We start from the raw sequence: 72,089 nt of genomic DNA, 5'->3' as shown, positions 1-72,089 counted from the left end.
TGCACGTGATACCACTTCCGGAAATGTTTTGGAGACAGTACTCGGTGTAATACTAAATCATAAATCTAATCATTGACGGTCCAAGTCATCTGCACGAATGTACTGTTAATCAATTTTATTGATTATATCTAAATAACGACTCTACTTGTAAAGCATACTGTGAGCCAATAAATGTTGTAATTTGTAGATCACGCCTGTAAAAATGGTGTTTTTCTTGCAGAAATATATTATTAAGAAATTACATAATGCACAAAGGACCAGACTGAAAGAATATTTGAAATAAGTGGTGCAAACCTTATAAGAGGGTTGAGGAAGAATGGTAAGTTTGTATTAAAAGGAAGGCATTAGGTTACCGTTTCACAAAATGCATACACGAGAGGGTTTTATTAAAGTTCAACCAGAAACATGCAAAAGTCATCTGACAGTGATCTTTTTGACTAAGGTTGGGAATATCAGTTGAACTCCACTGATTCATCTGAGCACTCTACAAAAAACAAAATCGAACTTCTGCAGCAAAAATTTAAAAGTTAACAAAACTGATTGCAAAATATTTGAAAACGAATGTTTTATTCGTAACTGCTTATTAACCTTGGTACTACATCTTCAAAACTGATGTAAAATTATTATGCATATTTTATACAGCATTCTTTAAATCATCTTGGAACCACTCCTCTTCCAATGTGTAACTGAACAGAATGACAGTTATGACCAAAATGACCTTAGGGCCAACACGGAAGAATAAAACTTGAAGCGAATTTCGACCGATTTGATATTGGGACCGTTGCTAAACTCTTAACAGCTTTATTTGACTACATTCAGAGCATGGAAATATGGTGTTTCCTCATTCATTCCTAAAGAATATGAATGGTTTAGAGTCTGTGCAAAGGTGGGTCACGAAATCAGTTCATGAACTCAAACGGAAGTCTTACGAAAAACGCCCTAAAACACTTGATCTTTACGATTTAGGATATAGGCGACTCAGAAACGCCCATGTAATGACATTCAGCAAGCTAAAAACCACTAGATATCCTCTAAAATACCAAGTTTAGGTAGGTTTCATTTCGATCTGTGATAGAAGTAGTTGAATATTAGGGTTACAATATGATAAGCTGGACTGGATGCAAAATTTTTATTCCTTGAGTGTATTGAAGTCATGCAGCTGCCCATTGATTATGGTGGTCAGAGCACCCACTGAGGGATCCTTCAAGAGAAAATGTGATGATTGTTTAGGGATCTGTGACAATTAGTGATAACGGTTTACTGATACCTCTTTTACTTCTGATCATTTCATGTACCTATACCCCTGCTGGTTGCGTCGGTAATCCATAGCGTCTCGTTCATGTCCACATGAAACATCCAACTGGTTTACTGATCGTTAATTTCTGTGCGGACCACAATAAAAGCCATATTTTTCATCACCAAGAGTACTCTGCTAACACCAATAGTCACATTATACAGGATGAACAATTACCTTTTTCTGGTAAATAAAATTTACCAGTTAAAATCTTTAAAGAAATAATACATATTCTTTCAACTTTACTCTCGATGGAAAAAGAAATGTTTGAGGCTTATATTCAAAGGCATACTAAGATACATCCAGTCAATAAGGTTTGACATTCAAATTGTCTTTTCATCAAGCACTTCAGGGTCAAACAGGTAAGCGCTGCGTTTGATGGATTTTCGAGAGGTGTTGGCTTTGGCAAAGAAAAAGCAGTCTAGACATGATGATGAGGTAGCCCTCGCCCTATTCATTTTTGTAATTTTAAGGTTAAACGTATCGAAGAACAGGCAAAACAACGTGAACTTGAGAAGAAAAGGCAAATGGAGATTGCGAACAAATTGAACCGCAAGTTTACAAAACCTAACCTTATAACCAACAATAATGTAAAGGTCCAGAATCATAGTAACGCTAGTACGTCTCTTTCTTCGACAAGCACAGTCAAGGCTTCCACAGTAAGATCTAAAACATCCGGTCCAGACACAAATACAGTGTGCAAACCTGAGAAATCAACAGTCCATAAAGATGCAAAAGATGAAAACGTTAAAGCAGCCAACAAGTCATTACAAAACACCGTTTTATCATGTCCCACAAAGTCTAACTCCAAGAAAAATGGCGAAATGCAGTCAAAGCCCAACCGCCTTTCTTTCGCAGAAATGATGGAACTGGCTAAAAAAAATGTTCACCAAACTTCAGATAGAAAAAGACCGTTTGATGATCTTATTCCTTGTGCTGTTGATTCGAAGTATCGAAAGTTAGACTCTAATTTCATTGATAGTTCTAAGCCTGCAAGTACCACTTCAAGAGACGTTACTAAAACTAAGTCACAGTTATCATCAAACTTATCAGAATCTTTGAAGGCTTCTCAAGAGGTAGAGTTACCAAAGATTTCGCATTCTGTTGATTCGAACGGCTTTCGTAAAACTGGCTACAAAAGTGTAATGGAAAAAGTTGTTCAACATCTTGAAAAAAGCCACCGGGTTCCCTATGATTTGCAACAGAAGAATAATAACTCTAGTCAACGTACTACCTGTGTAAGCCATTCTGCAACGTTACAAGAGATCAACGCGAAATCCCCAAAGCCACCCAAGACATCGAAAGTTCATCTCCCCAAAGAAAGTAGACCACCACCTAAAAAACCCATCAATTCAAAGTTGGTTTCTATTAACATGAGCAATAAAAAGAAATCAGTAGTTTCGCAACCTCCCAAAACGTCAGTTTCCCAAGATTTTGGTAATGTAAAATTTCCTTTATCTAAAAGTATCCCTACGTCAAATAAGGACGGCATCAAGAACCTTAACAAGAATAGTAATAGCATTAAACAAAAATCGAAAGAATATCCTCAGTCTAAGAATGTCGATAACAGAACCCAAGGAAGAGGTATAGCTGCACAGTTAGGCGTTAGCTTTCAGTCCAAAAATAGCGCCAACATGTCTGTTTCTGATTCTGCTGAAGAGGATGAATATATGAGTGATGATAGTTTCATAGATGATAGTGAAGCACTGCAATCAAAGGAGTACGCCCGAGTCGTTCGTGACATTCATCGTGCTCTGAAGTTTGACCCCCGGAAGTACAAGGACGTCAATCCGTATGAAGATCTACGTTGTATGGAGGCGAAATACTGTGATATAGAAAAAGAAGAACGTCGGAGGTAAGCTGTTACCTGTGTAGAGTTTTTGCGTAAAGTAGTTTGTATTCCATAGTTATAAGCAAACAAAGTTAACAACGACCTTTCTGATAGCAGCCACATATATCCGTCATGAACTCATATCGTTACCATTATCTATAGATTTACCGACAGAGGTGATGGCTACGGGTTTTCAGAATAAAGACCGAAGTTTGAGAAAATGATTGGTCAAAAAGCATGTACTATTTTACTTATTGCTGACTGCTTTGGCTCGAAGCTTAGGGCCTCCACCTTCACTTAGTTGTCAGGCTTGGCTATAATGGTGAACCTACGAAAGCATATTGGCTGAAACACTTTCTACCTAAGGTCGTACCGTGGCAGGTGGTTAGGTTGAACGGTGGCAAAGTCAAAAGCAGCAAGCTAGGGACAGAGAGTAAACATGTCAAAAAGATATACAGAAAGGTTGTTTGTGACAAGCCCAAATTATTTTTGATTGAGATCATGAACCGATTGATGTTAGACCACCACAATTGAAAACCTGGAAGCACTGGACGGCCGTTTCGTCTTATTGTGGGACTCCTCAGCAGTGCGCATCCACGACCCCGCTCGCGGGATTCGAGCCCAGGGCCTTCGGTCTCGTGCGCGAACGCTTAACCGACTGGACCACTGAGCCGGCATCCAATGGTGATAGTTTCTAACATCAACCAATTCACGAAATTGCGCGACCAACTTCCGTTGTACTGAGGTAGATACCTGTCTCTACCCGACAAGGATTAGCTCCACTGGTCACGGCTTCTCACTAGAACTCCGAGAATTCCCTCACGAAGCTAGTCACTAGTGAGCACATGTTGATTACTAGTATAGGGGTTGTGGAGATTGTTAAGTTTTTGGGCTCTATGATCACCCTCTCAGTTATTTAAAACCACTGATAACCTGGTTTTCTTTTGAGGTGCTTCATGAAAAAGTATTCTTAAATGCTACTAACGGTATTGGAGACTTTATGCCTTTTATTCCACGAATTTATTGGAGTCATATTTAAAATGGCTATTCTTATTTACTATGCCTGATGCTACGACTACTTTGGTATTCATCTTAATAACCCCATATCACTGCTGATGTACGGCAACTTGGACCGCTGCACATGTCAGGTATTACTTTGATTACCACTAACCGTGTGTTCGGGCGCAGAGACGATAATCCAATCGGTGTCACTATCTTGAAACATCGACTTCGGTGGCTTGAACATGTTCTACGAATGTCGTCCCAGAGAATTCCTCGTCGTGCATTATTTGCCGACGCCGGGAGTGGTTGGAAAAAGCGGAAAGGTGGTCAGTGTATGACATGATGTCGTGGTATGTAAGAAAGCTGCAAAGGGCTGGCTTCTGTTGGTCCTTCTCGACTTCCTACCTGGGGTCTTAGAGATGGTGCAACACAGTGGCTAGAGACGTTATCAGATATGGCTCAGAATAGAAGCCAGTGGTGATCCTGCTGTAACCTTCCTTTACTTTCTTCGTAAAAAGTGACCGTAACTTCTTTCTGGTTGTACGTTTCTGTTTCCATCATTATTATTATTTCACTACCATATGTTAATTTGTGATCGTTATTGTTCTTTTCTTTTTACGCGCACGCTACTTTCTTTTTCTCTTCCCATTCTCATTATTATTGTGTGGCGCATATGTATCTGGTGCCTCCTTGTACCAATATTTATGTGTTCAAATAAATAGATAAAAACCGATTTAAGTTATATAGTTGAGCATCAATTATTCTCTATAAATATCCAGAGTATTCCATCGCTGTAAACTGTTCTGTACCTTATTCATTTACGTATTATAGTTGACTCATTGTATTCCCAACACTATGTCCACTTAAGTGTACACGCCTTCGTACAATATCTTGCATTGTTTTTTTCCTTTATCAAGATTATCAGCTAGTGAGTTAGCGACAAGTACATGCAATTTGTGATCAATTCGTATCTCTAAAATCACTATGAATAAATTCTTAATGACCGTCATTACACAGGATCGAAAAACCAGAAACTTACTACCCAAATTTTATTCCATCGAACGTATTCTTGATCAGCCATCGTTATCATATCTATGGTTTACACGTTACCTGGAGAAAGACTTTTTATATTGAGCATATCAACGACATTGTCTTACTGTGCGATGGTACACAAGCTATTCAGATCGCACTTATACTTGTTACCCCTCACGGAACAGACTGCCAACCAGGGATCTCCAACTAACTCTGTACTGCTCTTTTCCAGTTGTTGCCAAGTGCTATTCATTTTTCTGATGTCTCCCCCTAATCCTTGCTCCATATGTTCTTCGATTTGTTTGCTTTCCGTTTCGGCTTAGAATTTTAATTTGGGGCTTGATTTATCTCTAGAGTCTCTTCGTAATCTCCTCAACTAGTAACTGGTATGCAGTAGGTAGGTAGTAGTAGTCCTTGAAATCTCAACCCTGTACAGTAGAACTCTTTCAGTGTTTGCATTGAAAATTCTGACTTCAGTTTTAGCTAACAGTTCTTTCAAGTTTCAAATATTCTTCGATTTTAGGAATTCTGTTGTTTCATCAATTTGTGCCTTCATATTTACATCAGATCCCCCTTGTTTGTCAATAATACTACCCATGAATGTGAAATCTTTCACCTCTTACAGTGCTTTATCGGCAAGTGCGATTCGGTTGGTGCTCGTTGTATTATATTGCAGGATCTTGCATTTGCTCTTGTAAATGTTGAGGTTTCTGTTAGATTGTCCGCCTTCACCTGCATTTGTTACTATGTATAGAATAGAAGGGTTTTTAGTGGATTGCTGTCGAGATACTTCTCAAAGCTTTGTATATCACTCGTCGTTATGACCGTTATAAAATAACTCCCAACGGTGCATAAATTTCAGAGGATAATTCAAAGCGTTGACTACAGTTTATTTTTGTACAGTGCGAACTACTTAGCCACAAGCACATAAAATGAATGCGAACGAATTATGGATCGAATGTATATATATATATATATATATATATATATATATATATTCATTTATTTGTTTTTAAAAAGTATATGTTCTTGATTTTTGTAGTGCACGTTTGGCAGCTCTAGAAGATAATGAAGAACTGATTCGTGATATGATGAGACGAAAGGAGAAAATGGCGAAAAAAAGGCAGCAATTTCTAGGCGATGATAATGATTGATTTTGCGTTATTTTTTTCTAATTCAGGTTTACCGTTGTCTTTCTATTAAATATGCGTGTTATTTCTGTTGTACAACTGTAATTTCTTGTCTGTTAAACACCAGAAAAATTGTTTGTTTAAAATGTTATTTCATCGTTTTTACCCAACAAGGTAGCAATAATATATATGACATTGTATGTTGGTAAATCGTTATGAGTTTTCATAAAATTCAATCGTACCAACAGAGAGTGAAAGAAATCTTAATAAGAAAAGAATTATTAACGTTAAATAAGCGAAATATCACTCGTAAACTAACTCATGGTGCACCTGTGACTTTTCAAGTCATTTTTTTAAATATTACCGACAGTTAATTGTTTATCATACTTCAGATCGCGCTAAAAGTTTTCAAATAAATGAATCTACTGGTCGCTGACTTCAGTATATCTAATCATGCATAATAATAATAATAAACAGAAGTATTCGGATTCGGTATGTTAACTAGTGATTCCCAGGATTGTTAAGTTTGTACTCTAGTAATAATGTATGGACTAGTATTCAAGTCAAAGAAATCCGTGAGCACATTTGAAGGTATTCTTTTGTGTAATTTGAATCAGGTGATGAATAATATACAAAAGAATTAATAATTGCCATAACAATTCGTTGAGCTATTCAATTTTTATACTTTATGGCATACCTTGATTGACGAAGACTGACTTCATTGAGTTACGTCGATATTTTTCTTTAAAGAATTGAAAGAAAGAAGTCATTCGAAGATTAGTGAATATTTTCGATTCTAGCGGTTCAGTGTAATTGATTAGCCTGGACATAATTCCTATCGAAAGGGATACCAGCTGAAAAGTTCATTGGAAGGACCAAAATTATATTCAACAGGCCAAAAGGAAGATTAGTATGCCCAGTTATGTGAGCGTGACGGTCTTATGAATTCATAGGTACTGGCCATTCCTAATGTTGGTGAGTTTGGGTAAACAATCCGACATTTTTCCAGTTGTATACGACGAAGTAATTAGGCTGTCTTGTGTTATTTAACAAATCTCACAACATGTCGACTGTTTTTATAGTTTAGCTCTACATAAATCATCGATAAGAACTCAACACTAATTATGTAGGAATCAAATACTGCTTTTTACTTATGAATTGTTGGGACTTAAAATATCAGTGAGATTTCTTTAGTATGATAGTACATCTAGCAAGAATAGGTTGATCGAACAATTTGTACACGACAACACTTCAGAGACAATAGTCATAAACAAACAAGAAGAGAGAATGGGACTTTCTAACAGTCAATAATACGCAGTGTAGAAAGTGACATGTGCATCGATTGATGTCACAACATTACCAAAACGAGATTATCACGACAAATCCCCAAGTAGTGTCAATGGTATCATTAGTAGTAAAGATCAGGTATGGAAAAAGGGAAAAACAGTATGAGAAAATTTCGGAATCAAGCGAAAAACAAAGTGTACGCATCTGTGTCACTCGCAAACGGTCCTAAGCTATGTCGTTCAACGTATTTAACCACCAGTTACACTATTCGAGTGGACCCGGACCAGATAATCTGCGCCTACCTATACGGCTCAAACTAAAAGTCAATGATTTCATGAATTTATACCACCTCATGGTGTGCCATATCCTAGCAAAACTTTCGTTCTACAAAGGGAAAGAAATCCATAAACATGGTGCGTATAGTATTGTACCCCAATAGGGACTGATAACCATTGAGTGACACTGTGAAGGATAATAATATCCAAACATGAAAGACCACACTATTGCTATAGCAGCCTCAACTAATTCGGATTAATCCAGAAAAATCTCTTCTCCAGTACTTTGGATTTTCTTATGTAGTAAAGTATACCTCGTCAACAAAGCGACATTATTGCTTATTGAATTTATAATAGTGTAAAGTGGTGAAATCTGTTGACGATTACAAAACAAAAATTAAAATCCCAACAGAATTATTCTCAACTGAATATATATATATATATCAGTAAGAGTTTATCTCCCGTTCTTTTTGTTATGCAGGAATGAAGTTGATCAGTAGATGTATCCTAAGCCAACTACCTTGATACTGCCATTGAGTCATAAGTCTAAATAAATTAACGTTTTGGCTGGCAATAGAGTTCAGCTGACAAGTCTCAAATAGAACTAAATTACCTTTCTGTATTCCAATGACAGCCACAAACTAACCGAAATAAATTTACATTTCAATTATACAATCAATATAACATGACTGTGAATAATTTATAAGACAACAAGCCGTTACTTAAGAATTTCATTCAAAGCCATAATACAGTTAGCGAGGTTGGATTTTTGACAGTCGTTTCACATTCAATTCAGATATTTAAATTTTCTAGTACTACATCAGTATTAATTAACTGATATCATCATGAATAAACAAAAAAAATTAGGCGTTAGTTAGAATTTTACTAATAAAGTAATATATTTGTACTATCTCAATGGATTAACTTTTAATTTCTGAAGTTTCACAACCTAGTTTAATTTGCTTGTGCAGGGACAAAATTAATAAATAAAGGAATTAAAATTAACACTAATTCAAATAGTGAAAAGAAACAAAGCAGAATAGTTAGTTGGATTAATATAACAAATGTTATTATGTTAACGTACTAATCGACTAAAAGTAGGTCTTTTTTAAAATCAATGTCATAATAGTAAGACGTTTAGAGGTGATGTTTCATTGGTTGCTTTATGAAGTTTATTTTCATACTGAAAGAATTATTTGCTATCTTATAGTTGAAGTGACCCGAATGAGAATCTGATTAAGATATGATATTAAGAAATACAAATAATAGTACGCAAAACTGAATAGTAGTATGCAAATAGAAAATGCTGTAAAAATGATAATCGAAACAAGATTTATTATAAGAACCGACTGATTTAAAATCATATACATAGAGCGGCATAATAATAGTAAATGTCATGTGGTAAATGTTGCTTGAAAGTTACTTTTGAGTAGTCCCCAAAGTAGAGTTCACACAATTCGTAAACATTCATCTGCGTATTCGCGCCAAAAATGTAAAGAAAACTTAAAATGCAATGGTATTTTTCGGAAATAATTCATGCCAATAGTCCCACCTAGTAAAAGGTGGTCTAATGCGTACACAACAATATTATATTCTTCAATCAGATTCCAGGGCCAATAAAGCAGAACAGAGAATAATATAAGTAAGCATTTATTTTCACGTTGAAAAAGTAACGGAAGTACCAACTGATTTACAAGTGATAAGAATAAACAATAGATATCAAATGTACAACACTACACAACAAAGAGAAGATTTGGTATTCGATTGTGGTTACGAGTTATTAAATTTACTTGTCACTATAGTTTATATAGTCTAGGTTGAGTTTTTTGTACACAAAGGACAACTGTAAAATGTTAGATTAGAGATCAAATTCGTGAGGAAATTATACATCCAGCCATTCCGGTACCTTATCAATCAACTGTTGCTTTATAAAATGTAGTATTTATTTCCACATTTGTATTGACGCTTTTATTATATAAGTTGAAGCGTACATCTCAGGTTATTTGTATTGTACAAACAACATACGAATTAATTCTCCACTTCACTATCACTTTTACTGAGAAATAGTTAATGAAAATAAAGGTAAGTATTAATAGTATCGTAACTATGTTTTTTTCATGTTTACCTTATTATAAATACTTCTTATATTCATACTATAAGTATCCATTACAAACAAATTTTGAAAATTTCTGGTATATAATCGCATGAAATTCAAACTTATTTTACTGTTGAGAGTATAGAGTAGAAATTTCACACTAACTAGTATTGTCACTTTACATTATAAAACAGAAAAGAACATTTAAATCGCCATCTTAGCAGATATGTATATAATTATTTTGCAGGGAATAACTTCCAAAGTTCCACATTTTCATTTGTTTAACCCGTCTCAAGAATGCTGTTTGTTCAGAGTATCTTGTAATATGGATAGAGTTGAAAATCGATGACCATAGAGAGTGGAATGGTTTAGCGCGTTGATCACTTCACTTATCTCGGATGCGTTATTAGTCACAGTAAGTAGGCTTTTGCTCATATCTCTACAAGAATAAAAAAGGCTTTTCTAGCTTCTGTTAACAAACGGTTTAGTCTAGATGTCTATCCACAAGCTAAGGACTAATTAGGACTCACTACCTAATAGTATGCTCTTTATTACTGTGTGACTTCGAAAAATGGACTATGAAATAAGACGTCATTAGGTTGTAAGTATTTGATTCTAGGTGTCTTCGATGCATTTCTCACAAATAGTGAAACCACTAAGTAAGTAATACTGAGGTAAGTGCACGATGCTATGTAAGTCTATTATTAAAGATATCGTCCATAGATCATAGCGGTTATGATGTTTTACCGTTCCCTAACTACCTTTATGGTTAGAGATGAACAGATCTTGACATGGCATAAATCCATGAAGTCAGTAAGTGGTTCTGGGAGTAATATACTTCCTGGTAGAAGCCCATACCATACTCGTAATCAATTGTTGGAGACATTAGGTGACGTGGTCACAGTGAAGTCGTTTAATTCATTTGCTCTTTTCCTCTGAACCCCGAATTAAAAGCAAGTTCAAATTTTCATTTTTCGATGCTTTACAATTAAACCATCTAGCTCAGAGAACATAATATCGACAAAAACCTTTAAATGAGTTGAAAATCGTATTGATTTTTTTTTAGAAATTATTTCAAAAAAATAATACATTTCGGTGATTGAGGTAAGTGATAAATCTGTTTCGTTTCTTTTTGGACGAATAGATATACGTTAGTCTACTAAGCACGTAACCAATAAATATTCATTCACCTTTTATAATTGTCGTTAATATTAATGTCGGATCAAGTTTTATGTTATACGAAGGAAAAAAACAAGACGCACTCATTTAATAAATACCATTTATAGGTAAATAAAACCAATAACTTAATAACTAATGCATTTATTGTATAGAAGGTATATTATGTATTAGTTGACTTCCTGGATTGATATGTAGTTTGTTCGATTAAAATTACTCTCGAAAACCAAATTATTGATTTAAAACCCAGCAAATATACACAATTTACAAGAAGGGATATTTTTGTTTGATAAGATAGTCCAATTCAAATAATTAAAATAAATATGGATTTAATAGTCATTTATGAAATACGAGAATTGAAGTTCAATGGGTCATTTATTAGAAAATAAAATTTAAACCTAGATATCAAGTTCACTTATCACTCACTATATATGTAAATATAATTCTGAACAAAATTTAGTAAACTCCTTTATATGAAATTGTTAACTGTAACGATAAGTGAAAGATAAAAAATACTGAGGTGCATGCTACTTATGTCTGCCAACATAAGTAGTATGTAATACCAATAAGAAGTGGAAAACCTGGCAGCAGAAGGCTAAGAAGATGGATTTGAAAAGAATAAAAGGGTAAATATAAAGAAATTGTAGACTGGAAGAATCATACAGAATTTGAAAGCCAAATGATGGAGATTCGCAAATGAGGTATTCAGTATATGGTACTTATATCTTACCAAGAGATTCTGTTATTTCGTATTTAAGTATAATCGGTACTCCCCCTAATGTTCTCATTCATTACAATACCACTACGATTATCGTAAATTTTGAAACATAAAAACTAACCACTGCGTCTATCACTAATTTTTAGTGTTTATTTTTCTCTATGGTCAGTTTCTGTCAGCATCTGCGCTTCGTGGTCATGCCTATTGTTTAGAAGATGACTATATTTAGATGGTGGCTAGTAGTGAAATCCAAGAAGTGTACTGGTCCTAATTAACTGCCGATGTTTACGACTGAAATGCTGATATTCCAACCAAACATGCATCTGAGATTTCACTAGTACGAAATTTCTAAGATATAATTTGCTACTACATAAGTAAACTTGAATGTTTTCTACTGAGAAATATATACCTCGGTATTCAATTAAGCTCTCATTAATAAGAAAAAAATCAGCTTACATAAATAAGAACTTTAATATATAAAGACATTTTACATGAGACTATGTCAAGAAAATATCGAAAGATAACAAACTATTGTGGATAAAGATGTTGGTTTAAAATATGAATGAAAAAAACAAATGCATTAATTAGTTATGCTTACCTAATGATTTCGTTATAACTCTCGGTTTTCCTCATTTACATGTATGGGACGTTAATTTGCCTTAGAAGAATATCTACACAAGATAAACTCCCAGTATCTGTTCTACAGGATTTCAAGACAACTCAGATCAAGAACACATGATTAGCCTGAATAGAACGTAGGTGTATTTCCACACCACAAAACCGACAACAATCACAGTAATAATAATGGTAAGAGAATATATAGCTCATCTTGTACCTGTCAGTCTATCTACTAGTGTGACTAAGCAAACAGCCAATCATTATCTTCTCGCCCATACATCAGATTTGTTGTATAGTAATCTTCTGTCTACATAATTATATCAAACTTCTAGTGGTTATTTCATCTGACTCAGATTTGGATGGACGTATGAAAATGCTATAAATATAAATTTTCCATTTCACTTTGTATATTACACCCAGGTTAACCCCATTTATGTGACGGCAGTAATACGAAGCTGAATTAGGGATGTGTTGAATATCATTAAGTGCACGGCCATTTTTGTATGTTTTTAATCAATTTTTTTCATCCTGTTTTCCAATATCTTTTATTCTATTTCGTCCAACTGAATTCGTTATAATTGGTCATTTATTTCTTAAAATTGATATAAAATGTCGGTACTTGTCGACAGAGCACATTTTCTTCAAATTATGGACAATAGTAACGTACAAACTCTGTTGTTTCTCACGTTGTCACAGAAACTGATAACGTATTCTTGAATACAGTGTATCTCGTAGCGTTCCAATCACTTGAAGCGTCATCAGAACTTATGAAAGAGCTACGTACTGCCATTATGCGGTGATTCTCATTTCCATAGAGATTGGAAGCCTCATATTAAGTTTGTATGTTGGAGAAATGGCCGTAGAACACCTAGCCGTTCCTCACAGCCGATTAGACGGAGGTAATTTGATTAATGTCATTATATTTTTCGTGAAGGAATTTCATGAACACCCAATGTCCGGCCTTCATCTTTTGTAATTTTATTGAAGGTTACTGATCATTTATAAATGACATTAAAGAATTCACATAATGATTTGGTCAGGCTGAGCACCCACAAAACATTTGCTGTTGACACTACGTGCAAAAATGTTATGCCCACTTCACAAGCACAATAACCGATTTACATGACTGCTTACACAGACAAGTATTTTTGTCATAATTACAAACTGCTCAACTACAAAGACTGTACAATATACAGGTAAAAACAATTTATGCTTTTAATGGATTAATAAAATAATGCAATTACAATTTTGAGTTTATGACACCATTTTTAAAGCGAAACTAAACAACTCTTTATCAAGAATTACTGCTTGCAAAATAACCCAATCATAAATATTATTTGTTTCTTTCTGAGAAATTATTACCATTTTTAGATAGCGTAAAGGTTGCTTCATTCACCGGTCTTTTACGGTTAGCGTGATTTATACATGACCTATTCATTATTTTATCATGATGATTTATTAATATGTTGGCACGCATATGACGTTTATTAAAATAACATACCATGTGTTAAAAACAAATGGAAATACTTAGATGATAATTTGTTTATTAATTGTGTATTAGACATTTGACTACCTTTCAACTTCAGCAATCACTATTATCAACTATTAAATAGAGTTATCAGTTTTTCCAAAACTTTCTTTTAGTGATATACATATAATTTCTCTTGTCACGATAACTAACTGTGGTGTGTGCTACATATATTGACATAAGTAGTAGATAATGTTAGTAGTAAACAGAATGTCTGACAAGAGGATCGAACAGTAAAGAATGGAAACAGAATGCAATTTGTATGAAAATGCAAGAACAATGAAGTCTGAGTCATTATGCGACAATTGATGGACATTTTACAAATTACGTATTTACTATTTGATTGTTAAATTTTATTAACAAGTCCTGTAATTTTGTGTCGAGTACATTCGATTGTCCCCACCCGTGTTCTGTTCACTTCATAACGACTTCAGTTTCATCTCTACTTGATCGAAAAGATTTTTATCCCGACATACATTCACTGACAGGAGTATAGTAGGGCAGTGAAAAAGAGTTGGTGTCTTTTTTTTTCGTAAGTTGGAATTTTTATCAAAACTCGGAAGGAACAGTCAAACAGAATTATTTATTCAAAATAAAATTCAAATGTACAAATGCAAATTCCCACATCCAATCAAAGCACTTGATGCTATTTCGATTTGAACTAATCAGATTACAAAGATGAACAGTTTACGACCAATTAAAAAATTATTAAAGGTAACAAAATGTTTGTTCATTATCACTTGAGCACACACCTTCAAAAACAAGTTCACCAATCACCAGTTCCTAAATTTTTTAATCACACCCTAAAAATTCTAATAAATGGGTGGTAGGAAATCGCAAAGGCCATGCAATTAATGTCAACCTGAACTTGTTTCAAGCATCGTTTATTCAGACAGACATTCAGAATGAAAAGCAGGAAAGAGAAGCGAGGGCAAGTGAACTAACTCGTTTTGATCAAATGTGACTAATTATATAAAGCCAGATAAAAATAAGCTACAGATATGTGATGAATAGGGTAAGCAATACACACAAATAGGCTCATATAAAAATGGTCAATGTTAATAAGCGAATAATTGGGTTGACATTAAGTGACCGGCCTATATGATTCCTTACCACCCCTTTTAAAAAAATTGTGGGGTGTGAATGAAAAATTTAGGTATCGTTGATTGGTGGACTTGTTTTGCAAGTGTGTGCTCAAGTGATAATGAACAAACATTTTGTTACCTTTAATAATTTTGTGATTGGTCGTAAACTGTTCATCTTTGTAATCTGATTAGTTGAAATCGAAATCGCATCTGGAGCTGTGATTGGATGTCAGAATTTTCATTTTTTACATTTGAAATTTAATGATAATAATTTTTTTTGTGTAATCTTAGTCTTGAAAAAAATTTAGACTTTTGAAGAAAAAGACACCAACTTAATTGCATTACCGTGCAATCCTACTGTTAGTGAATGTGTATTGGGATCAATTTTTGTTTTCCGATGAAGTGTACCTTGAATTGAAGTCGTTAGTTATCTTAACACGAATAATTATATGTATCTCAGTAAAAGAAAGTTTTCTTGAAAAAGCAACTGAAAACCGGTTTGAATATTTGATAATAGTGATTACTGAATGAGGTCGGTAGTCAAATATTTAATACCAAATTAATAAACAAATTATCACCAAAGTGTGTGCATAGGTTTTATTGTAACACACGGTGTGTTAATGGGAAAAAGAAATCAACATATCAATATATCATTATGATAACTTACTGGTTGCAATATTTATAATTCAGGTGAAGCAACCATAGACCATCATTTAATGAACTGACTTTGACAGTATATGAAATTAGTAATAAATTTTCCGAAATAGACACTTAATATTTAGTAAACGATTATTTTGTAAATGGTCATTCATAATGAGAATTAGACAACGTTAGAGTTGAATCTGGTTAATTTGGAAATCCATTGAAACGGTTCATTATTTTCACTTGTAAATTATTTGTAGTTCTTTATTTTAAAATTAATTATTTGGTCGTAATAAGAACTAGTGTGTTTAATCAGTCATGTGTGAATATTGTTAACCGCCGTAATATGAAACCTGAACTATATCTAGACATAACGAATGTAACCATTTTTGACAAGCATTTGAAATATCAGTTTCATGAAGTGTAAATGAACAAGCCTACGTCGTCTGACTGACTCAACAAATATCTATCGACTTTAAACGTATAAATATGAATAAGATCAACTGTATCAATGAACATTTACAATGCTATTCTTATTTATTTTCCTTATTATTATTATTATTATTATTATTATTATTATTATTATTATGTCAATTGAAAAGATTCAATTCTTGTACTATGTATTTCATTGACACAAAATTTTTTGCAGTTTCAATTTTCCTATAATGCTTAGTCACTTATTGTGACTGAACACTTTACTGCAAATCATCCCGACCTTTAGTGAATGACCTTTTTAATTTGTAAATATATATATCGTTACAGATGTAAACGTTAACCATTGTTAACACATTACATTGTCAAATTCATAAATGTCATGCCTTATTTTTGGACTTTATAAAATATTAAAATTATGGACTAATAACTGTATAGTGTGATGATGAAGTTAATGAAAACGATTGTTTGCTAAATTATTTTTTATTTTTGAATATTTTAAGGGAATTTTTAACTGGTACAATGTGATTGTACCAGTAATAAATAGTTGAAGAGGTGTGCAAATGAATACGGTGATATAATCAGTAGTTATGAATAACAATGGAGGCTTAATTTACGATCAGAAGTACTTCTTACGTACGCATAGTTCTGGTACTTTTAATATAAAACCGGAATATGAAATTCTTGCATTTTGTATTCATGAAACAGCTAATATTCTTATTTCTTTTTACACTTACTATATGACCTTTTATCACATGAATCATTTCAATGATGATGGTTTCAACTTGTTTTCTAATGTCATTATTTTATTCATAAGGAAGACAATTTTCTTCATTATGTTTACTTCTCTATGAGCTTTAATCACATTTATCTTCGTAATGATAATCACTAATAAATGTTCTCAGAAACTTATTGACCTAATGAGCAAATTAGAATTTTCACTATATTGCAATATTCTTATTAAAATTGACTAAAATGTACTATTATTAGATAGTTTACAAAAGTGTTACTAAAACGGTGGACCATTTGTGTTTCCATGGTAGAAGGTGGTCTCTGACGTATCTGCCAAACGTCCCGTCCAACATTTCGATTAACGAAAGTACGTTGTTAAAACAACAAAATCATGTTATGTAGATTTTAATTTACCTTTCAACCGTTCGAGTGAGCATGAGGCGAAAGAACAGTTGTACAATTTCTGATCGCACCCTCTACAATAACGGTTACTGGGTTAATGTTAATGAACGAAACACTTACCCTCTTTATCACATTTCGAACAAGGTGTACGCGACACAGAATATGGTGTGCATCCGGATACACCTGCGTAATAGCAGCAGCAATTGCAGGTGAATCATCGGTCACAATGCCTACCAGCTGTCGACTGTTGGTACACCGTTGGAAAAAACGCAGGAATGCAGAAATGAATGTTGATGTTTCGCGACTTAAAAAGGCAATGCACATGGGTATTGCCTTAAAATTCATATCCAGGGCAACGACTTGATATAAATGGACGTTCTCGTTATTCGTTTTGTACGTCCCGTCAAAACCAATTACGTCACAAAAGTGACCGGCCAAATTCACTTGCTCAGCAGTCATGAAGAAGAAATACGATAGACAGTTCTCATCGTCCGATTCGTATTCGCAAAGCCCACCCAAGGATGTTATGTGAGCTTTCAATTTCCCGTAATCACCTATAGTGTACATTATGAATTGGCAAATTCCGTACCAGGAAGGTTCGCGTGTGAGAACACTTTGTACCGCATATTACAGACATCTTGGTCGGTCAGACATTTCCCATAAGATTGGTAAGCAAAATTCTTTATGTGGAATGCAGCGGTACCGGAAATCAGCAGCGGTCTCACAGTTTCAAACTCCCCATCCGTTAACCTGCGCACCCATGAATTACCTTGGTACCTCAGGGAATTGCACTCGTGATTGTGATGTACATATCCACGTACAACAGTCCAATAGCCGTCTATAATCTTACAAAACATAAAGGCCGGACATTGGGTGTTCATAGAAGCCCTTCGTTAAAAAAATTATAAAACAGTTTACCAAATTACCTCCTCCGTCCAATACGTTGTGACGAACCGCGAGATCTTATACGCCCATTTCGCCAACACACAAATTTAATGTACGATTTTTGATCTCTGCCAATATGCGACTCTCTCACATAATGACTGTAAGTCGATCTTTCAAAATTTGTGATAGTGGTCTTTAACGCTTCAACCGATGGAAACGCAACCAGAAACAAGGTAGTCAAAAAGACTTCCTCCATTTCCGTTACGTGAGAAACACCAGCGCTTGTACTCAGCACGTTACCCTGCTCCATAATGACGATTGAAATTGTGCTTCGTCGACAAGTACTGATAATTTATAACAATTTTCAAGACATAACTAACCAATTAAATCTAATTTTTGAAACTAGCCATTTCATTGGACGAAACACGGGATGAAAAATATTGTAATTTGGGGGTGGAAAATTTTTTTTAAAAAAAAATGGCCGGTCGGACAATATTATTCGAATAATTGTAAGGTTAAAATGTGACTCAAGCAGAATGAATAAACTGGTCTGTTCGGAAGCTAGAATAACCCATATGGGCTTGATATAACCCCAGACTCTACAACATTTATTCTGAAACACCTAATTAGTAGATGTAACTTTCCTTATGAAACACGTATAATCTCCTAGGTAAGTAAATTTCAATCACAGATAATCATTAAAACATCTCTTTAGGTCTCTTAAAATTCACTAGGTTTATTAATTTAGAAGCATTGATAATTGTTGTAGCCACAATTACATTCATGTACATGATTTTATCCACACAATATTGTCAAGAATAAATTTACATTTGTATAATTTACATGACTAAATTATTAACTTTAGTTATTCTTCGTCGATTTCACATATTTTGAAACAAATAACGGAAATTTAGTAAGTCGTTTATTTTCATTTTCAATGTGATTACTAAAAAGGATGAAGTAATCAGGTCTATATACTTGGTTAGCTATAATATATCATCCGTAGTATGTCTGAATTTTTATTTCACACTACAGATTAGATATAAGAAGCGTTGTCTACAATACAGCAACAGTTCAAGTTATTGTCCGATTAATGTAGAGCATTATCAAGGTATGAAAAATATCTATAGTTTAAGACCTTGAATAGGTTAGACCAAGATAGATTAGCGTCAATAAAGTATATTAACAGAATTATTTATTTCTAAATTTTTCCTTTAAATTTCTTGATAATATATACGAATATTCGTCAAGATTAGAACGAATAGTTTGACAGTAATTGAGCGCCGAGTATAGAGAAGTCAATCGCTGAGAATATTTCAAATATAATTTTCACATATAATTTCTTGATAATATATTGTTTAAACATTAATACATATTTGTAGCGGTTCCCGTTTAGCCTGAAGGTAATTTGACTACTGGGGGTGTGTTTGTGAAAATCTAGAAATGAAAAGAATAGAAAAGTGTGAGTCAACGTGTCAGTGAGCACATAGAATCTGTCTACATTTGATAATGAAAGTAACTAGTGTATGTCGGTTATTATGTTAAGCCCATATACCTTATTCTAGCTTTCAGACAGGCCAATATATTCATTCTACTTGAGTCATATTTTGACCTTGTTAATTATTCGCTTATCAATCTTCACTGTTTTTATATGAGCGTATATATGTGTGTACATTTGTTATTCCATTCACCACATGTCTGTAACTTATTTTTGTGTACCCATAAGTATTGATTAACGCTTGACTAAATGAGGTTGGCTTACCCGACAACTCCACTGCGCGTCGCTTCACTCTGTTCCATTCGCTTCATGTACAAAACATATGTATTCAAAAGTCCGTTCTCGTTATTTGAAATATTTAATTTTGTTATTGACTAACGCGATTTAAGTCGATTATTATATACGAGGGTAGGCGACATATATATTTCAATAACAATCATTCATACGGTCAAATTGGAGCCAGATCCCTGGCCACTAAAGTGGAGAGCCCGTCAACAAACATCGAGAGGTTCCCAGTCTAATTGACATCTAAATGAAGGGCCCCATACTAGCAAAAGTCAGGAGTACCACAGGCTTGAGATGAAGATAATTCGACAATAGTAAATAGAAGTGCTGGCATGAGATTTCGATTCCGTTACAATACTCTTGCGTGGGTAGACCCGCCATATTGATTAGTCAAAATTTAAGTTCATAATACTGCTTTTAATACATATGTTATTAGTTAGTCCTACTAGATATATTGATTTCTTAGTCTACCCAATAAACAATGTTATTTTGCACTTAAGAATATCATAGCTCCAACTTTCGATAGAATTTGTCGTTTTGTGTATAATAGCTTATCAAGTAATTATTTTGTATTGTTAGCACTACTTAATTTACGAACTGTTTTCAACAATATTTTATTTTTTCATTTCCAACCTAATATCTGCTCATAAAATATTTACTTCTTATTGATTTCCTTGCTTTTGTGACGTGTTTAGAAGTGTAAAAGCTGGAAGTGATATACGGTGGAATAAGATTCATCTTTGTTCATTTCTATTTGACAGTGTAGAAAAGAATTCGATCTTTTATGAGGTTAATCAAAGACTACTAAAATAATTATATATCACATCAAAAACTAATTAACATAAATTAAAATACACCTAATATCAAATTACTTTAAAAAAACAATGGGAAATTCGTTATAATTTCGCATTTAAACAAGTCAGTTGCGAGACTGACAATAAGTAAACTAAAGAAATTTGATTTTAGAATGACCTAAGGTTAATGAACAACCAATGCTTTCTCTCCTTGAAAAAATAGCTCCTCCTCAACTTACTTACGCCTGTTACTCCCAATGGAGCATAGGCCGCCGATCAGCATACTCCAACCCACTCTGTCCTAAGCCTTCTTTTCTAGTTCCATCCGATTCTTGTTCATTTTTCTCATGTCTATCTCCATTTCCCGGCGTAATGTGTTCTCTCATCTCCCTCTTTTCCTTTGGCCTTGTGGATTCCATGTGAGGGCTTGTCTTGTGACGCAGTTGGGTGCTTTCCTCAATGTGTGTCCTATCCACTTCCAGCGCTTCTTCCTGATTTCTTCCTCCGCTGGGATCTGGTTTGTTCTCTCCCACAGTACGTCGTTGCTAATAGTGTCCGGCCAACGGATCTGAAGTATATTGCGTAGACAACTGTTAATAAACACCTGTATTTTTTGAATGATGGCTTTCGTAGTTTTCCAGGTTTCTGCCCCATACAGTAGAACTGTCTTGACATTTGTATTGAAAATCCTGACCTTGGTGTTGGTTGACAGTTGTTTTGAGTTCCAGATGTTCTTCAGTTGTAAATATTCTGCTCTTGCTTTTCCGATCCGCGCCTTCACATCTGCATCAGATCCATCGTGTTCATCAATGTGCTGCCCAGATATGTAAAGGTTTTTACATCTTCCAAATCTTCTCCCTCAATTGTGACTGTATTGGTGCATGCTATATTGTATCGGAGAACCTTGCTTTTCCCTTTGTGTATATTGAGACCTATTGCTGCTGAGGCTGCTGCTACACTGGTCGTCTTCTCCTGCATTTGTGAAAGAAGGGCCAGATCATCTGCGAAGTCTAGATCGTCCAACTGCATCCTAGATGTCCATTGTATCCCGTGCTTCCCTTCATATGTTGACGTCTTCATGATCCAGTCGATCACCAGGATAAAGAGAAAGGGTGAGAGTAAGCAACCTTGCCTAACACCGGTCTTCACTTCGAACGACTTTGTCAACTGTCCTCCATGCACGATTTTGCAGTGTAATCCATCATATGAGTTCTGTATGATATTGACTATCTTCTGAGGCACGCCGTAGTGTCGAAGAAGTTTCCATAGTGTTGTTCTGTCCACGCTATCAAATGCCTTTTCGTAGTCAATGAAGTTGATGTAGAGTGATGAATTCCATTCAATTGATTGTTCCACAATGACCGGCAGTAGCCCCTGGAGGGACTTCAGGCGTAGTTTCCGCCTCAACACCACTAAATAAAAAAATTACTGATATCAGTCACTAACAGATCTAACGTAACACACGAGAACACCATACACATATGCAATTAATTCCTGAGATAAAATTAATGACAGCTTAAGAACAACTAGAATATTGCTCTTTGAATACTCTTACGGGGGTATTACACAAAAATGAGTAGCTTCAAGGATTCAGAAATCGAATTCTCTAGATAAACTGTCATTTAGTTAATTTCAAATTAAATACTAAGTTAGAAATGGCTCGTTTAACAACCGTACTTCGTAGGTGCCTCACAGAATATAATTATTGAAGGATTCTTTGGAGCCCACTCAAAACTCATCTGATGTAAGCAAATTAAAATGACTTCAAATACGTACTCTCCAAATATCTTATCCAAATTCTTGAATCTTTTATTATTCACCTCAATCTCTCGTGACAGACTAGCGAATGGAACGTATTAATAAAGAATTACATAATTAAATTCTGGTAATAAATACAATAATTTGGAGTTTGGTTGATTGAATTCGCTACACAGTTGATGACGATGATGAAATATAATTCATTAACTAACTTCCTTCACACAACATAACTAAATAACACAATTGTTAACGAAATAAAACATGTTAATCAGGAATGTATTTGGGAAGAATATATTTCAATTATTTATTATTGAGCAAACAAACTATGAGTGTAAAGTGAACAGATACGAAGCGGAGAGACGCTACCTCTCTATCAAAAATATAACTTTTTATAAGCGTTTATATAAACCTAAAAAGACTATGAATCAGTAAGACGATGAATTACTGATAACTGTACAGACATATGCTCAAGTCAAGTGTGCATAAATATATTTGACAAGGACACAAACAAGAGGTAAAATAGTAAATACTTGGTGTCTGAATTTTTAATATCTACCCAAAAGTTCGGATACATTTACGCAAGCTTTATGTAGTCACTACAATACAATATGATTTTGAGCCACATCAGTCGTCTACAATCACTGATTATTATAGTCACGCAAACAATCAATACATAGTCTACACCTAACCACATGTCTCTTATGGTCTTTATATTTAACTCGATGGTCAAAGTCGAATAAATCCAGCAAGTTACTGAATTAACTAAAATGCACAGTAATAACAAACAATGAAGTGTAATAGGACTGAATGGAAACAACTGGCCTGAAATAATAGTGCTGGATTAACACCAATACTAGACATCCTTGTAGGTGATATGATGGAAAGAAAAGTCAGTTTTCAATTGATTTACACATTATGAGTTTTGTTCAACATTACTTCCGTTTTGGTTCAATGTAATGATTACTCAATGTAGTATTTGTTTCCTTTTCTCGTATGATATTTTATTCTGTATAATATACGATATTCTTGTATTCCATTGACATGCACTATGCTCAGTATGTGATTTGTTATAACTCTAAGTTATTTTAATATATGTGATTTCATCTTAATTATTAATCAAAATGGGTGTACAATCAATATATAGATGGGTGTATTTTCTACTAGAGTTGTCGTCGTCGTCATATTTTGGGTTTAATAAATCATCACTTATACTAGTCTTTGTGTTCTTACTTTCGCGTCGTGGGAATTGCAGAGGTCCCTCGTTCCGAGTATAAGTGATAAGCGTTTCGGATATAACAATCAGCGACGACCAGATACAAAAAGTAGCATTAAAAGAGCCACAACAATAAGCATTCAAACGACAAGTTATAACGGTAAGGTAATTGAATTTATAACAACAATGAAAGTAGAATCGGCATTAATTGTATCATGATCAAATATATCGGGGATTGGATTAAACAGGTCTAATCTGTATAGTACTTAAATGAGTCCAAAATGTCCAGTATACTTTAGTCAATGTGTGTCAAATATTTACAGGTCAGCATTATCATGGAATATGATTAACAGATAGATAGACGAACAACCAAAGTATGCAATAGGATATATATATTAATAGCACAAATTAACCAATGAAATAGAATTAGTGCATTTGAGTTACATGTTATCAGGTCATGTATTCTGGAATGCGTATCCACTTATGCAAATTCAACACGACTGTAATGAATACCATAATTGCTCAGTTAGACTGACAGTAACTTCACAGATTGGTGCCACTTCCTGATTTGGCTGTCGGCAGATTTCTCCCAGACTACTTTCCCAGTAAACATCGTGAACTGAGGTAGGTGGTGATTGGGGGTACGTACCACTACTTCGTCAACCTATTTGACATCTTTACCTTGTACCCTATGCTTGAATTCGGCATGGCTCGCTTGATGGCCCAAAAACACACGAGCAACAGTTAAAAGATACCTGTGGTTGAGTGCTAGTTAACCTATGAATATCTTATATATATAATCAATGAGCATTACAAGGAAGTATAAATTATCATCTGATTGTAAGTCCAGTTTTCTTAGGGATTTCTGACACATAACTTTGTTTGATAAAGTACATAGACGATGGATAGAGATGAAAAGATATTTTGGAACAAACAGTGAGGCTATATAGCTAAGTAAAAGTTACCAACCACCACTGTCCTACTACTAATCAGTATCTCTGTACAATCACAAAAATACTTAAGAACGGATTCATCAGTTTGTTCTGCATTTATATGATCCCTCTCAATAATGTTTGCCTTTCTCTCGATGCTTTACAAAAATTATCACTAAAAGACTAGTGCAAACCACAGTTAATCAGGTTAATGCCTTATTTGCAGAATTTAAATTCACTTTCGGTAGTGAATCGCATCATGCAATCTAAATAAAGCAGAGTATAATTATTAGTTTTCATCATCTAATTTCAGGACAAAGTAAAAGGTGCAACTTGATGTTGGATAAATTGAATACATAAAGCAATCCTTCATGAAGACTTAACTAAAAAAAAACAAAACAATGACGTTATTCTTACATCGTCTGAAATACATCAAAATATTTGCTAAATTGTAGCACAATCACACTTTATGGCAAGGACTTTAAATCAAAGATTAGATTCCTTCCGAAAACATGAGGTTACAGATTTTTGCAAACTTAAGAAATGACTATTGTCCACGAGTTGTACATATTAGAAAGGGATAAGACGAAATGAAAACAAAGTTATTCAAGGAACGAGTAAACTTCTGTGTGGCTTAGCAATCAAGCGTTCAACTCCGTACACTAAGCATCGAGCTAAATTCTTATGAGCTAAAAAATACAAGTAAAGCCAGCTAAGATAAAATTGACAGTAAAATTTCTCATCGCTAGTCGAAACAACTATAAGTACAATGACAATTAAACGAGTGACACATCTGCCTACCATTTTAAGAATTTGATAAGATTAACGGGAGCTGTAAGACGAAAGGTTTGAAAACTTACTACCTTAATTCCTACATTAGAGATAGAGTCAATGCCATGTTCATGCTATCACGACTAATTGTTTAAATGAGTATCAGGTCGGAGTATTAAAGACAACTTTCCATGAGCAACACATAATTAAAGTTTTCATTTCCTTAGTATTTGACAAGAATGTCAAATTTCGAAAAAAAGGCTGGTATTTTTTCCAGATTGTGAACTAATATCGCTAAGCGCTGTAATTAGCGATCTTTGGAAATTCCCGATTACATTTAAAACTAATGACTGAGATATAAACCAAATAATTATCTTCAATGAACTCAAACAATTCAGTAATATTACTTTAGGACAGTTGGTAGACAATAGATAATGAAATGACAAAAATACATACTTTTCACTAATTTAGAACATTTTCTTTAATAAAGCGAATGACTCAAGAACCATTATTCACCAAAAACAAAAAATGGTTCATTATGAACACATAAAGTAATATCGGAGCAATAAATAACAAACAGAAACATTTTCGTAAGTACGAACACAGAATAAAAGATTTTTTATGCAATAACCAACTAATGTTTAAAATATTATTCTTGATATATGTAATCTGAAATATAATATCTGGACATACTTATTATCAAAAGACCAAATGTAAAAATATTATCACTTTACAGCCTGATTCAAAATAACCTAAATAATAATACCACAACGAAACAATCGGAACGTAGAGAACGGAAGATTAAAATGCAAGAAAAACCACATACTAAACAAAGCGTTATAGATCTAAAATCACTTTAGTGAACTGCTTACAGAAGAAGGGGAACTATTTTGTTTATTATTTTGGTCAGTCATCGCTTTCATGACGGGCGCGAATGGGGGAGCTAAAAATGCTGACGGGAAACTCATTTGCACTGGAGGAAATCCTGGCAAAAGAGGCCTTGTTGGTGTTGGTATGACATCTCTTTGAAGTCCACCTGAAAAAGGCATTGTTCCTCGGGGTGCTGTTGGGATGAATGGGAATGGATTAGCTTCTGCTACTGGCCGTTTCGATGTTAAATTTGTTAGAGAATTTCTTGATTGAGAGCGTACATCTCTTAAACTTGGATTTTTCATGAATTCTAGTGGTAAAATAGGTCTTGTGAAAATGTTCATAATTTTCTCACGAGATGAACTATTTATTTTTTCCGGGATGGTGCGCATTGACGATCGTAATGCATTGTTCTCTGATTCAATGAGTTTTTGTCGCAAACTGAAGTTTTCTTCACGTAGATCTTGAATTTGGTGGTCAGACGCACGAGCTGCTAACCAATTTTCATGAGAACGCTTATCTAACTCCGATATTTGACGCCTACTAGTTCTTTCAGTTTCCACTAGCTCTCGACGTAAAGCTGCCATTTGATCTCGTAATACTTTAACTTCCCCCTCAAGCTCTTGATTACGCTTTCGACTGTGCATAAGGGCTTCGGAAGATTCTGAACCAACTACGACATGCTTACCTAAATCCCTTTGCAGTTCAAGTTCACGTTCTTTAAAATAACAGGATAAAATATCAAGCTTTGTTTGATAAGCATTTCTTTCTTGTTCAATATGAATTAAATTAGCTTTAAGAGTTGAATTCTCTCTTTCTATCTCTTCCATTTTGGATTCAACTTCAACTCGAAGATCATGTTCATTTTTTGCTTTAGACTCTTCAGCTTTAATTTGTTCATCTTTAAGTCTGATTTGAGCATGCAAACGACCAACATCTAAGAGCAATGATAAATTCTTCTGTAATCTAGATTTTTCTGTAGTCTTTTCATCGACTTCAATTAAATCACACAAAGCACTTTCGGAAATAATGCTTGACTTATCGCTAATCTCCACGTCATCCTCTAACGTGCGACTAACATTAGATAGGTTGTCAGTAGTGGTTACTTCACGTTCTTCCATATCATTTGTTTCCTGTTTTGAGGAAGATTCCTGTTCAAAAATCACCTCAAGACCTTTAAGCGTATTAAAAGTAGCAAGCAAACTTTGAAATTCTGCTTCTTTAATCAGTAACTTTTCCTCAGATGCTTTTCTAGATTCTAAAATTTTGTCGACCTCTGATTGCATCGTCTTCATGCGATTATAATATAAATTAGCTTGAGAATATAACTGTTCTTGTTCCTCTTTCAATTCTTCTATTGACTTACGGTTACTTTCTTCTAGATCTAAAAGACTTTTCTTCCATTTATCATCATTTTCAGAGTGTAATTGTTTCAGACGATTAATTTCTGAATTTAATTCATGAATGACTTCTTCTTTATCAGTTAGCTTCAAACGTAAGTTTTGTTCCAGCGAATTATGAGTATTTTTTAAATGATTCAACTCCGATTGAGCACGTATGAAAGATTCCCGAGAATCATCCATAGATAATGTCATTTCAGATAATTTGGAAGTATATTCTTCCTGTAGATTTTGAAGACTGCATGAAAGTGAATTAGCCCATTTAGATAAATGAGAATTAGATTCTTCCGTATCTGAAAGTTGGCTAGCTAGTTGAATGCTATACTCCTCAAGTTTTAGATATTCTACGAGAGATGGAGATGTGCATTTTTCAGAAAAAATGTATTTAGATAGAAGGGAATGTACGCCCTTACTTAGATTCCACATAAAAATTAAGTGAAATATAAAAATCATCCAAGCAATAATGAAATTTACTGATAAAGAAAATGTTTCAAGCAAAAAATTATCTAAATTGGAAATAATGTTTCCTGGTAAATACTGCAGAGAAACGTTAGCAGCTGCAAAGAAGTACCTAAATCCATTGACTAAGAAGCGCGAAAAAGGTGATCTAACAGTTTTAGAATACGTTTTATCAAAGCTAGCGTTTGCTGCCCAGTATATACATTGTATCAAACCTAAGTGAACGGGAACACTGTGATGATTGAAAATAATTTGATCCTCAGACACTTTTCGTGAAACGGATGAAAGAATAGAGCTATTTACATCTGAAGAATAAATTATCCCAATATCTTGAACACCGATGAGATCACTGGTGATGACTCCTTGTTTACGATCATGCAATGAAAAATGTGAATTTGACATATTAGATTCTATATGACTATCATTGTCCAAAATGTCGCTTGACGAGGTGGAATATGAAACTTGTGAAACATCCACATTTGACTCCTTATCAGTATCAGGTGAGACAGTCGGTGGTCGTACCGGTACATGGGTTTCCACATGTTCGGTTCCAGACACCTTCATTTCAACGTGATGTGACTGAACAGATGACGGTTGTTGATTCACAGAAACAGGTTCACCCTGTTCAGATCTACTCGAAACATCCTCCTTCGACTCCTTATCAGTATCAGGTGAGACAGTCGGTGGTCGTACCGGTACATGGGTTTCCACATGTTCGGTTCCAGACACCTTCATTTCAACGTGATGTGACTGAACAGATGACGGTTGTTGATTCACAGAAACAGGTTCACCCTGTTCAGATCTACTCGAAACATCCTCCTTCGACTCCTTATCAGTATCAGGTGAGACAGTCGGTGGTCGTACCGGCACATGGGTTTCCACATGTTCGGTTCCAGACACCTTCATTTCAACGTGATGTGACTGAACAGATGACGGTTGTTGATTCACAAAAACAGGTTCACCCTGTTCAGATCTACTCGAAACATCCTCCTTCGACTCCTTATCAGTATCAGGTGAGACAGTCGGTGGTCGTACCGGTACATGGGTTTCCACATGTTCGGTTCCAGACACCTTCATTTCAACGTGATGTGACTGAACAGATGACGGTTGTTGATTCACAAAAACAGGTTCACCCTGTTCAGATCTACTCGAAACATCCTCCTTCGACTCCTTATCAGTATCAGGTGAGACAGTCGGTGGTCGTACCGGTACATGGGTTTCCACATGTTCGGTTCCAGACACCTTCATTTCAACGTGATGTGACTGAACAGATGACGGTTGTTGATTCACAGAAACAGGTTCACCCTGTTCAGATCTACTCGAAACATCCTCCTTCGACTCCTTATCAGTATCAGGTGAGACAGTCGGTGGTCGTACCGGCACATGGGTTTCCACATGTTCGGTTCCAGACACCTTCATTTCAACGTGATGTGACTGAACAGATGACGGTTGTTGATTCACAGAAACAGGTTCACCCTGTTCAGATCTACTCGAAACATCCTCCTTCGACTCCTTATCAGTATCAGGTGAGACAGTCGGTGGTCGTACCGGCACATGGGTTTCCACATGTTCGGTTCCAGACACCTTCATTTCAACGTGATGTGACTGAACAGATGACGGTTGTTGATTCACAGAAACAGGTTCACCCTGTTCAGATCTACTCGAAACGTCCTCCTTCGACTCCTTATCAGTATCAGGTGAGACAGTCGGTGGTCGTACCGGTACATGGGTTTCCACATGTTCGGTTCCAGACACCTTCATTTCAACGTGATGTGACTGAACAGATGACGGTTGTTGATTCACAAAAACAGGTTCACCCTGTTCAGATCTACTCGAAACATCCTCCTTCGACTCCTTATCAGTATCAGGTGAGACAGTCGGTGGTCGTACCGGTACATGGGTTTCCACATGTTCGGTTCCAGACACCTTCATTTCAACGTGATGTGACTGAACAGATGACGGTTGTTGATTCACAGAAACAGGTTCACCCTGTTCAGATCTACTCGAAACATCCTCCTTCGACTCCTTATCAGTATCAGGTGAGACAGTCGGTGGTCGTACCGGTACATGGGTTTCCACATGTTCGGTTCCAGACACCTTCATTTCAACGTGATGTGACTGAACAGATGACGGTTTTTGATTCACAGAAGCCGGCTCACCGGGTGATTCGGATGGATAGTCAGTGGTATCCGTGTCACCATGTTTTATTTCGGATGAATTGTTATAGTCAAACTCATTGTCGTCATTATCTTCCTCAATTTTGTCATCTTGTTCCACTTCATCAGAATCTATCTTGTATGTAGTTTCTTGTTTGCTCACTTGATCATAACTTCTGCTACTAACCACGTCCATTTCATCAATTTCATTCGTCCTTTCTCTAGTATCATAAGCATTACTCTGTCTTTGATTGCGGAAAAGTGCTTGCTTGTTATATGGATGATCTTTCTCAGATATTTTCTCTGTAGATTTGTAATTCAAATCTTCATCCGATGGTAGTTGGTAAGGTGACACTAGATTAAGTGTTCTTTCATCTAATAGAGTCGAAGGATTCAAATTTATATCGAAGTTTTTCACCTTTAAAAATTTGCGTGAACTAACAGAATCCTTAATTTGTACAAAACTTGGGTCGATGTATAAATGTTCTTCGCCGAATTTTATTTTCATCATAGAATTAGTAGCATCAGCGCTTAATCCTATTATGTCCACTAAGGTATTCACTTTTAATGTTTTCTTATTCGGTACATTAACATCTTTGATAAGACTTCCAGTAGTTATGGTTTTCAAACAATTTATGTCTGAACACAGAAGTTCAGTTGGTAAATGTTGTTTAATTATTGCTTCATTGTGACAGAGTAACGCCCCAAATCCAATGAGTAAGAAAGCCAAGTAGATTTTCATCCTAAAAGCCAGAAAACACTTATTAATCAAAAAAGACGGTGACATTTAAAAATGGGAAACACCACATCATGACATACTACATATAATGGGTTAAACTAGTTTACTAAGCTAGTCAACTGTTGACGTGACGGGCAAGAATTAGGCCTAACAATCAGGTCTTAATTGGTTGCAAAATTAGTGATTTACAAACTGATTTTTCCAACCACCTATGATAACACTTTTGTTTGTGTGATTATGTTGTACATAAGCATGTCATTTTATTATATGAAAAATCTATTCTTATGGCTAATGGTCATGCTTTTTTTATTTCAAATTATACAAAAGCTTAAGCCAATAATGTGGTCTCGTGAATAACCACCAATCGACCATACTTTGTATCACTGCATTTCATTTATTGATCAAGATTCTGATCAATGACTTTGATAAACAAAAGATCGTCTATCAAATCAGTAAAATCCTTCTCCATAACAGCTGTGTTAAATTGAGCGTCCGAATTCCGGTTCTAATGAATCCCAATTTCAGTCCAATGGCTAATTTGGCAACACATAGGGTATCCGAAGTCCGGTCTTAATATTTTTTCTACATAGTGACTTTGCAGCAAAGTTCTTTCTTAAGAGGTCGAGTTGTAAGACATAATACCCCAACCTACCATCTTTACTCAGGCTTAGGACTAGCAACATCAGCAAATCGGGCCTCATGTTGGTTTCATAACTATAAAAACAGATTAGAGTATAAATAACCCCTATTGAAAACCAAGTAATACAATTTACAAAAATGAAGGACCACAAATACCAAACAACACTCACACTGAAATATACCGAATCTGTTAACAATAAGCAGTGTAATGAGCATTTAAAAAACACAATAGTCAAAACATTCATAACACAAATAGCACCAAAAATCTTTGGTTGATTGTCTTTAGTCCCTAAATACCTACAACAAGCAATAACAACCAATTTTAATACAAGAATGTTCACAAACACAGACGATATTTTGATGAGAATATTTTTTTGTATAAAGCTGTAAAATTACCACTATTAAGGTTGATTTGAAATTATAACAAATTTAAGCAAGATACAATGAAATTATCTAAAAGGCAGTGGAGAACGTACGAAGATAATTTTGTGAGAAAGTAACCAAAACAGACAGAACTTAGTGTCAGCCTTTCAGGGCAGTGATAATTGAGCTACAGACTTCGCACGAGAAAATCGGGGGTCGAGCAACTTTTTATTATTTTGAGGGGAGTTAAGTAACCAACCTAACGTAGGTGGGTAAAATTAAAACGATGTAGAAAACGAAGGGATTTAAGTAAGAAAAATATCTGTTCCTTGGCGAGCCTAGTCGCCAATCCATCATCCGATGGGGAATAAAACAATAATAAACACTTAAATAACAGGACAAATTGTTTTGTCACAAGTTGGTTAAACATTCTGAATACTGATAGGCTCCCCAGGGGAAATCACTAAGTCATAAAAAAAGAATAGCTATTGTATGTATCAATAAATTGCAAGACCTCGAGTCAAATATTACCTGTACAAAAAGCACTTGATTTACACCATAAGTTAAACCACCGGTGCTTCAAAACTGTTCCAAAGTATAAAGGAATGTCTTCAAAGTTAGGGACAGGAGGTTAATCCTCGTGACTTCCAGTACTGTGAAGACCCAATCTCTTTAGACGTATGAACAGATGCTGATACTACGTATTCGGGTAGACAATTACAGCAATTTACAACTCAGTGAACGAAACGGAATTCCAGATGTAACCGGTTTGATCTCGCTTTTTGACCCTTCTGAAAATATCCTCTCAGATGATCAGTCCTGTGTTTGATAAAAAGATAAGACATTGATACAAAAATCATCATTTAGTGCACGGGAAACGGAACTAGGATAGAGCATTTCAGTTAACCTTTATAAGGCAGGCTAGAATAACCTTTCCAGATTTATGTTTCAAGTTGTTGAACCCTTTCAATTATATCTAGTTTGTATATGAAACAAGATTTTGTTTCGCGAACCGCATGTTCTAGATGCGGTCCCATATACACCAAATATAATATTCTGAACACTTCATTTGAATTGCAAAATGACTCAAGACTGGTAAGCATTTGGAGGAGGCCACCTTATAATTACCGGGCAATCTACGGTCATTACTATGACTCTTAAATCATCATGACCAATAACTTCAAATAAAGCAATCTAATTTACTGTGAAGTCATGTAAATTCTCGCGGACTGACTTGTATTACCACATTCTTGCTAAAACTTACTCCTAACCCCACCGTCCATATATTTCCATGATGATAGAATACTGTTTACCTTTACTTGTTGTTTCTTATTACTGAGGAAGTCAATTATCCAATCTCTAACTTCATAACTGATTCTGAAGTCCTCTAGCCTATGAAAACTACATCTACTGAGATGCTACAGAATTTTGCTGCGGTTCACTCTTTCTTCCAATAACGGCATTAGCCGAACATGAAAGATCTGCTCCAAAACCATGTTATTTCTTCGTTAAACGATTATTCCCATCTGCATGACGTAGAACATCAGGCTGAATAATCAATTTTACTATGTTTTTAATTGAGGTTGTCGAGCGATAGCTAGTAATCAAATGTTTATTTCCAGCCTTATAGGCCGAAATAATTATTGCATTCTTCCAGTTTCGACAATTTAACTACTTCATAAACATGCAGATCAGCCTTGCTAATACATCAGAAACCATATTACTGCAGAGCTCCCATGATTTAAAGATGGATATTATCGAGACCACAGGACTTATCTGTTTATGAGATAGTTGTCGAATGATAACTCTCTTTTCCATCCACAAAACGCCACTGTTCAGGTTAGTAATTAATCTCTTACTATCATTGGGAGGAAATACTTTACTTATTTTGACAAGGTTCCATCTTTGGCAACACCATTACTTGACTATGTCAGTGGATCTTCCCATAACAGAAGTGGCAGAATTCCGTCACTTTTCTGAGTTTGTCTCTGTGTACGAGCACAACTTTTGGGACTACTTTTAGAACCTCAAGTCAGTTGTTTCTCAAACGATAATCCAGCTTTACTTATTAACGCTTTGTATATGTTTCTAGTTTTACAGTAGGTGAATACTAACTAATCAGATCCTGATTTCATTTATTTAAACACATAAACACTGGTACAAGGAGGCGTCGAATACATATGCGACACATTTCGCCATTCGACTTGTGTGAGGGCTGGAATACTATCCGGGCGTCCGGAACAAAACAAGTGGTTTTCTTAAGGAGCCACTCCCCGAGCTTTTGACCTAGAGGTTTAATCCACAAGGCAGTAGAGCAACGCTAGATGATGCAATCCCATGGTGGCCGATGACCAACAATAGGTTCATACACCATTTGTTCCTTCAGAATTCTGGAGCCCATGTGCACTACTTTTTTAAAATCAGGGTTTTATAACTCCCCTAATTGAATCACCTGTGTCCACCAACCCGGTTAAAACACCGGACATTCCTTTTTCGTCCCCTCAATTCCGTAAACAACACCCCCGTCGCGAAAAGGCAATGGTTGTATACGCACGACCATATGAAGGCGTTTCGAGAGGGAGATCTGACTCACCACACTCTCGGAAGTACCAAGGTATTTGGGGGCATATCCCGATGTCCCTTCCTACGTCTGGGTTTATTGACCCCCTTAGTTATTCATAGTGGATAAGTGTTAGATCTGTGTAGTTTTAAGCATGGTATAAATGGAGAAGTAATTGAACTAAGTGTACCTGTAAGCATAAACCATGACTCAAATTGACGAGCTAGTAATAACCGACTATTCCGCCACAGCAGGTGCATCCACTCTGTGTTCTCCCAAATTTTGATCTCCTTATTCCTCCTTGTCTCTTTTTTTCTCCTCTCAAATTTATTTCACTGTATTATACTCTTTAAGTAACATCTTCAAACACTAATCTTCCCGATTACTGCTTATACTCTTATTACCTCTACCACTACGGGATTTGAATCGACCACTGCATCTCTGTGCTAATGTGGTGTGGCAACTCGAACTGATGTACGTACGTACGAAGTTCTACGTTGTTACTGACTGACTGACTGATTCCGCCACAGCGCAATCCTTGATGGCCGAAATGTTTGCTCTCTACAGATTTGAGAGAGGACGAACCTGGTTATAGATTGTCATAAGTTATGAACCCGAATGATTAAAAATCATGACCTTAATTAACCAACGGTGGGAAAGTATCTAGACATGTAATATCCTTGGTTTGAACAAAAATGTGTGGGTTTGGATACATGCTGCACTACAGCATTCTCTATGACAGTCATATGGAGCCTGTCATCAAATATATTGTCAGATTTTACAGCGGATGCTTCTTTCAATTTATATCAAGTACACTGAAGCCTAATATCAGGCGCCGGTTATTTTTACTGTACGAATTCATGTGTTCTAAAATGAAATCATCGACTGAGCAGATTGGACTAATGTAGATAGCACGAAGTATAAATCTACAACATTCGAAAGTTCACACCTAATGACTTTTCATGTCCTGCTTTCATGAGGCTCACAAATGAACGAACGTGTACGCATATTGTTCCAAATGTACATAAAGACTATCCTCTTTCCGGTGTACCCGATAGCTCTGGAGTGATGTCAGAGTCATAAACTGTTATGAGTGACTTTGATTTGTCCACTGACACCCACAACTCTTGAGATTTGTTTTAGAAACTACGAACATTGGTGTGTAAATGTCCCAAATGAGACGACCTATCATGAGAGATCATGGTAGTTTTCGCTTACAATACCTGACTACTTGAAAACCCCGGTCAAGAGTTTTCTTCACTCTTCTTTTTTTAGTTCAGCTACAAGTCTTTCTCTTGATCCCATTTCCATACGATAATTCAGATCTTGTGTGAATACCAGAATAACCTTGCTTTAGAGCACTGGTTAACAAAATTTCTTTGCTTCCAACTATAATTATTTTAAGGAGTCTACACGGTATTCCTACTAATCATCTCGCCTACTTTTACAGATTTGTCAACATGAATTGTCGTTGAAATATTCGACAGTTTGTTACGGACAAATATCCAGACCTCATTTTAGCCATCCCCATGCCTGACTTGAGAGTAAGAATATCCAATTGATGGGAATTTTTCATAATATTGGAACCAGTTCAATCATTCCTTTGCACTAAGTCTGTTCATAGTCATACTATGGGGTTTCGTAAAGGCATTCCGCGACCCGCAATGGGAACTTCCCAAATACCTACCACCTAAAGGTGAAGCATTCGTGAAATTTATCTCTCTATTTAGTTGCCACGATTCTGATTTTCATCTTTTTTTACTTGGAACCTTCGTATCATGATGCTAGGGATGTCAAACAACCAAACATAACATTTAAGATAGTCAGTGTGAGATTTATTTGTTGATTTGAATTGGATTCTGTTCGTTGACTTTCAGTGGGACGATATATAACAGAATTAACGTGGACTTAAATCGACCTTTGGTCGCTTTCAATAAAACTTTCTTACAAAATTTCTTTTTTTGAGAAGTTGGGGTTAGAAGAGAATATGGTTATTGTATACGGTATCGACATTGTCGTTAGAGTTATCGCTGTTATCCCGTTCCGTATGGTATAACTCTTTAAGTTATTGGCGGTTATATTAGGGATTTTACATAAAATGATTCGGGAGTCAACTTCACCTACAATCAGTCAGCCACCTTGTGACATTTCATCCTTTATGTGCTTTATCAAAGAATTTCCATGTTTAGTAGTCTGATTTTTTATTTCACTTCCTTTAGGTATAGTTATGATACCAGTGCAATTTTAACTCTCTGTACCAGAATCTCCAGTAGTAATACGTTACCAAAGTCCTCAAAGCCTAATGGATACTCGATATCGTACCGGAATGTGAAAATACACTGAACCAATGAGTTAGACTTCAAACATTGTTTATAATGCAATAGGTTTAAAACAGGTACGTGTCTTATGAAACCACTTGTTAAACCCATTATAGCAGTCTCCTCATACTTCTGTTTAAGAAAATCTGTCCATCAAATGTTCTATTTTGATCTTATCATATGCCCTATGAACTTCCATGTACTTGTTCTTTATAACCTTGTTAATCTTACTCATGTGCGCTTTTATATGTGGTTGCCTTAATTGTGTCACTTATGCTCCAATTTCTTAACTGTAATTTACATATAAAAGGGACCAAGTCATCCATTGTTTACTAAGTAGGCATATTATGCCTTCACCGTATTGCATTTCTTGTTTGTGTTAACAAATGCGTGGTGTTTCTCACACACTCATCTTTTGCTTATTTTAATCCGTTATTCACTAATGAGATTAAGTCGATGAATATAAACGAAACCGATCAAGGAACCATCATTCAACACTCTGTATCGATATCATCTCCAGTCAACAAACACAAAACCAACACACTCTACTTCCTGCTTAAAGAGTAGGCGATCTACCTCCCCATACCAACAACTAATACCAAGCACTAAACAAGTCCACATCAAACATTTACACGTGGACTCTAAAAACTAGTGCGAAATCTAGCATAGTGACAGAAACGACTAAAATGCACGCAAAATACAAGCTAGCAGGAACAATAAAGGCATAACTGAAAGGCGAATCAAAAGACATGGAACTTAACCGGGCTAATTTAAGTTAAAGTTGACTTGATACACCGGTGATGCTATGGTTGAACAAAAGTAAATTAGATTCATAACAAATTTAAAAACCACTACCCTGTTTAGAAGCCCGGTGATGTGTGAACTTATTTTTCGAATTACCAAGAGAAAAAAAGGTAACTCGGAGGAGTACCAACACCATTTACCATATAGAAATGCGACATGAGTGTTTATATACCGTTTAAAGTCAATAAGCCTAGGGGGGTTAACATTCCCGCGGACTTCAAGGTAGTGCAACGTCACACTGATCTTCTGTAGTGAAGATAGGTCTATCTACCTATATTAATCCTTGCAGTTTGTAGCACTGTGAAGGTCTAATCTCGCTTTGTATGTATCAACAGAAGATAGTGTTATTACCTGTTCTAGTGGAGGATTTCAATGATTCACTAGTTGAGGCGAGAAACGTGTTTCCAGACGTAAACGATTTGATCCAGGTATTTGAACTTTCTTAAAACATCCTCTTAGATAACCAGTTATAGGTGGAAAGAAAAGATATTACATACTAATACTAAGATAATCGTTCAATATATGGTACACTAGTATTAGATCACCCCGTAACCTGCGTTAAGGTTACAGAAATAGGTTAAGGCGTTTTAGTCTGTCATAAGATAAGCCAGAGCAACCTTTTAGCACTTCAGCACTTCGTTATGGAACTTGTTATAGAATATCCGTCTCATGCTTGAAACGAGGACTTTGTTTGAAAGTCGGGCTTAACATCATAAACATTTCTTCGTTCAGGTGATTAAATGACTTGCGAATAGATAATAAGACCCTAAAGCTTTTGGCAGCAGCAGCACTGCGGTTACCCGCAGTTTTGAGATCGTTAATTATTTTGACTTTAAGATCTCTATAGCGTATCACTTTAGGTAGCATGACTCCAGATATTGTGTAGTGATGTGGATCGTTTCAATTATTTATGTATGTCGCTATACTCTTGTTAGCCTTAACTTCTAATGACCATCTGCACATCCAACCAGTGAATTCAGGTCACCCTGTAATACTATCCTGTCTAATATGCTGTTTATGGATCTCTAAATCTTTATATGAACTGCAAAGAGTAGAACAGATGACCTTGCTGTAGTTGGTTAGTCATTTACATGAAGTAAAAAGAAGAGGACTAAAAATTTTGTCTTGGTAAACTCTGCTTATTACAAACCCCCACACCAACAGACCCTCAGTTTCCAATAACTTTTGTCTCCTATTACTGAAAATGTTACCCGAAACATTGGTTTTAATTCAAGACTCAGGTGAGAGACCTTGTCAAATGTATTACTGAGATCTATGAAGTTTATATCTACTGAAACATTTCTACTTTTCGCAGCAACCTAATCTTTTCTTGAAGTCAACTTGTTACCTGGCTAAAAGATTGTGGACTAGCACACAGTTCGAAATAACCATCTGAATAAGCTTTCTGATTAGTTTGACAGCTACACAGTTAGATTGACGAGCTGTTAGTTAAAAATGTATTCTCTACTCCTCACTTTATAAACCGGAATGGTAATCTAACCATTCCCGCCTCTAGACAGTTTAGACTGCCACAGAGACATGTAAAACCCTATTGCCAGGAGTTCGGCAATTACATTCTCCAAAGATTTCACAGTTCTGAAATAAATATCGTCAAGACTGCTAAACTTCTCTCGTTTGAGACTTTGAAGTAATCTTAAGACAGATTCTTTCTCAATAACCACAATATCCATAAACAAGTCGGCATCGTTAGAATTAATTTTTCGTCTCACACTGTTGTCGATAGAAAACAATATGCTAAGATATTCTGCTAGAAATTCAGCTTTTGAAAAACCACTTCTTGGCAATCGCAATAAGATCCCACCAATTCTCTGATTTCGACTCCTTGTATACTGGAACAATCTTTTTGGACAGCCTTTACAATCCCTCATCATCTGTTTTTCGTCTAGCCTTACAAACGCTTTGTAGGCGTCCTTACTCTTATGATAAATGGATGGGTACTTTTCAGAGCCCGTCGAGATGAATATACTCCGATACTTTTTTCTACGCTTAAGAAGTTTCTTAACATGCTTAGTCATCTACAGTGGACAGTTATTTGGTCTACGTAGTACTGAACATAGTGTAAACAGGGACTTAACTAAACTAACCGCACCTTTATATACAGACCATTCCTTTATTATTGATGCACTAGTATTCAGTGACCAGCCCGTTGTTACAGCGCAATCCCGAATGACTGGTTTACTTTCCCTTTACACATTTGGGCTTGGTTTAGTCTGATCGTTTACGACGTAACATGGTCTAAACATGAATCACAATAATACGTGACGCCGATTTGTCAACAGTCGAAAAATATTTAGATTGGAAAAATTCTTGGTTGCACAAGTGATTACTAAGTCTAACAGAGAACATTATTGGTTCGGATACATGCTGTAATAAGGCATACTTCACTACCAGCATCAGGAGCCTACTATCAGAAGTTTCCTGATTCCGCTGTGGCTATCTCTGTCCAAATAATATCATGCCCATTGAAATCCAATATAATGCATCTGCTATTTTTGTTTCACAACAGAATGTGTTTTAGAATAAAATCATCAGCTAAGGAAATCGAACTATGGTAGACGAAATTTAGTAAAGATGCACAGCATTCAAAAGAGAGTCTATGAGTTCCATTGTCATGATATTTACAAACAAAGGAACAGATGTTCATATTATTAACAATGCATATAAGGACACCACTATTCCTGCATCTATTCGTGTCACTTCTCATGTAGTTGTATCTGGATAATTTTGGAGTAACGTCAAAGTCATGGACTAATAAGTCCATAAGTTTAGTTATCATAAACTACGATCATTTCCACATAAAACTCTTAAAAGGAACAACCTATCCATACAGGTCTTGGTGGCATTATCTTTCAAGACATGTCCGCTCAAAAATCCACTAAGTGGAGACTCTCCTCACCAGTTCATCTTCGTCCTCCCAGTCTACATAACGCGGTCTCTTTTCTTACCCTATCTTCTAGAAATATTTCAGGTCTTAACCAAACTTCGGTGCTATCGTAACTTCCAGTACCGCTTAATAAAAAATTTCCAACCTAGGATTAATTTAAGAATTCTATCTAGTTAAAATTCAACATTTTTGTTGATTCTCTTATCAATTTTTGAACTGAACTCATCTAGGGTTGTCTGACAAGCTAGTACGATCGGTTTTATCCGGGTTTTCAGGTACTACTGCAGAATCATGACCACCAATATCCAACGTCACCTCATTCTTTATTTATTTCAAGAGGGATTTTCCTTTCTCATGTTTCGCAGTTGTGTCCGGCTCGTCTTATAACAGCACATACTACATTGGTGTAATCTTCGTTGTCAGTACTCATGTTACCAATTCGGCCACCTTCAAATCTCCTGTTGGTCATATTTTATAACCCACGCCTAATCGATATACCTAAGGATTTCAACTGTTAAAATACTTAAGATTGACTCACTCACTGAATACAGTTCTTGATGCCAAAAATTAGGACTACAACACCTTTGGAAAGGAAGGTTCATGTTCAATTTGACTACCTACTTCAAACTCCGCAAAAACCATACTCATTCCACACGTTATTTAGTATTTGCCCAAGACTCACATGAATACGAACTTCGAGATAAAATATCAACGGTCAAAGTTGAGAAATACCAATCATAAGCTCTAGAAAGCTTCTTCCTCATCAACCATGCAATAATATGGAACAGTCTTCTCTCTGAAATACGCATGGCAGATGGACTACATACGTTTTTATGACTTCTTGATCAAGCACTCACTTGCACTGATCTAGCACGAACGAACACATATGCGTCCCATTCAGACATCATAGGCTCTCTACATGTAGAAATCAAACTGGACTCCAACTTCAGTTTACCTTATTTTCCTACTTTGCAGTTGTAGTAGATACATTTTCCTCCCTAAATTTTCACTTGAAGTATACAGGTAACTCACTGAGCCTATCCATACTGCTCAAGTGAACTCGGTCGCTAAGGGACGCTCACTACTACTCTAAAACGTTAAGAGAACTGCACAATCGACTGTTTGCTACCAGTGGTCTTGCATTTACGGATCCTGTTACTCATCAACCGGTTAGCATAGCACAAAATAACAGCACACATTTAATGTGAGGTCCTTCTTGTCTATTCTTCATCAGCATTTTACTCTCCTGTACATTATGTTGACCTACCACTAACTTTAATTTTACACACGTCACCTTATCAATAACCCATTTATTTCTATACTTTTCTGCGTGAAACACAGAGGATTGTGTGAGGTATGATATATATCCAAAAATAAGCTTAAGTGAGCTTAACTTCACAAAAGGAGGAGGTTGGATTTACTGGCCAGCAAGCATTGATGGTGGGCGCGATGATTCCAATTCACCCATGTTTGTGGGGCAGAACCTTTTGGTTGTGTCAGGCTACTTACGACTAAGAACAAGTCAATCAGTCTGTGATATTGGGGTAGTTCTCCAACGCTCACCATTCACACCTATGTTTCCAATGTTATGCTGGATTAGCTATTCTGTTAAGACAAATTACAACATGCTAACTCGGACTTTTGCATTAAGACTGTGTGGTTGGCATCGGATGAAAAGAAACTAAAAAAAATCAGACTTTAAAAGATATAGTTACTAGTTTTTCTTAACACATTACTCTCTATATGCACTTTCCGTTCTAATAAACAGCGTTCATTGTTCCAACCTTGGCCTCCCTCCCTTCACTTGAACTTACTCCACCTTGGTAAATATCACTACTCATTGTTCTCTATTACTGCAACCTCTCATCTGGAAGCTCTGATCGCATTTCACTCTAGCAACTGGAGCAAATATGAATTTAATCTAATCATTTATCATACCTCTATCTGTCCCATTACAAAATGTTAAGCAAGTGCCTTGCCATTCCTCTGTTTCTCTTTTTCTAAATCTTGCTCTGAGGGCACAGCTATGGAACTTATGACGTCTGGAACAAACTTGATGTAACGACTGAACTGCCGGTATTCGCGAGACTGACGAACCAAAATTTATTCGAAAAGGCCAGACTACGTTCTTCTGTATAGCATATAAAGCGTTTTTGAGATACTCGTATTTAATTATATTAAAACAAACGCTGCGCTCAATTCAAACGGTTCTAATTTAGAAAATAGAACAAATTATATCAAAAATACAGAATAACTCAAACGGTACAACCTGTGCTATACAGTCAGAAGTTTCTTTAACGCAAAGTGGCGCGCTAAACAGTAAAAGTAACAGTAAATACCAAAGGGTTCGATGCCTGAGAACCAATAAAAATATTTCCAACAGATGGGATCAGATATCTGTCTGCGGGGATTCCAGCAACCCTCCCAAGCAGATGGTCATAAGGTTAACAGCCATACACTGAACAAGGCCGTGACCTTGAGCTTAGTTTAACACAGACTTACTGTCAATAGTCCGGCAACACGAAATCACATTATAAAAGCTCGGATGGGGAAGACTGGAGGACAAAAGCTGTGGTTAAACGAGATCTGAACAGAGGTTAAAATACACAACAGGGATAAGAAACAAATAAGTAACAGTACTGTCAAACAAAAAGGCAGAGGAGGGATTTTCATCGTTCTCCTTCCGTTACATTTGACGTAAGCGTTTTCTCAACGTCATAGTTCACAACAAGCTCTCTACAAATCTACTATAAAACAATTATAAACCTAAAAAGTTGCATTGCATAAATACTTAGCACGACCAGAATTCTAACCCGATTGTGCCGAGACTGGATCTGGTGTGTAACGTGCACGCGACACCACTTTGGAAAATATTTTGGAGACAGTACTCGGTGTAATACTAAATCATAAATCTAATCATTGATGGTCCAAGTCATCTGCACGAATGTACTGTTAATCAATTTTACTGATTATATCTAAATAACGACCCTACTTGTAAAGCATACTGTGAGCCAATAAATGTTGTAATTCGTAGATCACGCCTGTAAAAGTGGTGTTTTCCTGCCCTTGCAGGAATACATTATTATCTAAAATAGACAATCTCGATATGTTTTTCTAGCAGTTCCTCATTTAGTAAACGGCTCAGAACCTTGTCAATCTTATCAGTGATCCAGCGATACAATCATTTGCAAAAGTCATCAGAGTAAGCAGTAAATAAAATTTCCTGCAAACCAAAAAGTTCATCCTCAAATTTGCCACAGTATTGGCGAAATGTCACTAAATTGTCATAGACGTGAATTGGGAGTTGTACTCCTTATGATTACACCTTATGCTCTCCCTGATAGTCATTACTTACTTACTTACACCTGTTACTCCTCGTGAAGGAGCATAGGTCGCTCACCAGCATTCTCCATCCAACCCTGTCCTGGGCAATCCTTTCCAGCTCCTTCCAGTTGTAATTCATCCTTTTCATATCTGCTTCTATTATCCGACGTAATGTGTTCTTTGGCCTTCCTCTTTTCCGCTTCCCTTCAGGATTCCAAGTTAGAGCTTGCCTCGTGATGCAGTTTGACGATTTGCGTAATGTATGTCCTATCCATTTCCATCGTCTTTTCCTAATTTCCTCTTCAGCTGGAAGTTGGTTTGTTCTCTCCCACACAAGGCTATTGCTGATGGTATCCGGCCAATGGATGTTGAGTATCTTGCGTAGACAGCTATTTATAAATACTTGTACTTTCTTGATTGTGGTTGTTGTAGTTCTCCAAGTTTCAGCTCCATACAGTAGAATTGCCTTGACGTTCGTATTGAAGATTCTCACTTTGATATTGGTTGAAAGTTGTTTTGAGTTCCATATGTTCTTCAATTGTAGGAATGCGGCCCTTGCTTTGCCAATCCTCGCCTTTACGTCTGCATCTGAACCTCCATGTCTATCGACGATGCTTCCCAGATATGTGAAGGATTCTACATCTTCCAGAGTTTCGCCATCAAGGGTGATTGGATTGCTGTTCTCCGCTTTGAATTTGAGGACCTTGGTTTTCCCTTTGTGTATGCTGAGGCCTACTGATGCAGAGACTGCTACTACATTGGCTGTCTTTATCTGAATCTGTTCACGTGTACGTGATAGGAGGGCTAGGTCATCTGCGAAGTCCAGATCGTCTAATTGGTTCTGAGCTGTCCATTGTATTCCGTGTTTTCCTTCAGATGTCGAGGTCCTCATAATCCAGTCGACCACCAGAAGAAAGAGGAAGGGAGAGAGTAAACAGCCTTGTCTGACTCCGGTCCTTACTTGGAATGCATCTGTCAGCTGTCCTCCATGCACTACTTTGCACTGTAGTCCGTCGTATGAGTTCCGAGTAATATATAGACAATCTTCTCAGGAACTCCGTAGTGTCGAAGAAGTTTCCATAATGTCCTCCTATCTACACTGTCGAATGCCTTTTCATAATCAATGAAGTTGATGTATAGTGACGAGTTCCACTCAACTGATTGTTCGACGATGATCCGTAGTGTTGCAATTTGGTCTGTGCACGACCGATCCTTTCGGAATCCAGCTTGTTGATCTCGAAGTTGGGCATCTACTGCATCCTTCATCCGGTTCAGCAACACCCTGTTGAAGACCTTCCCTGGTATTGACAGTAGTGTAATGCCTCTGTAGTTTTCACACTTGCTCAGATCTCCTTTCTTTGGAATCTTGATGAGGTGTCCTTCTTTCCAGTCCATCGGCACTTGTTCCTCCTCCCAAATCTTTTTGAATAGAGGGTAAAGCATGCTTGTGGTTACTTCGACGTCTGATTTCAGTGCTTCGGCTGGTATGTTGTCGGGTCCTGCTGCTTTCCCGTTCTTGATTTGTCTGACGGCCATTCTAATTTCTTCCGTCGTTGGTGGGTTGACATCTATAGGAAGATCTGTGTGTGCTGCTTCGATGTTCGGTGGATTCATTGGAGCCGGCCTATTCAGGAGTTCCTCGAAGTATTCTACCCATCTGTTTCGCTGTTGTTGAATTTCAGTGATTGGCTTGCCTTCTTTGTCTTTGACCGGCCTCTCTGGTTTACTGTATTTCCCTGATAGTTTCTTCGTTGTATCGTAGAGCTGTTTCATATTTCCTTCTCTAGCAGCTTTTTCTGCCGTCGTTGCTAATTCTTCCACGTATTTCTTCCTGTCGGCTCTAATGCTCCTCTTCACTTGCTTGTTTGCTTCTATGTATTCAGCTTGTGCTTGGACTTTCTCTGCTCGTGTTCGGCTGTTGTTAATTGCTGTCTTCTTGTTCTTCCTTTCTTTGATCTTGTCCAGTGTTTCTATAGAGATCCATTCCTTATGATGATGCTTCTTTAGGCCCAGAACCTCTTGACACGTTGAAGTCAATGTTTCTTTGATGCCTTTCCAGTTGTCCTCCATGGTGGTTTCTTCTTCCTTCAGTAGATCTTGAAAGGCTTGGAATCTGTTGTTGAGAGCTATCTTGAATTCATTGAGTTTGTCAGTATCTCGAAGGAAGGCTGTATTGAACCTTTGTATTGCTGTTTGTCCACTTGTCCAGTTCTTTTTTAGCTTCAGTTTTAAATTGGCTACAACTAGGTGGTGATCTGAAGCTACGTCAGCTCCTCTCCTGGTTCTCACATCTTCCATTGTCCTTCGGAATTTTTTTGATGCAAATATGGTCTATTTGGTTCTCTGTAGTGTGGTCCGGTGAGATCCATGTAGCCTTGTGTATACGTTTGTGTGGAAATATTGTGCCTCCTATGTCTAATTTGTTGAATGCACATAGATTTGCAAATCTTTCTCCATTTTCGTTTCTTTCTCCCAGTCCATGTCGTCCCATAATATCTTCATATCCAGTGTTGTCTATTCCGACCTTGGCATTTAGATCTCCCATCAGAATGGTGAGGTCCTTTCTTGAGCATTTCTCTATGATTGACTGCAGCCGCTCGTAGAATTGATCTTTAATGTCGTCGTTGCTATCATTGGTGGGTGCATAACATTGGATAATATTCATTAAGATCCCCTCCTTCTTTGTTTTGAATGATGCTTTGATGATTCTGGATCCGTGGGATTCCCATCCTACAAGTGCATTTCGTGCTACTTTGGACAGCATTAGAGCAACTCCCTGTGTGTGTGGAGCATTTTCCTCTTCGTGACCGGAGTATAGCAGCATCTCTCCCGTAGCTAGCCTTTTCTGTCCAGCTTGAGTCCAGTGGGTTTCGCTGATTCCCAGTACTGCCAAGTTGTATCTCCTCATTTCCGTTGCTATTTGGCTGGTCTTCCCGGTTTCCCACATTGTTCTAACGTTCCATGTACCTATAAAAATTTTTGCTCTGGTTGTTAGAAGGGGCATCGGCCTCGTGGCTTCCGAAGGAATTCGGCTTTCACCATGAAGCGTCATAATTCTTCTAAATGAAGACCTTCTAACTCTCAGGGCAGAGTTAAAATGGTTTGAATTATTTTTTCTGGTAAGCGTTTTTTTAGCGAGTTAGTTTTCTACGGGATGGGGACGCTAACCCCATGCCCAACCCTCCTCCTTTACCCGGGCTTGGGACCGGCAGTAACTCTAGAAGAGCTACAGGCGGAGTTCCCTGATAGTCATGTAGGCAGCATTCTGCGATCACCATCGAATAAGGAAATACTTGGCTGATAGCGTACAAAATCACGTTAGCTATTTTTGCCTAATGTAAGCTTTACCAAATCATACAACGTATAATCGCTCTATTTCAAATAAGTCGGATTTTACCCTGTAATAATTTGAACTTGGGAAAAACAAACGCAAGTTTGCCAGCCAATCGTCTTTCAACACTGGACAGGGGCGGTAATTTTTTATTCAACTCTCTGATCCTACATCAGATCACGGCTCCAGTGATGTCACAAAAATTAATAGCCAAGCACGTGAGCGACATTTTCATTCAGACGTGAAGGAGGTTAACAATACCAAGCCAAAACATTCACTCATGATCAACAAACGCACTTAAGTAAACAGGACTCATTCTACTTCACCGATCGACCAAAATTTAAATGACAAACTCAGGTCTCTTATTTTGTCCTGTGCTAGGGAACCTTACTCAAAAGTAGTGATTGCGAAGAATAAAAAACTCCCTAACGACGTGACGTTTGTGAGCTAATCGATACTGATCCGATTCAACACATATATAACACATGCTGAACTGCCATTGGTTTTGCCTAACTATTCATCGCTTTATTTATAACCACTACATTCTCACAATATCCCACGCACTTTGAATAGCACCTATTGGGCTTTATACCCTCCTAATTAATCGTCATTCGCTTGGTAGCTAATACAATGTCAAGCATAGATTTGCTGAGAAAGCCTTAATTATTTTCTGGGCGTTTTAAGCGATTTTTCGCATATGGCTTTATATTTTTTATGCGTGTACGTGTTCTTCTTTACCAGATTTCTTCCTGCATACATTTTTGTGACAATAAATCCTTGTCTTAGTCACAGGTGCAAAAAGAGAAACAACAAAAAGAGAACAGCAGAAAGTGAACAACAAAATCTGATCTCTAGAATAAATGTATTTCAAGGCTCAATATCATATTCAGTGTCTATCACCTATAAAGCCTTGAAAAACATCTTGTTGTTCTCTTTCTGAAATCACTAAACGATTTTATGGCTCAAGTAAAAAATCATTGTATTAGATCTTCATGCGTTTCCACAGTTCGAGGTAAAACGATCCTCAAACCACTTTGAGTGGTAAGAGAGTTTTTTTCACAGAACGTAAGGTGTACTATGCAAATGCTCGCAGCTTACATAATAAGATGAAAAAGCTCAAAACAGGTGTGGTCACAAAACCCCTATGTCATTGCCATCTCAGAAACATAGTTAACATCAGAAGTGTATGTAGTGAAATCCAATTTCTTGGTTTCATGCCTTATAGGGCTGATGATCTAAACCGTAGGGATTGTAGGGTTGTCTTATACATGAAAATTGCCCTAACTATGCGGGCCGTCGAGACAATGGCACACGACTTAGAGATATGTGAGCTGGTTCTCTTCAGGCTGAAATGTTAACGACGAGATATTGAATTAGTTGTGGTTTACTGCAGTCCAGAATGTGTGGTAGATGACCTTCTACGGGACAAACTTAAGTCCAGGTGTGAAAGGAGTAAAAGGCTTATGATAGGCGACTTTAATCCACCGTTTACAAATTGTAGAAACTTAAAAGTAGGGTCATTAATGATGTAGTTTGGTTACAAATCATTAGAAACCCCAATCGCCTCAACTTTATTCCGGCACATTAGAGATCCCACTGGATATGACCTGCACTGAGATTTTTTCTATTGTCTTAATCTTGGTTTATCCAGGGCTGGCCGTACCTCTTCTTCTTTGAGACTGTCCGGTGTATAAATGGTCAAATTACTTGATTGTATAACTGTCGGGAATGAGTCCGTGCCTCTTCTACTGTTGACATGAATCAGTTATCCAGTTTTCAGTCTACGCTGTGGAGATGAGCGCCTTCATGTCTGCCTTCCATGTGTTAGAACGAACCGTCATAACTATTTGACAGGCCATCTAAGACATGAACTTGAATAAGATGACTGCCTGATCACTTCATCCTAAAGGTGATAGGAAAGTCATTTGACTGACATTATCCGTCTGTGGAGGTTAGGTCCAATATATAAACTACAAAACTCCTCATCTCTCTTCATTATCTTGGAGATCTGAAATAACAAAAATTGTCAGGAAAAATCAGAGGCTATTACAAACTTTTTTGGGACAAATTTCACTCATCAATCTATTCTAGACGAAACATTAGACCCAAATATAAAGTCAAAAAATCGTCTGCTCACTGTAAGCTTTGATCAGGACGATGTACTTAAGGCCTTTAACAGCTTAGGCACAGAAAAATCAACAGGAGCGGATGAACTACACCCTAAAATCTTGAGACAAATTGCACTATGTATCGCTGCTACGTTTACTGCTTGTTCAATATGTTACTTGGCCAAGGTGAGTTGTTTATGTACGGGATGAATACAATCGTCACTCCAATACATAAAACAGGATCAAGACAATTCCCACTAAACTACATACCTGTCAGAATCACCAGTGTCGTAGCTAAAGTACTGGAAAGAATAGCCAAAATATCGATGTCATTCGTAAAGCCAACAAGTTGTTAAAAAAGCGAAAAACATGGTTTCCGGAAAGGTTTAGCTTTCACAAGTCTGTAGTGACACGCAATCCTCAAAGCTGAACAGGAGACATTCAACATTTAACGAGGGAAAAAACCCAATGATGACGAAGGCGGGGACAAGGAATTGAAGGAGTTAGAATTGATCGGATAGCATGGCTCAACGTTTCATGCATGGTCGCTCTGTACAACTCCCTGTTACTCATATTAAATATATGGTCCCATCTCCAGCCTTAATGTGTTCTCCATCATACGTTGGTATTTGTTACGATACAGTCAGTTGGTGTAAAAGATGATGTGACTTCCACGTGAGATCTTATAGATTAGGCAATTATATCATGGCAAATCTACAATATTAGTATTAGGTCTATTATTAGAGCAGTACATATATCATAATAGACCATAATTCTACATGTCTACATGCATTTTGGGGATACAAAGATGAATAGACACAGCATGTGGGAAGTGCCTGTATCCGTGATTCGGTCTCACAAGGGTCTTGTGATGACAGTGGGTCGTGATCCTAAAATCGCGGTCCACTTCCAGGAGGTTACAGCTAAAGGGTTCCGAACACTATGTTCCCTAACACGGAAATTCATCAAGTTTGGTACTAACATGTTCACTACAGTATATAAAAAGTAAGTAAGAACTAAGCTTGAGAACTGCGTTCAGACTGCAAGCTTCTAGTTGAAGGGTGACTCGAGTAAAGAGCGAAGCTACATGTACGATTTCAGGACCAGCGTTTGTCATGTAATGAGCGGCTTTAAAAGCTAGATCTCATTACTCTGTCCTACCGCAGATTGATAGGTGGTCTGATTTTGATGTACAGGATACTAAGAAATGATTTTGGGTCTAATATATTCTCTTCTTTTCTACCTACCAGATCAGGGCAACTGGAGTACATAACTGAGTAGAAAAGCCAAAAACGAACAAATTAACCATGGCATATATGTTTTCATGGCTATTCATGAAGTTCAAACTAGCAGATCATGGAAGCCTCTGTCGGAAGCTTTTGTGTTACCATCCCCTGTTGATTATTTCAAAGGAAGATTCAACGACTACTTTAATTCTACAGGTACAAAAAGGGGTTTCAGTGTTACTTCTCCATCACTTCTATCACCATCTTGATTTGATCTTTAATTAATGGTAGTAATATGACGGGTATCGTTACCTTGCCATAACCAAAAGCTCGCCTCCAAAAACAAATAATTCTCTGATTTCGACTAAAAAACTTTGGACGTTTCGACCTACACACACTGACACAACTTCTACTCCTTAAGAGTTGTCAAAAGCTGGAATTCGCTGCCGGCCGAGCTAGTCCAAGCGACTTCTCAGGAGTCCTTCAAGAGGCAACTTGACCTATTCTTAAGGACCAAGGACAGCATCGCACTATGATTTACCAATTTCTTTTCCTCTTTTATTGTTAACATACCTAGGTTCCTGCCTGGAGGATTTGGTGATCCCCTGCTACTAGACACGGAAGCCTGTTAAGCGAAAGCTTCTTCTATTCCGTCCACAACCATTTGAACCATTTGAACCATTTGGACTGGCGCTGGGCTTGATTTTCCGCGCGTTTGCATATTGTATGTGCCTTTTCTGTACCTAATTAGGCTCATTGATGTGAATATAGATGAATAACTTTCGAACCTTTATAAATAGAATTAGTTGTGGACCTAGATAAGGTTTCTATTCCAATGCATAATATGGGACAGAAACCTTATCTGGGTCCACCACCTGCCCAATCTCCCTATTTTAGGGAAATCTTCGAAGGCCACGGCCATCTATCGTACGATAAGCTTAGCATTTTTAGAGTTTCATTTGCACAGAACTCTTTTCAGGAAGTCTATATTCTCTTATAGACGGGAATTGCGTCCGAGATTGATGTCCCATCGCTAGCTAGTTTATCATCGATTAGGAAGTTTCTAGAACCGTGTTATGCACACAAGCACCACGTTCTTGAAGCATCCTTCACGGCTTTCGTAATGGCTTGCGTAGTATCTTCACCTGTCTAATTGTTTACGACTTCATCTCTAACTATATTAGTGGACTTAGGTCCTGATTTTTGGATCGTGGTAACTATGACATTCGGCATAGTTGTAAAGTACGATGAATGACCAGCAGTGACGAATTTCTGATACCAGCTAGGTACTCCTTAGTTTGTTTGAAACTTAACTGAAGTAGTTCGCTGTCTTATGTTTAGAGTAGTTTATCTACTCAAATTTAAGACGGGTTAAAGAATAAAAGTCAGTTAAACGCAAAATAGGACTTGACATGTGTGTACATCGGTTCAAGTCACCATATTCCATTAGCACAGCAAGATCAAATTGTCAGAGCAAATTCGAAAGTAGTAGAGGCGATAACTGTATTGTTGGAAGTAGAAAAACTAGCCATCCAACATGCAATTTTAGAATTACTGGAATTATAAAGAAATTTAGAAGACCAGGATCTGATGGAAGACTAGATAAAAGTACCTTCGCCATTGCGGACGATTTAGAGACATGTTATTGGAAAGAGTAAAAGCCAAATGTTAGTTCTGTTGGTAATGGTCTGTTGATTGATCTAACACTGAGTACATGTAATGAAATAGCTGTAACCATATCCTAAGTGAAGTAACTTCACTTGCAGATGATCTGATGGTTTCCGGACTTTTGTATCTCCCCAGGTTTAATGTGTTCTATAAGGATAAATATGATTGTCGAATGGGAAATAACTATTAAATTGTTTGAAAATGGCGATAATCACCTCAGGTCCCAGATGTTGTGGAAGGGTTGGTATTCGGCTGATTTGTTGCTATACACAGTTTTTAAGGTCTCGGAAAACTGCTCTCTAAACCTATTCCAATTCATTAGAGTTTGTCAGTCATGGGGTAGCTGAGTGCATACAGTAATGGAGTTTACGAAAAGCATATACAGTCTTTGCATGTAAGTGGCTAAATGCTGCACATATAGATCAAATGATCCTGAAAGTTTTCTGAGTTACTGATCGACAAGTTACAGTGGTTTAAAAGCGTTGACTTTTCATAACTCTTAGATCACTACTTGGACAAAAAGTAACTTGGTGTTATTAAATATGTACTTATGAGTACTTTGATGGTTAGCGTGAACCATGTTGGAAAGTACCAACGATATCTTTAGCTCCAGAATTCAGGCTAGTTTTGTTATTTGGCTGTATTTTCTGGACCTTAATGCTGCCGTCCTGGTTTGACGTCTACCTCCATATCTTGATATCTTTGGTATACAATACAATTTATGAATGCACTAAACCAGGGAGGTCAATTGCCTGTAGAAATTTGCGCTCAGAGCCTTCACCTGGATTACTCTATTAAGTAGTGTTTTCAAATCAAACAGCTTTTAGTTAACCTACTCTGTTTTCATCTAGTTTAGAAATACGTCATCATGGCTAATCACCACTACAGTTTTTTTCCTTGGCAGTGATTCAGTGACTAATTGTGTCTTCTTGGGTAGTTCGTGTGTAAAGACATTTTGAAGGTAGTTAATCCACGGGGAGCAGTGTTTACTTGTACAATTGATTGATCACTGAGTAGTAACCAGTGTCATGCTTTCCTGGTCCTTTAGTGCTGATAGAAAACTGTTAGTAAAGTCTCAGTGTAGTCACCGTTTACCTCTGACTGCCTAACACCAGTTCACTTCTTCTAGGGATGCGTCACTACATAAACAATCCCGTTATTCCACTATACAGTTATTTGGGTGTTCTATACATCTCCCCTTGAGGGTTCATAATTTGTACATTAGTTTATTACTAAAGTCTTATTGAGTTTTTAAACATAGTTCTCAACGGTACATCATAATTGTTATTGACTATATGTCCTGTGTTTTTCAAAGTATTTCGTTTGTTCTTGGGAGGTTTTTATGTGATAGTCAACTGATCTATCCCCTCTGGCATCGGAGATTTTTTTTAGATCAACACACCATTATCAGCTAGAATTGTCTATAACGCCGTTAGTGAGTAACGGAATTCAAAATCATGTTTGGTGACACCATTTGCTGCAGTCATGAGGTCTCATTCCATCTCCCGAGACTTAAAAGGTTAGATTACTTATTTTTAAAATCCAGGACAAACTACTACAAAAGTAAGGATTTAATATGCAAAGCTGGATAAAAATATCCGTCAAATTCTCACTACCTTTTTCGCAACACTTAAGCAAACAATGTTCGTCGGCTCTCTATTAAATTTCAGCACTTCTATATAAATTATATGGTTTATTGGTGGGGTAACTTGTTCTAGAATTGGCATATGTTTTCATTTAGTAATGACCATTAATTAATGAACGGTATCGTCTTAAAGCATGTTTATTGATGACACGCTTAGGTTTCCAGTTTTCAGTAGCAGGTACTTTCAGTAGATTGATTTGTTATGGTAGTTATCTAGCAAGAGACAAATACAACCGATGTCCGTAGGTATGGTAAGCGCTTTTCACCTTCTAGAAACAATAATTTTAAAAGATTGCCGGAATCCTGTGCCTGCACCTACTTTTGGTGAAAAGTCATTAGAAATCGTCAAAAAACTCGTATACTTTGGTAGTTGTGTGAGCGTTGGTGGTGGGGTGAGTAACGATCTGGGCTATGTTCGATGCCATCGTAATGTTAGTCTGGTTATGAAAAACCGGGTCTATAACGTGTTGGTGAGAAGAGTCTCGCCCTATTATTGAAACATGACCTCCTAGTTAATGGTTTGTGACTATTCGATCCCAATTGTCACAGGAGGATTTCTAGCATCCAGCGACAACCTTATCAGTAATGCCGAAGTCCGGGATGTGTTCTTGGGTTCAGTTGTGATATCTCAGTTAGTTTCACTACTTTGGAACACTGACCTCTGTCTTGGACGTGTTTTACGAATGTAATCTCAGCAACTTTCACATAAACTCTGGGACTGATTGAAAGAAGCGGATAAGTGGTCAGTTTATGAAACGGCTCCAGAGTCTGTGGAGAAACTGTATAGAAGTGGCATCCGTTAGTCCATTTGGACTTGCTTCCGGTTGTAAATTCGGTGCAACTCAGTGGTTTAAGACGTCGGACAGGTCAATGTAGCAACGAGTAGAGATAATTTTGTAATTTTCCCTCACATTCTTCATAAATGTCAGAGGAACTTCTTTAACTGAAATATTTTTGGTTTGTTTCTTTTGTATTGTTAACCGGGAAAAACTGTACTTTATGCGGTTAATTCTACTTTTGGTTCTTTATTGTACTAGATTTTACGTGCTTAAATAATGATAATAATGACAATAAAAGCGACACATGTTGGGATTAGAGAATTAGGTAGCGGTAACCTAGGTGAAAGAGTGTTTAAAGCATTTCAATCAGTACCTGATATCGGTCTGAATAGACGTTTATTGATGGTCTAAGCAGTGTAACCAAGTACTTGTTTTCTAACTAGGTTCATTCTAGTACAAACTCACCTATCCTTTTTGTCCCTTCCCATCCTAACCTTCATTCCTATTCAGTACTTTTCACTTCCCGGTTTTATTCTTATTTATATTTCTTAAGTTCGGTTTTCTGCTGTAATTAGCAGTACTGTTTTTTACCCTTGCTTTTATTCTGTCGATTTCCCGCCTCTGTTCATATAAAGTGTGGAACTAATCCAGATTTGTTCATTTATTTGAATACATAAATATTGGTACAAAGAGTACCAAATACATATACTCCACATGATAACAATGAAACTCTGAAGAAATAGATAATGTAAAGTGCGTATAATAAAAAAATGAACAACGAACGGAAATTAGTATGAGTATGATATAATAGGAGAAAGAGTTCAGTTAGGAAAAAGAATTCTTTCATTCAAAGAATTGACCATTTTTATGAAGAAAGTTACAGCAGGACCGCCACTGGCTTCTAATCTGTGTCTAGTAACGCACCAAGCCATTTTGTTGCAGAATCTCTGGGACCCCAACCACGGAGTCGTAAAGGACCAACAGAAGCCAGTCATGTACACCTTTCTTTCATGTCGCTGTGCCCGAACACACGATGCCGAACTTCTACATTACTAATATGGTATTTCACTGGATGTCAACAATCCTTCTGAGACAACGATGATCAAACACAGAGAGTCGTCTAACATCCTCAACTCGAAGAGGTCAGGTCTCACAAGCATAGCACCAAACTACTCACCGATGCATTGTGAGTCCGATATTTGACAGCCAGACTAACATAACGGTGTCAAAGATGGCCCCGATTGGCATAAGTCACTCTGGCTTTCACTATACGCAAATCGATCTGATCATTCACGCCACCACCAGCACTTATACAGCTACCCAGATATACGAACTTCTCGACTACTTCTATCTGCTCACTACCCATGGTGAGTGCAGGATCAGGGTCCTGCAAGTTTTATAGAAGTACCTTGCACTTCGAAGCCGAAGGCACATACCATACCTACGGACACTAATTGCCAACTGATTGAGTGCGCATCGCATAGCTTGGGTATTACCGCACAGTGAGACAATGTCATCCGCATACTCAAGGTTGAGAAGTCTTTCTTCAGGCAACAGACTCAATGACCTGCTCCGACCATCAGGCTTCTCGGTCCAGATTTATTGTAGGCAAGTTACTTAACTTGTGTTTAAACAACAATATCAAAGATATTCGTCATCGTTTCTCTCTTTATTTAAAAATCCTGTTTTATAGTTTGCATCATGAACTGGTCTTATACAATCGTTGAAAGCCAGAAAACACTAAACTGTAATCTCGTCGCATTATGCGGTTTCTCAACTGTGCGCACTCGTGATTCTAAATGTGGATTTGAACCCAGGATTTCCAAGTTCTGTTGCGAGTGTTTGACCTTTAAACCAACTTCTTGCAGTTTTATGTAATATATCAAGTCTAAACATTTTGGTACACAAGGCATGTCTGTCTTGATATATGAATACGAAATTAAGTGATTGTTACAGTTATATAGATGGGAAATCAAATATCCGGCACTATGTCAATTAATTTGTGAACAATAAGGCCGGTACAAGTTGACCCATAAAAAAATTAAATTTCAAATGCTAACTGTTGATTATTTCCTGAGTCCTATTTTTGTTATGTTTATCGTAAGTGCTGTTTTTCTTGAAATAAGATGTTCTGTATATCCAAATTACAAATCGCCGGTTACTAATGTCTTTTTTGTATAACCCTAGCCTTCAACTGATCCATACAGCTCTCCAGACATCAAGTAAATACTTCGTTACACAAATTAGGCGATGGAGCCTGTTTATAAGCGATTGAATGCAGAAATAGAAAAAGCACAAGGTATCCAAAAAGAAATACAGAAGATTTTCCAGCTCCATCGTCAGTTATCTGCCCAACTTTCTGAAAATGAAAATGTTATTGAAGACTTTGGATTATTAAATGAATCCAATGCTATATACAAACTTGTTGGTCCAGTTTTAGTCAAACAGGACTTATCTGAAGCTAAAGAAACAGTCAGTAAAAGGATAAGCTACATAACATCTGAAATGTAAGAACTCAGTTGTCATATTCATCCGGCATTTTAGAAAACGTCACGATGACAGGATAAAAGAACTGGAAAAACAGCAGGAGAATTGCCGAGAACAGATAAGCAAATTACAACAAAAACTTCAACAAGAACACACAAAAGCGGCACTAAAGGCTTAGTACAACAGAAGACACAAAGTTATGTGAATGATAAAACTCTAGAATTTTCGCTACTTTTTCTGCTCAAAAAGAGTATAATCTGCATTCAGTCTAGAAAACCGTCATAAGTCTGCTAGTGTCATCCTCATTTTTTGTATTTGTAGCGGAAAAAAACACTCGGGAATCTGGTTTTTTGATTACTACAAAATTTCGATGGAAAAATTTATCTTGTCACCGTTTTCACGCTGAAAGCTAGATTTGTTTCGAAAAGTAGTTGTTGTGTGGACCTAATCTCCATGCGTACTGTGTGTAGTTTTTGGATCAAATGGAGGGAAACTTGGGGACGATTCCCTCCAACAATTAAGAGAAAACACACCTAGATAGCTGTTGTATCCTACCTTGAAGCATCGTAGCTCCCCCATGATCCCATATAAAATGGAGTCTTGGACTATCAGCTTTCTTCGTAACCACCATACTTTCAAGCCACTACTCGAGAATTCGGCATTGTACCTTCTTGGCTTTCGTCAATATGCAATATGCTATAATCCTCGGATTAATGCTTTTGTTGAACTGCTTTGACAATTTCGGCCTGGTTAGCTCTGTAAGTGTTAAGTTTTCATTAGAAAATTTGAAAATGTACCTCGAAACTAGTTATCAAAAAATATTGGGTTGTCATTTAACTAGGTAGATTTTAATTCAAGGAATGATAAACTCTCAGGATTTACTTGAAATATAAAAACGGCAATAAAACTGGTGTACTTTGTTCAGTTGCGCTACTACTGTTTAATAAGCAGATAGAAAGGAAAACAAACAAATGATATGATCAAATATTGTGTGTTTAACAGAGCAAAGGCGACAAAAATACCTTAAGCATCATCCTATTTGTATCACTAATTTTATGTTGTGGTGGGTCTTCATTCCCATCGTGTATTAGAATGTTTTGTGTTACTAATATCTGGTTCTTGATCAGACGGGCCGACAGTGTTATGTAGTGACAACCTAGCTTTCCCAAGCAATAGCAAACAAGTTTTACATTTGGTACTTTTAAATAATGTCATAACTTTGTTTCACTGATATAACTCGCGGATACCGTAGGCCATTAATATCATGGACATTCCTATGCTCATTGTAATTCCTGCTTCGGTTTGTGTCCAATATCATGTCCCGGGAAGGAGTCTCCGTCAATATATAGTCTTGTTGTTATTAGGAGCAATGTCATCCGATTTTCCTTCGAAATCCGCTACTCAACTCAAACAATATCTACTAGTGGTAGCTCTGAAAGACATACATGTAGCAACGACAAAAAGCAAACAAACTCCACAGAAGGCTAAAAACTTTAAGCGTTCGTACAGGTCAGTGTTTAGGTTTAATATTATGTCAGGGTGTGTTTGTACATTCAGTACCCTAGAAGGTTGAGTTATTAGTGCGAGACTCGACTGCGCAACTAAATACTATTGATTAATTCCAAATAAATTTGTTGCTAGAAGCTACTACCAGGAATATCAAGGACGTCTGATGATCATAAGAAAGAGTGTGCTAGTTCGGTTAGCCGCAATCATAAAATCGTTTGCATTTACTTGAGTGATATGGGGGCAACGGTACTTTTATATTATTGACAAGTGTCAGTCGTTTTAAATTTGTGGCAGAAAGAAATAAACTTTATTGGACATCCCATCGTCCTACAAAGCCCGTAGTTCCTTAGCGCTTTTTATCATGTTCATGCCCTCATTTTTCTTGTCTTCCAAAACAGAGAATTTACGAGGACACCAAAAAAGTTCATAAGCCGAGAACAAATTACTTGTCAGCTGACTATCGACTTTCCCATCGAATCATCAACGAGTGGAATTCACTACCTCAGCACGTGGTTGAGGCTCCATCCGTCGACTCTTTCAAAAGAAAGTTGGATCAACTGAGAGACCACCATTGTCAGGACTAACATAGGCCATCGAGCCTCCTGTCCTTCCCAAACTGAAACCTCGATTTTCTCCGTATTTTGAAAGTACAGTAGACTGACTCGACATACAAAATAGTTGTATTCACTAATGCTGGTGTATGAGATTGTCGCGAATCGGCCAGTTGTTCAACCCTCTAAACGTGCTAAATATCTGAAGTTCACATATGTATGATAGATGAACATGATTAGCTACAAATCCGAGTGGGAGGTGTCAAAGCTCATACATTCTGCTGGTAGCTATTGCACTAATCATTGTCATCGTATGCTTGGATGGTACTGTTTACACCCAGCGGAGAGGATTGGGATTGTGTTTGCATCAGAGCTAAATTTCACGGGGGTTGACCTCAGATGAAATCACAGGATATGTTACTAGGGGACATTGTCTAACTCTGAAGTACTCCTTCGAGATGGTAACTAGAAATTCCCGAAATGGTGCAAGTTAAGGCAGGTAGAACTAGATGAGCACGAATGAACGCATTGTATTTGTAACTCGTAGTAAGCGGTCAATCAAGTACAAAACAATAATCAGTTAGTACAAATACCACAGGTGGTTAGTGGATACATTTAAAACAAATTGCCTTCAGTGGGCTCCATTCAATGGACATTAATTGGTTACCGTGAGAATCGTTAAATTAGTAACACGTAGTGTAGTCTTGAACGCATTTGTAACTAATATTATGGTGTAAATAAACACGTATTGTTGTATTTAGTCATTTTGTCGCTCCCCAAGATTGAAGTATTGTAGATTTTGAGCAGTTTGTGTTCGAAATGCGCTGATAGATGTTTCTATATAGTTTGTTTTATTTCACAATCCTGGAGACGTCTTGTATTTTCTTCCTTACATGGCGGAAAAAATCTCAACCGTGTTGTTGGCTGATTATGAAATTATCCAATAAAATAAACCGGTCACATATATGACTAGGAAAAAGTAAAGTTCTCCGAACCTCCATTCGTTCCGTGTGCTGCCTTGAATCATTTTGTGTAGCTGTTGGCGCATAACTTTGTTTACAATATTTAGTACTAAAACTACTACCTTAGTAGTTATTCTAATAATCTCATCTTACTGTACCAATGTGGAAGTGAAAACATTCGTCCTAGGCTCCGTCTTAATTATAACTAGCTGACCTATAGGTTTAGAGAAATCGTATGTGTCATCCCTCGAAAATAAAACGTCCCATAAAGTTTGTCCTTCTAGTCAATTTATTTAGGTCCGTCGAACACTATTATTAAACTTTGTCACGACCCAAGTAATCTAATAAACATGCGCTTTATACCTCGAAATAAACATCGTACTTTTATTACGGCTCAGATTAGTTACGAGTTGTTGAATAATCGGTGATGAGATCGTTGGAGTTAAAGTTTATTCGAAACTTGATTGATAGTCTAACTAAAAGAAAATACTTAAAATAATTTTAATAAGATATGATTGTTTTATTTTTGTTGTTAAATCCACATATTTCTGTCATTATCTCACACTGACTGAGTCATGTATGTTCATGTGGTTTCTAAATAGGAAAATTATGTTAAGGTTTGTTAAAGTAAACTCAATTGCCTACAATCAACTCAAATATTACGTCTTTATCTAAAGCACATCATTTATGTAACTGTTTACAAAGAAAAATATTTTTTTACCAAACAACCCAATGGTCACGTCAGTTGACATGAATGTAAGTCTTAGATCAGTTATTTGAATAGATTTTATAATATTTACATTGCCAAAATATGCCAGTGTACGTTTGTACGACACGAAATAATAATAAGCTTAAGCACATGATTAAACAATTGAAGACAACAAAAATACGAACTGTCTGTACCTCTATTATACTGACATAAATCGTATGTTTATTTACACTGACTATGAAAAAACAAGTACAGAAATTTAGAACAGAACAACAAGTCTCATAAATATTTAATGGGAAGTAGCGACATATTGGGTCAGAAAATGTTTTTCCTGGGTTTTTATGGTTTCCAAGTCGATGTGAATACGTGATAGGTGTATGTGGAAATTATTTACGTATGTATTTCATAGTAAACATTATTATGAAAATATTAAACAAAGTTGATAATAATCTAAAATCAGACATTTACGAAATTATTGTGTACTTTAAAGTTCAAAAGAAACTCATCATAACATTCGCATGCATCACTTGGTCAATTTCTACCAGACACCACCAGTGTAGGTTCTCGAACATATGTGCGCTGACCTAGGTTGCCATATCAGATTAGCATGACAAGATGAAAATAACAGAAAAAAGATAAGATCCCTTTGTCACAATTTAACAAGTCTCTTAATACACCAAGAGTAACGTAAATCAATAAAAGGTAGAATAAATGCAACTTCCCCAAGATATCTAGCTGTACAATCGTATATATATATATGAAATTTTTTTGTCAAAGTACTAATTCCGTGAGGAAATGCGAACACGAATAACCAATATGACGTAATAGAAAGATTGTAATACTAGATTACGTAATACGAATAATAACAATAGATTTAGTGAATATAATAAGATGATTAAAATGTTTTTGTTACAATAATTAATGGTCATAGAGGTTTAAAAATAAATAGGGTGATATGATGAGTACTTGTGGATAAAACCATGAGAATACAAGACTTAAGTAAAGGGGAATGCAGTAATAATAGTAATGATAAAATAATATTAAGGCCAAAGTAGTTGCGACAGGAAATCTAGTTGTTCCGTCCCAAAGGAAAACCCTTTTTTTGATCTGGAATTTAAGGGGGATTGAGCATCTGACGTAATCAATAATCGCCTAACGACAGCGATTAAAAGAACATTTAATGCAGCGAAATTGCGAATAACCTTCACCAATAGGGACTTATTTTCTGTATCCATAAAAGATAAGCTTCCGCGTTTGGTTGCCTCCATGTGCATCTACTAGTCCACCTGCTCTTGTGGAGCAAGTTACATTGGCCGTAGCCAGCGCTCGCTTTCAGCTCGAATACCAGTTTGGTTCTACAAGGGTGAAGGGAAAGCAGTTAGTTCTATACTTGGATACCTAATCGACTGTAATCATTTTACGGATCCACAGTTTGATTTTAAGGTTGTTTATATAATTCGTTCAAATCTACCTAGATATTTTCGTATCTATCTCCTAATAAATAGTCGAAGCTCTTACCATCCATGAGCTCAAACTAGAACTACGTGTACAAAAGAAGTACGTCTTATCGTTATCTTGGCCCTAATTAATATTATTTTTATCATTACTATTATTACTGAATTCCCCTTTACTTAAGTCTTATATTCTCATCGTTTTATTCATAAATACTTATATCACTCTATTTATTTTTAAACCTCTATGACCTTTAATTATTGTAACAAAAACTTTTTAATCATCTTATTATATTCACTAAATCTATTGTTATTATTCGTATTACGTCATATTGGTTATTTGTGTTCGCATTTCCTCACGGAATTAGTACTTGGACAAAAAATGTTTATACATATATGATTGTACAGCTTGATAATAAATTCGCTGAACTTCGTGTTTTTTAATTTTTAATGTTTAAATAGGAATATGTTATCTTTCAGTTGGAAATATATGATTTCGGCTAAAAATATTATCGCTCAATGTGGAAAATAATTAATTGTTATCAGGTTATGACCACGAACACAGTTACGTATGACAAATATATACATGAAAAAAACTTAGTTCTTACTCTAATCTAAAATATATGGGATAATTGTATGATCTATACATATCGTAGCTTACTGTTTGTAACATCCATCAGGACAGCATACTGGTCCACTGTGATGCACTCAACTGTGTCTGTTTACGGTTTATCAAAAGCTAGTGAGAAAGTTGGTCCGTTTAATTTGCAAAGACGCAACATGCCTTACAAAAGAATACCTTACAATATATTCACCACTTACTAGACGAGTCTTATGTTGCTGAATCCCAGGCAATCTTAATATCCATCCCGAAATCAATCATGTCTAATGCAGTTGACTATACATGCTACCGGATACAACATCTAAACAATATCAGTGGCTAATTACTGTATTATAGTTCCCTTGTTTAAAAAACTGAAAAGTACAACAAATAAATACTACAAGGGTAAGAGAAGGCTGACATGAGTTAACCTGCGTGAATCTTAATTTTACCTAACAAGTATTACTGAACCAAATTTCTTATTTCTATATTCTCACTCCCTTTACTTTCCCTACGATAATTATATCTACTAAAATACAGTTAGGCTATGTGAATGGTAGCAACCGACACATCAATAGTAATCAACAAAGTGGGTTAGTAAAATCCAGGATAGTTATTAGCTAGTGAGTGAATCACAACATACAGGCTGGAACATATGTGCATTGGTTCAAGTAAACACACTCGTTAGCACAGAGAGGTAAAATTGTCAGACCAATTCCCAGAATATTGTAGGGGTAGTAACAGTATCAGTGGTAACGGGAAAGATTAGGCATTGAAAATGCTATTCGAGAAAATGTAAATTAGTGGAATAAAAACAAAGAAAGCTATGAGGAATTTAGAATTTTAAGAAGACAACGAACTGACGCACCTGTACCATCACAAACGATTTTGAGCCATGTCATCCAGTCTCTAACCATAGGTTACGATAACCACGCAGACCCCGACCAGGAAGTCTACACTTGTTGATATAACTCAGCCCAACTGTCAATGACTTCATCGACTGATGCCACATTTTGGTCTGACCACCCCTAGAATTCTTCCAGCCTACTCTTACACCAGAAAAAATCGCCCTTTGCGGTAGGCAGTGGTTGGGCATATGTAATAGCAGGAATGTTGGTCAGTTCAAACATGACTCAGGTACAACTGACGATATAAACACCGGATTATTGAAGGACAAAGTAATCTTATGACTGGAGCAAATACCAGACTGGTCAGTATATGTTGACGTTTAGTGTCGATGAGATTATATCTATCAAGTATTCTAAAAAAGTAAATAAATTTAATTTCCAGGTAAATAACTTTGGATAATGAATGATATATTACATTCTATACGTGCAAATAAATATGTATATACATATAAGGATTTATACAGGTACTTTATTGTACGTAATACAACTTAAACAGAAGTGAAACAAAAAAATAGTTCGATGGAAACATCTATAAGTCAATGATTTTTCAAAAAACGTAAAGTCTTATACTGCTCATCATCACATAATAATGACATGCTATGTGTGTGTTGGAAAGTAGATAGTACTTAAGAGAATCACTTATTTATCTAAAGTAGTTTAATATTGAATAGTATAGTTGGTTTAGTACGATTTCAGAAAGAAGACAGCATAAGACATTCGAATGATTAGAAGGAATCTAGTTTGGTTATGTATAATTGTGTAGTATTACTTTAGATATTTCACAAATGAGCGATTGTACTACCTATTATGGTAGTAAGGAAGTAGATAGAGTTAAAGATGCCATGCTAATAAACCTATTATTTTGTTATCCAAGTTATTATTCATTCCAAATAACAGAATGGAAATACACGTATGGTTTTGTCGTTATAATGACAACTGGTTAAATGAGCTGAAATCTTTGATCTAGCTGATGCACCATGTGCAGATCTCCATCCTTTGATAGATTCAGCACGATGTGGAAAAGACCACAAAAATCCTGTAATACGCCAAGAGAATAAATCTGATGATCTGTGATGAACTTTATCCCATTGTGGTGTGACAATTAACCTTGCACAAAGAATATTTTTATATACGGTAGATAATCGGTTAGAAACTTTAGATAAACAAAGTAAAGACATGTCATCTAAGAAAAAAGATAAATAAATTAAAAGTTCTGCAGGCAACTGATCAAAATTAAAACATTCACTATTTGTTAATTCTGAATGATGAGTAAGTATATTATGTTGATTAGTTTCTGATTCATACCGCGTTGTAAATGTAGCAAGAGTTGGATTATACAATAAATGATTATATTCACTATTAGGACGAAGATTAACTACAGCATATTTACAACCTAAAAAAGACAATGGACAACGAAGTTCAATCCATCCGTCTAATTGCGCTTGTACATTACTATGCAACTGATAGTGTGATCCATAATTTGTTCTTTGAACTGTACAACCACAAATATATCCTGGCTATGAATGGATAGAAATTGATTTGTTAGAATATATATGATAACATGTGTCATCAACAAAATGCACAAGAGAAAAATGGATGATATATATATATATATATATATATATATATATATATATATATATATATATATATAACAATTTAAACTGAATAAATACGTTAACGAAAGAGTTTCAGAATTTCGACCGCACGGTGATCTCGGATTAATAGCGTTCGATTAATACACATGTTGGGACGAGATAGACTAGAGAGAATGCCAAACTTCGAATGATTTTCTGGGGATGTCACTGTGCAAATTTTCTAATGTGTATTTATGTTCTAACTTCAAACTTCCATATGACTCAATAATTGTTGTCATATCTTCTTCTGTTCTCACATCACTTCAAATTAATTGTATGCCCGTTATTCCGAATTTCTTTTTACAATGCTTATGTTTGGTACATATTGTAACCTCGTATTTATGAGGCGTTGCAGTCCAATAACTAATGTACTTAATAGTGTAAATTTTCCAGTCAGATATAGAGATTAGACCAGCTGTCTTATTCTCGTCTTCTAATTGGTGCTCGTAGGAAAAGTAAATATGTTGAGCTAATAAGCGTTTGGATATCAGCTAACATAGTTGGAACATTGGCGTGGTACTTTACAAGGTCAAATCGATTATAGAGTCTAGATTATTTCGACTTTTACTGTTTTTTTTAGTATTGTCCGAATTTAACTTCATTAACGTGTAAATAATTGAGAGATTTGATGTTATAAGCTTAAGTTAATTAAGCCAGATGTGTACTAGTTTATGTCCCAGTAACTGACGGTCGAGTGTTTACATTGCAGCGTTCTAAATTCTACTGTTCAACCAATTTCAGAGGCTGTTTGAAGTTGTAACAAGAGGTAAAGTGTTTGATAAGTGTATAAATAAAAAAATCCTATTGTTAGGTGATAAGCTTATTCGTAAGGTGTGAATTCTATAGAGAATATTAGTTCCCTCGAAATTGTAGGTACAAATTACTTGCAATTCCAAATCGGTGTGGAAATCAAGTACAAGGTTCTTTACTAACTATCTTTAACAACATGAAATGTGCTAAACAGTAGGAATATAAAACTTGATATTCAAAACACTAGTAACATCCTCATTATCTCAAAATAGCTTTCACTTGATGTATACTCCGTCACCTTTACTATGTATTATTCAGTTTGTATACAAACAGTATTTTGGTTGTCTTTTATTTATTTCGGACTTTTGGCTATCTTTTCTAAATATCCCAGAGTTATTTTCAGGTATATAGTATGTGACTGGAATGTTTTTTGGAAAGATCATGTGGTACATATACATGTGCATATTGTTTACTAGGCGTCTCATTTCACTGAAGAAAACAACATAATTTCTTTCTGGTCGCATAAAATAAAACGCTAAAAATATTTTATGGGGAAAATATAATTTACGCCGGTAATATCGTTGTGAAATTGTACTAATCAATTAACTCTATTACTTTTTGCAACATGTTCAACATAACAATTATCGACAACAATCAATGCACTTACGTGGTCGCACATGTAGGATGATAATGGTGATTCTACAAAACCGCTGATTAGTGTTTTATCGACTTGTTCCTCATTGATCAATTTTAATACATTGGTTATATGTCCATCAGTCTGATTAGTAAAAGTTCGTTGATTGGTATCTGTACATCAAATATAATAAAGAATGTACACACGAAAATGAAGTGTATATACGAATAGTTTAGAAAAAATCTAAATGATATAAACAGAACAGTAATTGGTATAAAACAGCATTCATTTAGGTTCCTACAGAATAAAACAATATAGCGATAATATTGAAGTGGAGCATAAAATAATAAAATAAATTGACAAATAAATTATGATTTAAACGAATATGCGTAATAGTTGAGATGGGATAGAAGCAAATGAATATAAACTCTTAAAAGATTTCAAGACATCTATCTGAGCAGTGATTAAGACTATCTGACGACACCATACCAAGAACTGTTCTCGCCCATAGGAAGTCTAAGAAAAGTGTTGATAATTACACAGATCGCTTAATCTTGTGCTGAAGTTTCAACTATTGATGTCAATAATAGGTATCACTGGTGTATAGCGAGGTTACAATTTTAAATGGGTAAGAAAAACGAAGTTTATATTTAACAGGTTTTGTAGGTGAAGAAATATTTATTAATTCACAGATAAAGTCACAATTTTGTAGACCAAATGAAGAGTGAATGCAGAAATGTTTGATGATCAGTCCATGAAAGTTTCAGAGGAGAGAAACTACTAGGAAATTAGTTGTACGTGCTGATGTTGGAAGGATCCTTACAGAAATATTCTTATTAACGGAAAAATAACTAGTATACGAACATTAAAGCCTTAATTTACGACCTATAATTCAACTAGTTGTGGAGTATATTATAGAATTCATTTAAATACGAAATTATCCTTGTTTGAGAGTGTATTAATGAATCAGTAGTATATGAGAACGTGATATAATATTCCGAATGCTATGTGAAGTAGCAATAATCAAAGTGAAATCAACAAAGTTAGTTAACTAGTGATAAACAGTAGTGGAAAATCAATAGAGAAATTATGAGTAGAAAAATGTAATTAAAATAACTTGCCAAAATCGACCCCCAACAGAGGTGAATTAATTGGTCGGTAAACATATGAATTACAAGAAGCATAATGAATAATCGGATTCACAGTACAGGTTACTGGAGAAGTAGATTTTTTCTGTGTTTGCCTAAGTTGAAATATCAAATTGAAAAAAAATACAACCACAAAAAATCTAAGAAAAAAGCGATACAAAATAACTCTAGTCACGTGCACATAAGTATGAATGAACCTTTTTTTTAAAAAATGCATAGACTACATTTCAAAAAGTTGCTATCACGTTTAATTTCGAATGTCTATAAATGTTCTTAAACGTTTCTACGAATAAATTGAATTTACAGGTCTGTGAGGATTTTGAAAACTAGATAGTAGTATACTAGACTTGAAAAATATTGTAGCTGAAATATAGTAGAAAGCCATCTGTAGATGGATAGCATTAGGCTTATTTTAAAACAAACACACCAAACAGTCATATTAGCAACCATTTTTAGTTACCAGTATCAAATTATGGAGATTGTTGAATTTTATTGGGACCACGAACTGATGTTTATCTAAGATCGATTTGTGATTTGAATAAAACTTCTTTATAGCGTTTATCATATAGTACTACGATCTGAACTTCATTATTCCGGGTTTTTTATCATATACCTTGTTAATTTCATTTCGCTATGGTGTAGTATGCCAGCTTGGGCCGATGCACATTTGTACTAGGTTGTACATTGGTTATGACAGACTGACATAATTATCAGTCAATCAATCAGCTATAACGTAGGACAAGGCACTTATGTGCATCGGTCCAAGTTGCCAGACCTCATAAGCACAAGATGAACACCAGATTCATAGTAGTAGATATAATTATCAAAATTGTTCAAATCATAAATTAAGCACAGAATAATAATACAGAGAAATGTTGAAGGTAACATTAACTGGAGACAACTTCTGATATATTCATGTGTATAGTCACTATTACAGTATAATATTAAATGGTATAAATGCGAAACATGCAGAACAAGATAATGGATTCATGTCCCTGTTAATTAATTATGCTTATTATTACTACTCTTTGTGTTCTACCAAATTCTAATCTTCTGAATTCTTCATATCCCCTTTTTTTCTCTTTCCAAATTTATTTCACTGGATTATACTCCTTGAATAACATCGTCAAACCCTAATCTTTCCGATTACTGCTTATACTTTTACTACCTCTACCACTATGGGATTTGAATCGACAATTGTATCTGTGCTAATGTGGTATGGCAACTCGAACTGATGTACGTACGTACGAAGATTCATGTTGTTACTGACTAATTATTATTACGTACTGTATAGACAACTGGTGAGGTTATAGCTCGGTTACTGTGTGACAAAATACCATAAGCTAACTTCATTAGAGTTAGCTAACACTTAACTTAATAGCCAGACACACGTTAGCGTAAGAGTAAGTAGAGAGGGAGCTAAAACTGGCCAAACGAAAATATGGTATGCACCAACACGGTTGACTATTGAAGTGGTATGCGTAAGTGAGAGCACAAAGTTGTAACGGCGCATTTCCGTTTATTCTTTATATCCTTATAAGTGTTGAATCTTGTCATTCCGTACTATATCACATTCGTCCCCTTCGAACTAACTTCCTTACATTTAGTTTGTATTATTTTTAATATTACTACAACTCATCTGACTTTATTTTGTTAATTTCCTCACTAACTGTGCATTATGGACTGGTATATTTGTGCCAGATCAGATGTTGCCTATAACTGAGATGAAATTTGTCCATTTACAGATATATCCGAAATGGCTCATGTCAGTGTGGACCACAATCAGCTTCAGTCAGATCATAAATTGTCAGATGGTAAAACGTAGCGATCTGAACGTTTTTTTTTCAGTTTGTACAACTGTCTTTTTTATGTGATGTCTTTAGATGACCATCAGTGTTTAATCATTGTATACGAAGGATATTTCATATCTAATGACAGCACCATGTAGTGGACGCTGATATCCTTAAACCTGTCTAATCATTATAGAGACAGTAATTCGATATGTTACAATCTAGAAACATTGGGTTTAAAAATTGGTTAGATTTTACATGTCGTGCCAGCAAATTTCATACTTCCTACGTTAAGACTGGAGTGAAGCGCGTGAAGTTCGTTAGTTTATGATAAGGCGCAGGGAAATAAAAAACAGATGTGCTATACTGTCATTCGATTATGTCACAGTTCTTATATGATTTCCTTAAGACAATGCGACTTAGTAATTTGAAACGTTAGAGAAAATAGCTTGGAGTAAAAACCACGGTAAATTACGAGGTAGGTTTCTATTACACTGGTTATCAACAGTATGAGGGACCTTCAAACAAAAAAAATTTTAAGTGTTCGTTTCAGGACTACGCCTTTTACAATGTCCAGCTTTTATTAAGAATTTTCTCCACAAAAATATTCTAATTTTGTGTGGTGCATGCCTGGTGTAACATACCACCGATTATTTTGTAGTTCAAATAAAAATAGAATGTTTCAAATGATTCAAATCATTTATTTGAGTATTATAATTATCATAATTCAATTAGTAACTTTAATTACTAACTATTCCCGTAGACAATGCTAAATGTTTTCAACTTCAACCAATTAGATGAACTCATTCATCAGGTACTTGGGAGTGAGCCACATATTAAGTATGAGATCTAGTAATAAAACAATCCGGTATTCCAAACCCAAGTAGGTGGAGAAGAGTTCGAACCTAGGATTCAGTAGCTGGAACTCGATAGCCTTAATCACCAGGTCACTGTTTGAGTCTTAAATTTAAAGTAGCATGATTAACCGGTTACCACCTGATCAGGATTTATCTGACAATACGACATGTACAAAATCATGATAACCAACTAATCTAAAAATTTTATTGCGGTCTGTGCTAAACAACGGAGCGTCAGGGGTTTAAAAACAGGTTAGGAAATATACTTATATCTTTCAAACAGAGGAAAATGATCTACTCAGACGATACAAAAAGGACCTAGATTTTATTAATAAAATTCTGACTGGAGCAGGCTAACCACTAAGATTTTAAAGAAGCACGTTTGCTAAGGAAACAAGAAGTTCAATGTATGGACCGTTTATAATAAACCTCTTGTGTTAAACTGTGATCCAAAGGGATGTAGCTAACGATGTTCTACATGATAGAGTATTGCGAGTTATAATAAGACTTTCTACATGACTACTCTTTTTTATTTTTCAGTCGATCAATAATGTCTATCCAAAAAGAGGATGTCACTTAATTCTTCCGCCTGAATCTATATCTACAAAACTCCGCTGCTCCTGAAGAGATAGCTCTACTGGGTTTTCCATCAAGCAAAGAATGAGCGAACATCTCCCTGGGTGATTTGGAGATAGTCGGATACAGGTAATATGTAGCTTCATTACGCTTGGTCGATAGTGGCCATGTGAGTGGTAAATATTGTCACCCCCTAACGTGTTTGATCTCGTCTCTTGCGTACACCAGGAGCCATAGGGGTTCGGAACAGCAACCTGTCCATGAGTTCAGAAGAGATTTGTCATTCTTCTGCCCCTTCCTTAGACGGGAAACGCTCAACTAACGATTTCATATTATCACTCTTCATACCATTTGTTAATTTGTTTTACATCACATTTTTCTGTAAATATCCTTCCATATATAATCATATTTAATGACCGTTATTTAAATGTCTACCCATCCAAGCTTTGAAACACTTGATATATTCAAACAGTGACTCAAACTTATATTATTCTTATCACCGCTAGAACATTTGCCATCTTAGTATCAATTTGTACTTTTTACTAATTACGTTCAGTTACGCATACTATTTTGTTATGATTTACTCACAAAAGGCTTCGATTGATCTATTATTTTTTGCATGTGGATATAGACGTTGCCGTAAATTAGAATAAAGCTTGAAAACATCATTGTAAACCATATTGTTCGCCGTCATATTTTCTGAGCTCTCAGTTTCAAACCTTGATGTTAATCCGCAGAAAACAATGGAACCGAGTTTTTGAAGTTTCCGAAAATATACTTCAAGCTCTTTCTGAATGTTAGAAAGTTTCC

General features: G+C 36.1%; 4 protein-coding genes across 6 annotated transcripts in view; 2 read left to right on the top strand and 2 right to left on the bottom strand.

Moving 5' to 3' along the window:
• Positions 1-1,639: 1,639 nt before the first annotated feature.
• MS3_00005446 (uncharacterized protein) lies at positions 1,640-6,745 on the top strand. 2 transcript variants are annotated; one of them, XM_051213514.1, is made up of 3 exons: positions 1,640-1,732; positions 1,768-3,149; positions 6,202-6,745. In XM_051213514.1, the coding sequence occupies exons 1-3, from the start codon at positions 1,673-1,675 to the stop codon at positions 6,311-6,313; spliced, it is 1,554 nt and encodes a 517-aa protein (XP_051069502.1). In that variant the 5' UTR covers positions 1,640-1,672; the 3' UTR covers positions 6,314-6,745. The 2 variants fall into 2 exon arrangements, with proteins under 2 accessions (XP_051069502.1, XP_051069503.1); XM_051213515.1 differs by having other exon boundaries at positions 1,640-1,846; positions 1,891-6,745.
• A 12,556-nt stretch (positions 6,746-19,301) lies between these two features.
• On the bottom strand, positions 19,302-37,946 carry MIA3 (melanoma inhibitory activity, member 3). The gene is made up of 4 exons (XM_051213513.1): positions 37,896-37,946; positions 32,573-32,860; positions 23,322-31,043; positions 19,302-19,601 (listed from the first exon to the last, which is right to left on the bottom strand). The coding sequence occupies exon 3, from the start codon at positions 31,040-31,042 to the stop codon at positions 26,267-26,269; it is 4,776 nt and encodes a 1,591-aa protein (XP_051069501.1). The 5' UTR covers position 31,043; positions 32,573-32,860; positions 37,896-37,946; the 3' UTR covers positions 19,302-19,601; positions 23,322-26,266.
• A 12,769-nt stretch (positions 37,947-50,715) lies between these two features.
• Positions 50,716-57,575, top strand: PFDN6_1 (Prefoldin subunit 6; the record flags this gene model as incomplete). Of its 2 annotated transcripts, XM_012941039.2 has the most annotated exons (4): positions 50,716-50,833; positions 54,222-54,322; positions 56,957-57,216; positions 57,254-57,374. In XM_012941039.2, 4 exons carry the CDS (start codon positions 50,716-50,718, stop codon positions 57,372-57,374), a joined length of 600 nt encoding a protein of 199 aa, XP_012796493.2. The 2 variants fall into 2 exon arrangements, with proteins under 2 accessions (XP_012796493.2, XP_051069500.1); XM_051213512.1 differs by lacking the exons at positions 50,716-50,833; positions 54,222-54,322 and adding an exon at positions 51,289-51,378 and having other exon boundaries at positions 56,897-57,216; positions 57,254-57,575.
• A 7,193-nt stretch (positions 57,576-64,768) lies between these two features.
• The window catches only part of FBXO40 (F-box only protein 40), a gene marked incomplete at both ends in the record, with an annotated part of 8,391 nt that continues 1,070 nt past the window's right edge, over positions 64,769-72,089 (bottom strand). The window contains 3 exons of the mRNA XM_012941040.1: positions 64,769-65,404; positions 66,942-67,081; positions 68,030-68,151. Coding sequence (XP_012796494.1) covers positions 64,769-65,404; positions 66,942-67,081; positions 68,030-68,151 — 898 coding nt within the window. The remainder of the gene's footprint in view (positions 65,405-66,941; positions 67,082-68,029; positions 68,152-72,089) is intronic.

Source organism: Schistosoma haematobium, chromosome 3 (genome assembly GCF_000699445.3).
Source record: "Schistosoma haematobium chromosome 3, whole genome shotgun sequence".
Lineage (NCBI taxonomy): Eukaryota > Metazoa > Platyhelminthes > Trematoda > Strigeidida > Schistosomatidae > Schistosoma > Schistosoma haematobium.
The sequence above is the reverse complement of the archived record's forward strand: the minus strand, read 5'-3'. Positions and strand labels throughout refer to the sequence as shown.

Coding starts and splice junctions, on each gene's coding strand:
- MS3_00005446 (XM_051213514.1), top strand. CDS start 1,673: ATGGATTTTCGAGAGGTGTTGGCTTTGGCAAAGAAAAAGCAGTCTAGA. Junction 1,733..1,767: donor AGTCTAGACATGATGATGAG/GTAGCCCTCGCC, acceptor TGTAATTTTAAG/GTTAAACGTATCGAAGAACA. Junction 3,150..6,201: donor GAAAAAGAAGAACGTCGGAG/GTAAGCTGTTAC, acceptor TGATTTTTGTAG/TGCACGTTTGGCAGCTCTAG.
- MIA3 (XM_051213513.1), bottom strand. CDS start 31,042: ATGAAAATCTACTTGGCTTTCTTACTCATTGGATTTGGGGCGTTACTC.